Consider the following 72089-nt stretch of genomic DNA (forward strand, 5'->3'; position numbering starts at 1 on the left):
CGCCCGAGAAGTTAGCCCAGTTGTTCGTGCAACGCATTGTAAGTCTTCATGGAGTACCGTTAGCCATCGTCTCCGATCGAGATCCGCGCTTTACTTCACGACTATGGCGGAAGTTGGCTGATGCACTAGGAGCAAGACTTAACTACAGCACCGCCTTTCACCCACAATCTGATGGACAAGCAGAGCGCACAATCCAGACATTAGAAGACATGCTAAGGTCTTGCATTATGCAATTTAGCGGTAGCTGGGATGAACAACTGCCACTGATAGAGTTTGTCTACAACAACAGTTATCAAGCGAGTACTGGAATGTCCCCGTATGAAGCTTTATATGGGAGGCAGTGTCGGACACCTTTGTGTTGGAGTGAGGTAGGAGAAGAGAGGCTCCTTGCAACAACTAATGCGGTCGGATCTTAGTATTTAAGGATGACCTTGGACAAGGTGAAGATCATTAGGGATCGATTGAAGGTTGCCCAAGATAGACAGAAGAGTTACGCCGATGTGCGTAGAAAGGATTTGGAATTCGAGGTAGGAGATTGGGTATTCCTAAAACTATCTCCATGGAAAGGAGTAGTACGTTTTGGACGACGAGGTAAGTTGGGTCCTCGTTATATTGGGCCTTACGAGGTTACGGAGAGGATTGGCCCGGTGGCGTATAGGTTGGCGTTACCGGAAGAGCTAGCTCGAGTACACAACGTGTTTCATGTGTCGATGCTACGGAAGTATATTGCAGACCCTTCGCACGTACTCGAGAGTCCGGATATAGAGATAAGGGAAGATCTTTCGTATGTGGAGCAGCCAGTACAGATTTTGGATCGCGAGGAACGCACGCTACGCAACAAGACTATTCCTCTAGTTAAGGTCTTATGGCGGAACCACTTGGTCGAGGAAGCAACGTGGGAACCCGAAGCACAGATGCGTGAGCAGTACCCGTATCTGTTCCAGTGACGTGCGGAAATTTCGAGGACGAAATTTTTGTAAGGGGGGAAGGCTGTAACACCCCGTCCCGAATCGCACCGGAATCCGTGCACGTTGACCGAGGTTGACCGTTGACCGTTGACCGAAGGGGTCAAAGTTGACTTTTTGACTCGGTGGGAATTTCGAGTTGACCAGGGTACCGTGGCGAAGTGCATGACGCCCTGAGTTCGTAGACTAGTAGCACGTCGAAAACGGAGCTACGGTTTGAAAGTTATGGGCAAAACAAGTTGAAGTGTAAACTGTCTAAAAGGTGCCGGGAGTTGACTTTTTCTTGTGATGTAATTGTGAGTTGACTCTTGTATGGTTGTAAAGTACTCGTCGATACGAGTTCATAGACTAGCGGCACGCTTAAATCGGACATCCGGTTAAAAAGTTATGGACGTTTGAAGTTTACCGGATACCGTATTATTTTAATGTTTTTGGGTCGTGAACAGTGAAATGCCACGTGTCAGCTTCTGAGTGGTCCACGTGGCATGAACAGTGTCACACAGGGTTTTAATTTTGAAAAACTCTCGGGGAAGAGAGAGAAAGAGAGAAGAGAGAGAAAGAGAGAGAGGAGAGAGAAAGGGAGAAAGAGGACCCGCCGGCCGCCGGCCATTTTCACGTTTTTCCGGCCGAGTTACTGTACACGCGCCGGACAGAAAGCTTGCCCACCTCATTTCCGGCAAAACCTCCAAATTTCACGGCGAACGGCCGCCGGACGCGCCCGGATCGGACGTCCGAAGTTTGGCGGCGATTTTTCCCCTCCACCGCCGGCCACCGCGAATCGGCACTATTCCGGCTGATAAACAGTACACGCGCCTGACAGCCTTGATCCTCTCCTCAAGTCCGGCCTACCCACCAAAAATCACGACCATCGGACCACCGACGCGCCGGGATCGGAGCGTTTTCCGGCGAGGGGTCGAAAATCTTCAAACGGTGATTTCTCCGCCGTCCGACCTCCGTTTTGCTCACCGTCGGTCCCGTTGGATTGCTCTCCTCACGATCTACAAATCTGCAAAATTTCACAGCAAACGGCCACCGTCGGAAATTACTGTTCCGGCGACGGTTGCCGGTGACGTGGCGGCCGCCGGAAAGTACTGTTCCGGCGAGTACCCTGAAAATTCCGGCCAGCTCCAGTCCGCAGTGTTCGACCTCCTGAACCCAAATCCGACTTCCGTTTCCACCAATTCGCGACGGTTTGGGAGAATTGCGGAGCCGAAACCCGAAAAGCTTCCCGATAAAATTCCGACCCCGTCGGGTACGATCATCGGAAATTAAGACCGGATCTGTGATTAGCATCACTCGAGCTTCGATTCGGTATATCATTCGTAAATTTTAGTTATCATTTGGTGTTCGCTCCCCGGGTACCCATTTGGGGATTACCCGAATAAAATATTAATATTTGTGGTTTTGGTACTGTGGATGTTTTAGGTGCACGTGCAAGTAGCGGAGTCGATCCTGCGGAGGATCTTGATTGAAATACGTGCACAAGGTGAGTGACCCACCTTCAAATTAATTTTGGGGAATTTAATTGATGAATATATTGTGTGAATTAAATATTTGGAATTTAATTTCTATGTGCCAAATATTTATTGGATTTATTGTAGAATTATTTATGAATTTATTGGATTTAAGAAAATGCGAATTCTACAAATTTATGCCGTGTGGAATTATTTTATGGTTTTGAGGATTTTGAAATTGGTGTGGTTTTAATGGTAAATTGGGCACGATTTGATTTTCAAATATTTCAAGGAAAATATTTGGTTATGTTGGTGATTTCAATTTTTATGAAATATGCCCATAAAATATTATGGGATTTGATTATGATATTTCGAGAAATTATTTATGCTTGGAAAAAATGTGGATATTTGAATTGATGGATTTGGAAGTTGGTGGATTTGAAAATCATGGAATTTATGGTATGGATTATAAGGAAATTGTGGAGAATTTCCCGGTTCAAGCGGATGGATTATGCCCGCTATGTTTATGAAAAATGTGAAATTTGTTTTATAATTTAAATTGTGGATTTTATGAATTTTAGATGCACCGTGCACGTACTGGTGTTCTGATTATGTGATATGGTATATGTGATATGGTTAGTGTGCACACGGTTGTGATTAGCGCGCAGGTGGGTGTGAGTAGCGCGCGGTTGATATTATGAGGGTGTCCTGTGGATGCCATCGGAGAGGGCGGCCACCCCCCTTTGGCCGGGACACCAGGTTAGCAGCGGCGCTGTGGGACGCCACGCGACCGTATGCCGGTTTCTTTCTATAACCTCCTGTCTGGCGGTACCTTGGGACGCTGGGTACTGTTGGCGCCACTGGTATATAGTGGGTGCATCAAATGATTTTCAGAACTGTGTTTTAAAAATAAAATGTTTGGAAACTGAATTGGAATTAAAAATATAATTGTTACCGCTTCTGGTATTTAATTGATGTCTTGGTTTTCGGGGAATATGGATAAAGGGTTTTGTGAAATTGTTTTAAAAGGGGAACCTTTCCAACTGAGAGAATTGTAAGGGTTTTGAGAGAAAATATTATTTCCAAATAATTATTATTTATATACCTATTACCGTGGTATGATAGTGTAGAGTAGTAGGGTCGCTCACTGAGATGATTAGCATCTCACACTCTTAAATTCCGTTCCTCTAGGTACCAGGTTGTCGGTGTTCACTCGGAGCGGACTTGATCTTCCTCGCTGTATTTGTTCGCGCAGTACCTTGTTCTTCTTTTACTGCAGTTGTAATATTTCGTTCACTTTTGCTGTATTCTGTATTTTGTAGTACTTCATAAAGCTCTGTATACTGTATGGAACACTTATGTATTTGTATTGCACTGGATTACTGTATTTTTATTTTGGAGTGCTGAAATTTGTGGAACCAGTTCGTCGTACTGTGGGAGGAATAAGGGAACAATTATAGAAGTGTGTTTTCAGTGCAGGAAATTTTGTGGTAAGTCCATCCCTTAGGGGAGGTTCTGCCGGATCTTCCACAGAAGGGTCCGGTAGGGTTTCCCTGGGATCAGGGCTTGTCTAGGGTTCCGGTGGGGAACTTTGGACGGGTCCTGACATTGAATGTCAGTAAATATATAAAATTGTTCATTATAAAAGAGGTATATCAAATGAAAAGGTGTGAGTGAAACAATAAGAGATAAATATGAACTTTTGGAAACATGAAGGGAGGATGATATTTTTAAAAACCGAAATTTTGAAATTGTATTTTAGTCAAATTTTAGTTAAATTTGAGAGGAGATTGAAGATTAACTAGTGTTTCTTCAAATGACAAAAGATTTTATAAAAGTACTGTTTATGTAAAATTTAATGGGCTGATATGAGTATTCTTGACCTGGCCCATATATATCTTCTTAACAATTTTTAATATGCCCATCCGTGTTGCCCAGATATCTTTTACTACATCAACTTTAAATTTTTTTGTGGATGTTAATATGTCCAAAGTGTTGCACTCTCATATTTGAAGTGTTCATCTTTTTCTCTGTATTATTCTTATAATCAAATTATGATTTCATCTATTTGAATCTCTCGTCAATGTCTCTTTCCCTCTTAATTAATTTCTGCTTTAGAATCTCATTTTCATTCATTAGTTTGATTACTCTATTGAAGATGTAAAAGTATGTGAATATCAACTTTTCCAACTTATTTTAATAATAATAACAACAACAGAAAGTAGAAAAATAAATTCAAAGTTGAAAAGGATATTTGATAAATTAAGGTTATTGATATACTTATTAAACAATACAATAAAATAACATATCCTGTCAACAACCACTATAAATTTTATCACCGTATATTATATTTTTGCCACTAAAAATTCTATCCTAAAATTTCATGCTTGACTGGGTTGCAATCTTCTTCTTTTTCCAAAAAAAATAATAATAATAATAAATAAATAAAATAAAGACTGTGTTGCAATCCTTATCAGAAAAGCTTTTAGCCACAAACGATGTTCTGCTATTTACTTAACTATAAAAAAATCATTAGTTAATTGATTTTTGTAGTTTTTCTTTGGGTCCAAAAAAGGAAGAGTTTCCAGTTTATGAGAAAACAAGCCATTAGGCAGCGGTGCGTGCATGTACAACAATTATAGGTAGACATAATAATAGGAAGTGGGACCTCACCGCCAGTGCGTTTCCGATCCTCTTCTACATTTTCAGTGTTCCGTGATCAACTTCAAATGTCAACTAACAGTGCATTGTCTCCATTTGTCGCCACTACGGTGGCCGTTTACGACTTGATGGGTTTTGCCGACTGCCCCTGGAAATTTGTTATCAAAAGACTAGTATTAATTGTAATGATAATTTAAGTTTGACTTAAAAACCATCTATAATAATATCCAGTTTCAAATAAGATTCAGTTTATTTAATTAAATTAAGATCCACTTTAACTATTGAATTACATCATAAATTATAACTTAAAATTTAAAAGATGATTAAATATGAGTTTAATGATATATTAAAACCTATGCAAGAAAAATGAATCCTATTAAGATTCAGTAATTAATAGATGTAATTTTAAATTTTAACTGTTGATATAATTTAAGGGTTGAAAAACAAAGATCCCATTTTAATTTTTATATTAATGACTTTATTTATACCTGACTATATATATATATATAGTTTTGTTATGATAAAATATCCATAAAAGACTTATAGAGAGGGAAAAACTACAGCATCAAATATTAACACAATCATTTAAAAAAAATGCTTACTTAGCTTATATATACTAGACTAATCATTTATAAAAAATTGATTACTTAATTTTGCCCTAAATTTCAAAAAAAAAAAAAAAAAAAAAAGAAGGAAAAAAAAGCCATGCTCCTTTATTGATACATGATTCAAATTGTTGCTTTTGCTCAATTGATTATCTATCACCTTTATCTCTCTTCTGCACCAGAGTTGAACCTGTTCGATAAGAACTAGCAGCATCAATCGCTGCCAAGAACTAGCTTCATTGTTATATATATATTTATATATATATATATATATTTAAAACATGGTAACCGTGTGTAAAGCTATTGTGGTGTGTAAAATCAACTCTCCTTTACTTTGGCTACTATTAATGGCCATTAATTGTTTGCTCTTAAAGAGCATTTCCAATGTTAAAAAAATTTGCATTTCCATTCACTCTTTAAATTGTTAAAAAAATTTTATAGCTCATGAGAAAAAAATAAATAGTTATTTGAAAAAAAAGAAAAAGAAAAATTTAATTGGTTTGTAGTTAGAAGCTTTGTCAAGATGTGGTTCAAAAAAAAAAAATATATATATATATATATATATATTAATAATAAATAGAAGTTTTGAAAAAGACTGTCTCCTTTTGTTGCTAAATGTTATTAGACATATGATGCACCAAATATATATAAAACAACCCTTATCAAGAAAAACAATTATTCAAAATAATGTTTATCAAGAAAAAAAATATATTTTTAAAAAGAAAAATAATTTTTGGCACATCATTATTTAATTGAGATTTAAACATAACCATTGAAGATTCATTTTTAAGTTGAATGTCTATTAAATAAACATACATGCCATGTATACAAAAAGCGTTTTCAATTATTATACCATGTAGATAGCAATTTATAGAGCCATTGAAGATATTTTAAGAAGAGTTCTCATGGGTAGGTTTGTTTGTTTTCAGGTAAATTTAATATCCAAGCCAACCAACTCGGGGTGGTATTGGTTAGAATCAATCTTATCTCAATCGATTTTAGACAGGTTAATCAGGTTGGAAAAGTGATGAAGGGAGAAAAAGAGAGATACAGCTAGGGGGATTGATGGTCATTTTGCACTGCCAAAAGAGACGTGAAGCAAAGAGAATTAGTAATGGTCATTTTGTTGATGGCTAGTAGATATTAGTTATGCACAAAAAGAATGGTGGATCTTGATGGCTAGGAGATATGCAACTGAAGGTTTTGTTGATGGTTGGGAGACAAAAATGGAGGATGAGATGGGAAAAAGGACAAATGGATGGTGGTTGAGAGAGAAAAGAAAAGTTAGGGTTTCACATGGGAATAGAAAAATTAGAGTTTTATGTTGAATAAAATTTAATATATATATATATATATATAGACATATTTATGTACAAATTTATATATCGAACAAGTCGGTTAGGAATAGGGTAGAAAAATCCATCAACCTATAACTAACTAACCAAGTCGATAACCCACCCAAATTTGGTCCAGTTGGGTTGAATTGGATGGGTTGTCAAGCATTTTGCACTCCCCCTGGTTCTCATGACATATTTTGCTATGAATCGTTCTTCACACTGCAAAATTTAACGATTATATTACATTTTTAATTAAAAATAAAAAAAAATGGAACAGAAACTCTGAAATCATTTTATATAAAAAAAATCGGATGATTTGAACTTGTTTGGATTCTATAAATCGGAAAAACAATTGGATTTCAATATACATAATTCAAATGATATCTGTCCAGAATATATATATTAAAAAAAAACAATAAGATATAGATTACATGAACCAAAAAGAATAAGTGAATTCATTTAATATATATAACTTAAATGATTTAAACATGTCCAGGTTTGTATACCATAATAGATAATTAAATCTGAATTATATAAATTGAACTAAATCTTAATAAATATGTAAAGTCGTTCGTTCATATATATTCAAAAAAACACTTGTTGTTCCATTGATACTCGAAATGCTATTAAGAAAAGTTGAGATGATGGTAATACAATATATAAGGTTCCTGATGTGATTCAAGTTTTCAAATTAATAGGATTAAATTGTCTATTTATAAGGTTGTAGATGAACAAGGTAAGACCAATTTGTAAATTAAGACAGTCGAATGGAATTAAGAGGTAATTTTGATGCCGTGTACATATTTAATTATATTTGAAAACGAATAAATTATAATTTATTGGTGTAGATGGTAAAAACTAACTTAAAAATGAGTGTGTGGAGAATGTAACATAGTTATAAAATTTAGCAGTGTCAATAAAATTACCCTTTTACTATTGGCATTGCTTTTATATAAAATTTCCAAAATAATCCTATCTATTAAGAAAAAGATATATTTACTGTTAGACTAGTGCCTAATATTGGTTGAATCTACGATAACAATAGTGAAATGTTTAGCACATATCAATTGATAATTGAGACATATTGGACTAGCCAAGGTGAACAAACCTTAAACATTAAAATTGATTTTTCTTTTGCATGGCTAAAAATAGAGGGCTTTAATCAATTCAAATATTTATTATTTATACTTATAGGGTGCTTTAATTGAAAGACAGTTTATTGGGGAAAAAGAAGAAGAAATGAACTGGAAAAAGAGTTCAACCAAAAGCCTATTGAAGGACTATTGGAAGCACACCATCATTTGTAATCCGGTATCTTCCACTGGTCTATCAACAAAACACTCATTGGAATGGATGAAGACGATAATAATGTTTGTGCAAGTATATATTGTAAAATACAGCAATATATCAAAAATGATATTTTAGGAATGTTTTGTGACAACTTTTGTGAGAAGAAGAGTGAGTCGTGCGAATACAAGCTCTCTTGCAATGCACTAAACATTCGGCTTTTGTTTTTAGTTGAAGCCTTAGGTCCAGTGGGCTTAGCGTGGGATTTTTTTTTTTTTTTTTTTTTTTTTGCCTTTTAATCACAGAAATTGCAAAAATGGGCCTCGTAATTCTTGATATCTGATTTCATGTCTCCATTCATTCACAGTAAACCACCTGAAACCAGAAAGGAAATAATAAACCAATAAACAACAACGATAATAATAAATAATAAATAAGAAAAGGATAATATGTTTGCTTCTTCAAGCTTCAACCTCCAGAGCCTGGGTCCCACATCCGCATCTTTGGTCCCGGAGCCTAATCCCCAAACTCCACGCTCCTCCATCTCTCTCCATTTCGACGTCGAACCCCAACCCAAATCCGAGTCCGACACGCAGTCTCAGTCTCGGAAGCTCAAAGGCAGCCCTCAGCTCAACCGCTGGTCAAGGGCTCGCGCCGTACGCCTCGGTCGGAAATTGGACCGCCTCAGTCATGGCCCACAGGCTGTGGAACTGCCCCTTCCAGCCCAGCCCAGAGAGGGTGGCGCCGATCAAGAGCCCACCGCTCTATCGCCAAACGACGCCGTCGGAGCCCACACGGTGGGGAAGTCCATATACATGGTTTCCGATGGAACTGGTTGGACCACCGAGCACGCCGTCAACGCGGCGTTGGGTCAGTTCGAGCACTGCTTGGTGGATCGTGGTTGTCCCGTAAATACCCATCTGTTTTCCGGGGTAAGTTTGTGATTTCTTAATTAATTAATTAATTTTCCATTTTCAAAAAAGTTGAGGCAAATCTTTAAAAAAAAAAAAAAAAAAATCTATCAGATTGATGATGTTGAGCAATTAATGGAGATCATAAAGCAAGCAGCTAAAGAAGGAGCTATGATTGTGTACACTTTAGCTGACCCGTCAATGGCGGAGTCTGCTAAGCAAGCCTGCAAGCTATGGGGTATACCTTCGACTGACATACTGGGTCCAATCACAGAGGCTGTTGCTTCTCATCTGGGTGTCTCTCCGTCTTGGCTTCCTCGCGGAGCTCCGGGCCGGAATTTTCCACTATCCGATGAATACTTTCGTCGGATCGAAGCAATTGAATTTACCATCAAGCAAGACGATGGAGCATTGCCTCAGAACTTGCACAAAGCTGATATCATTCTCGCCGGCGTTTCTCGTACTGGGAAAACGCCGTTGTCTATTTATCTGGCGCAGAAAGGATACAAAGTCGCAAATGTGCCCATTGTAAAGGGTGTTGATTTGCCCAAGACCCTGTTTCGGGTAGACCCAGAAAAGGTTTTTGGTTTGACTATAAATCCCGTAGTGTTGCAAACGATTAGGAAAGCAAGAGCTAAGAGTCTGGGATTTAGTAACCAAATGAGGAGTAATTACTCAGAGATGGATTATGTTAGAGAGGAACTGGGATTCGCTCGCATAGTTTTTTCACAGAATCCTGGCTGGCCTGTAATTGGTAAGGTTATTAGAACTCTTGCTTTTCATTTTTTAAGATTTGTTTCATTATGTTTATGAATTTTCAGTTTGGAAATGCAAAATGATTAATGTGTAAGTTTCGAATAACCAAAAAAAAAAAAAAAAAAAAAAGGGATTAATATTGTAGCTGATTAATTGGTTGCAGAGGTAACAGGAAAAGCTATAGAAGAAACAGCAGCTGTAGTACTGAGGCTATATCATGACCGCAAGCATAAGAGCTCAATGCCTAGGATTTCAAAGCGATATTGAGAATGGCAAGTCATTGTTTTCACGTATGCGGGATGGTAAATATCTATCTCGTTCTTAAATATACATATAACTTTCAGACAATATTTATCTGCCCCATCTCTTACGCTTTTAGAGGTAAAAATTTTTATAGTTCATATGCCTTTTATAAGCTGTCATATTATATATTATCTGTAATCCATTTCCTTGTTAATTATACAGCTTGTGCATTGACTTTTTCTTGAATATATTTCCCTCCTTGAATTCGTTCAGCTTAATTGCCGCCTAGTAGGCCTTTTGTTCTTGCACACCGTCGATATCCCAGTTATATGAATCGAACCCAATTTGTAGAACTTTGGATCGTACTGCATGAAATGAAATTTGTCTTATTATCTGCTGAGAACATAACTGATACAAATTGTTTCAGATAAGATAAGTGTTTGAGGCTAAGGTTATTTGAAAGAGAGGGAGAAAGAGAAAATAGTATCCTGTTTCATAGATCAAAGCCTAAGGTTGAACTTTGTAAATTGACGTCCTGAATGGTTTGATATCTTTTGTTGTTTGGATTGCACAGTTAAGCATGATAGGTGTAATTTCTAAAAAATGTATTCTCTATCATTTTACTGGAATTTTGGCCTTGTTTTGGGTGATCAAACATAAATATAATATTGGATATTCGAATGTATTCTCCATAAATGTTACCCTCATTGTTTTTGTCATCTTAAGAGATTCTCATGTTACTTGTGTTGTAAACATCGAAATATGCATGCTTTCACTGAGTAATAATGCTGGTGCCCCCAAATTTTGTTTTTCAAATGATACAGTACAGTATTAATGGATTCACTATTCATGAATTTAGAAGGGAATAATTCTTGGGCAACCACTATTGTAATGCTACATTATTTGGCAAACAAAATTTGGTGGCTTCACTATTACTGTTACATTGAGACTACAAGTTTAGAACTAGATTTAGATATTTTCCCCAAGTTTAATTCTTGATAACCTTGTTATATCCCGCATCTCTTTTTCCTTTGTCTCAATTTAGTAATCTCATTTAGAGAGAATAAAATACAAAAATGCTAAAGTTATGGGTTAAATGCAATTTGGTACCCGATGTTGCAATTTAGACCCACCATTTTACAATAAAAAACGACTTTGGGCCTTCCGTTCTTTATTAGTTTGCACATTGATCCAATTAAGAAAATTAACTTTCCATCTTTCTATCCATACATGCTCCTCACGTGCCTTATTTTCCACTATTTGTTTTTTTCTGTTATATGAAATTCAACGGACCTTAGAACACCAAATGAATTATACTTTTGCTTGAACAACTTACCTGATAACATAAAACCTGAAGCCTAAAATTTGACAAAATACTCTGGATGTCAAGCGGTAAATTGGGTCGAAACAGCATCTAAATATCATCATCAGTTAAGTTTTCCTACACTCATTTTTCTGATAAGCGAACATACACATGCCCACATCTGAATCCGAGTATGCATCAATCTTAGACAAAATTAGGAAGTTATGCAGAAGAACTTAAAAATTGACAATTCCAGACAACCAAAAATCAGATTCCATGCTGTTTCCTTATGGTCATCTTGACAATCTACCTCTGCCCATATGGGTTCTCCAATACTTACTACATAGCATGCTGTTGTTATTTCCATTGTTAATCTCCATAGAAACTTCTTTAGTTTTCACTTTCTAATGGCAATGGTTCATTTCCTCTTAACCCTTCCAAAGCCATCGTAACTGTCTTTTCTTGGTACAAGATCGTTAATTTTATTTATTTATTTATTGTTTTCTGCTTCTATACGTCGATTCCGTATTCTTTCCGATCTATAATCCAAAATACTCTAATTAAACTACAAAAATCCGTGGATTTTCATAAAATAATAATAAATAAATAAAAGAGTTTAGAGCTGGAAAAATAAGGCACGTGAGGATATGAGTTTCATATATGGATGAAATGTTACTCCATTAGAATCTACTCCAACGGGATCAATGTGCTACATAATAAAGATACAAGCTCATTGCGGTGGATTTCAATACAGAAAGTTTAAATTGCAACATTTTCAAATGGATTTCAATACAGAAAGTTTAAATTGCAAAATTTTCATAGTAGAGGGTGCCAATATCCATTTATCCCTAAAATTTTCAAAATATTCATCAATTTTTTTCAAAAACATAATGTGATAATATTTAATAGGCTGTTTTTTTTTCATATATCCATTTAAAAGTTCAATTATTCATATTTAAATTATGTAAATAATAAATTAATAATATTTACCCACTCTCAATTTATCTTATCTAGAGAGAGTAGGACAAATAATTTCCAAGACACTCTTTAATAATTAGTTTTTTTTTTTTAAAATTCACCCCCCTCTATTTCAATATTTACCTATTACTTTGAAAAATTAGAGAAAATAAACGAAGTCATACTTATATTATATATTATATATATATATATAAAATAAAGTACAGAATAGAAAGTCTTATTAACATGTCAAATAAATTTGATTCTTTACTTTTAAAGATAAGTATGACGAATTATAATTGGAAATTATAAATTGTGGCGACCTGAGACGCAGGAACGTCCAAATGATGATCGCCTTTCTAAATTATGTTGTCACTTTTCCCCGTCAAAACTAAAGGCAAAAAGCCAGTGAGTGGGCTCTATGACCATCAAAGACATCTAATCGTTTTGTTGGGAACACTGTTTACTGCTTGAAACAAATTAGTGAAAATTCAAATTTTTTTTTTTTTTCCAGTTGCTATTCCATTTTCTCATTCCAAAGAATATGGATAAATATGGAAAAAAAATAATAATAAAAAAAATGGAAAACCAGTCTTGAGTTTTCCAAAATCAGATTTTTTTTTTCTTGGAATATAATTTGTATGAGAGAATTAAATGAGATTCATTTTTTTGTTTTTTGTTTTGTTTTTTTTTGTTTTTTTTGTTTTTTTTCCCTCCATTGACTTCCCATTATTAAGATAAGATGATCTTTGATTTAAATATTCATAGATTTTAATTGCGTAGTCAAAGTGGAAAATTTGTGGTGATCAACACTGGAAGTTTATGAGCCGTATATTGCCTCAAGAGTCAAGACCAAACCCTATTTAAAGAGTGGCAAGAGATTCCTCCTTGAGCATAGTGGTGGATTAGAGTAGGTGCATAAATTCAACTTTCGGTGATCAGAACAAAGACTACAATAAAATTCTAATTTATTGCATCCAATAAAGATTTAACCATTGCTAAGGGGATGAATTTTGCAAATTTCTCTTTGTAATTAAGCATCACGTCAACGTTTCCAAAGGGTTCTAGTCCAACTAACACTTCATTATTATTAGTATTTTTTTCTTTTTCCTTTAACCATAATTTTCAATAGTTTGTATTGAACTTTTTGTGTTTGAAGTAAGTAATCTAAAGTCTATGAATGAGCAAGAAATATTTTCTCCTACCAATCAATTCAAAAGCTATAAAATATACATTTCTTTTCAGTAAGAGATACAATTGCGCGTGCATAGAATGAATACTTTATTTGCCCTGCAATAGTATCATGGTTGTGTCTCATCTTGCTCACATGGAAGCCACATACAACAAAAAAGGGGCCAGCAGCCGAAGTTGGATTGCTAAAACAGCAAGCAAAAATTGTTATAAAAGTATGGAGAAGGAAAAAGGAGCCGAAAAAAGAGAGCAAAAAGTAAAACCTTCTGATCTTCCACTAAGCTTTGTGTAGAATCACCCAAATATTACAAAAGATAAACACATCATGTGTGTATTGATATCATCCATCTACAAATTAAAAAGAAAGAAGATTCCTTCTCTTTGTCACATTGCAGTATGTCTTTGTCTCTAGGTTTCTAATTTCCTATAATATTTTCTAAAAGGGCTTAAAAAGGGTTTTGGGATTGCTGTACCAATTGTGTCAATATTTGTGATGAAAGATAAGATGGGTTAGCTTTTTTCAATTCACTCAAAACTTATCCTCTGAATCCAACTTTTCCCTCTTGCGTTTTTCTGTCTCAGAAGAAAGCCAGTTAGTTTAAAACAAAGTCGTTTAGTCATATTTTCATTGCTGCCAATCAAGTCCATTTTCATCTGCACTGTACTTGCTCATTGAAAGAGTGAAGTAGATAAGTAAGATTGATCCCATGCTCGACCTGCCAATCAAAAAGAAGAATTTAGGAAAAAAAAAAAAAATCAAAACAAAAAACTAAGAATATTCATCAAAGAGAGCATGGTAAAACTTACAAGGTGGCGAAAAATAAAAGAACCTTCTTAGGTTCAAGACCCCATGAAGAAGAACGCCGGAAACTATTTCTCCGAACCACGCATCTGCCATCAGTGCTGGTGCTAATGTTGCCGGCTGTGATGGTGATCTGATGATGGGTTTGTGGGCTGCTGCTGCTCAAATTATCCACAGTCCCTACCGCCACCGCAGCAGCCTTTTCTGGCGTGCTAGAACCTACAAGTGCACCTGCACGACTCAATAATTTTAATACAATATTTATGTATGTACGCATACACTTAATAGCTTTACTAAAATTTCACAATCAGATTTCCGATAATGATACTTCTCCAATATGACCCACAAGTATGGAATACCAACAAAACTTGAAAAAAAAATATTCTGTAACTTGAAGCTGTACCAAAGTAATGAAAAAACCCACCCTCAACTCTTTTAGGTCCCAAATCTATCTCTTGCAATATTCTATAGTTGACAACTTAGTCTGGTTGCAGTTCACTGTCACAACTGCAATTTTACTTGCTAGATTGGTCCCATTAGAATAGTATTATAGGGTTTCTGCTTTTAATACCATGAATGTGAAAACATTATTAATTCTAACTAATCTTAATCTTCACATATGGAAAAAAAAAAAAAAAAAAAATAGTGATGCTAATCTTAATAGGAATGATGTTAATAAGAAATTAGTATGACGATATAAACTAGAAATTAAGTGCTCCTGAGTCACCCACCTCAATGTGAGGCTGGTACAGGTTGGTAAAGAAATATTGTATATTACCACAAATATGGCAAACACCAAGGTAAGGTCAAGCTTTTAGTTGTATTTTATTGTGTGCTCCTGTCTCGATTCTCGACCAATGGTCCAGAATTGTGATTGAAACATAAAAATAAGATACAAAACTCATTAATTGTTTGTAGCTAAGGAAATCAATTGGAAGGTCCTTAACTTACTTTTCCCATTAAAACAATATATATATAATATATACAATTTGAATAAAATAATAATTCATAAAGAAATAAATAAAGAAAGAAAGGATACCTCTTGATGTTGGTATAGCAATGGTAGAATCTTTATCATTAGCATTTGAATGAGAATTAAGCTTCTTCTCCGAAACACGCTGAGACCCTTTCCTGGAAAAACTTCTCTGCAACTTTTGGGATATATATGTAAGAAAACATTGTCAAAATCAAACCCAGAGCCTGTAAATTTCTTCGACATAAACGAGTAAATTGCAGATTTGCTTTTAATATTTCATTAAACAAAATATATATATATATATATATATATAGGTAAAAGTAATCATTCTTGAGAATGACATTCAATTGTAGTGGACGCAAAGTTCAATCGAGGAATACTTGCGTGTTGAAACAGTCAATAGTTGTTTTCTTTAATGAATGTAATTGTTGATGTAAAGAGATTACCAACAATTGAATAAAGAGCGACTTTAATGAATTAAACATTTAAATTCAAAAAAAAACAAATTAAAAAAAATTAAAACATTAATTGATAAAAGAAAAAGAGAAAACTTACTGTGATTCTTGAATTTGCAGTGGCATCTTTATTGGCGCCATTGGAGAAGCTTCCCATGTCAATAACAAAGCTATCAGATTTATCCGTGTTGTAGTCAAAACCGTTTATGTGATCGGAAACAGAGATTTTCTCGGTACCCAGTTTTTCATCCAATCCGTGAACCTTGAGAGAAGATGATTAATTTTTAAAAGAAAAGAAAAGGGAGAAAAAAAACAACAACATAAAAGACCCAATAAAGGGATTGGTTTTTTTTTTTTTTTTTTTTTTTTTTTTTTTTTTTTGTGGATGAAACAGATTTTGCAGAGGCAGAAACGAATATAGACCAATAAATGAAAGCATAAAAAAAAATAATAATAAAATAAAATAAAAATAAAACCTCAAACCCCAATAAAACAGTTACAAAAATTGGAAACTGCAAACCCAAAATCAAAAATTCTCACCAACTTTGGATTTTCCGCCATTTCCGTCATTTTTCCAGGAAAATAAGAAACAAGAAAAACCAAGCCAGCGAAAAAACAGAGTGAAACAGAGGAAAGGGGGGGGGGGGGGGGGGGGGGGGTGTATCTACAACGTGACAAATTGCGTATCGAATGGGGCAATAGAATCAATCACCTGATTGCCACAAAGAAAAGAAAGAAAAAATAAGGATCCCTAATGAGTCAAAACTGGAGGATTTAACATGAATAAACAAATTAAGAAAACAAAAAAATGAAAACATAGAAAGTAGTTGAGACTTTCTTGCTTAAATTCAACTACCCCAATTCGTTGAAAAATTCACATACCATCGTATACGTAAAACTCAGATACATCGCAATTATTCTTCTTCTTCGTCAAAAACTTGACGTTCTAATCAAGTTCTTGAACCCCTGTAGCAGAAAGAAAAATTTCCGATTAGATATTTAAGTAGTAGAAAAAACAATATAGGAATAACAAATTGGTAAAAACATTGAGGAGGAACTGACCGGTTACTGCTCTGTTTTTGTTTTTTTCTTTTTTTCCCCCTTCTTTTTTTTTATTGTCTTTGATTGAAGAAATGATTTTGCAGAAGCAGAGGAACACAAAGGAAAACACAACAAAATAAACAATGAAAATCAGGAAGTTTTAGGATATATATATATATATATATATAGAGAGAGAGAGAGAGAGAGAGAGAGAGAGAGAGAGAGAGAGAGAGAATTAGAAAGGGAGTGAGAATGTGATCATGTGTGGGTGTCTTTAAAGAAAGAAACAGTGGGAATTGGAGTTTCATGGGCTTTCTCTGGCATTTTATAAGATTGAGTTGTTGTTAGAGTTCATGTATATCTTTATGTATTTTATGTATGTAGATCTAATATTATCATTGTAACGTTTCCAAAATTATAATGTTTAATATAATTTACAAAATTAATTAAATAATTTTTCAAGGTTGAGATCACATGCAGGTTGGTCTTGATATGCTCTCTTCACCTTTAAATACCACCCTACAACCTTTTTTCTTTTTTGGCTAAGAAAATCCGTACACCTCTTAATAGAATTAGCAACTCAATTATAATACATATCTACCAAAAACAATTCAATTATACTACATATTTACCAAAAAGTCATATTTATAATATATCCTGTTACACAATTAGTCTCTTACGTGATAATATAAACTATGAAGTTTTATTTTTTAAAATTAAATATATAATGATTGATTTTATAGGTTGTTAGTATATTAACATTAATATTATTATTTTTTTGGTAAATAGTATAATATTATTATCTCATAAGAGAGTGCTTCAAATTATTTTTGTTTCAACAAACATCCTATTGTATAATGCTAATTAATATTGTTTTAAAATGAAGAAAGCATTTGTAATTTTTATCTTTTGAATTAGGATTATCAAATTTAAAAGATATAATATGACCATTTAAAGTAGGAGATTATGTTATATTCAATTCAAAGCTAAATCATTTTTAGAGCAATCTTTAACGGTTTTTGTAGATTGTTATATTTTTGTTGTTACATTAAAAATAAAAAATAAATATATATATATATATATATATTTTAAAAACCCTCTTGGTCAAATTTTTGTGGCCAAATATAAAATAAGCAATGTCAAAAAAGAAATCTATTGATAGTATAATCCATCAAAACATTCCTTATAAAGATATTTTTCAAAAAGAAAATAATATATAAATTAATTATTAATAATTATTATAACTTTCTAAGGAAAACAATATTTATACACATAGTTAATTAATTAAAATTTAAATCATTGGAAAATAATTTTTAATTCATTAAAATTTAAATAGAATTATTGGAGAGTGATTTTTGGATTCTATGTTTATAATAATATTAACATTCATAACTGTTTTGTAAATTGAAAAAAAAACAAAACAAAACTCACGGGGGAAATATATATATATATATATATATAGATATATAACTTATAAGTTCATCCATTTTGAAATTGACATATTATATATATATATATATATATACATCTAATTTGTTAAATATAATTAACAGATAAGTATCACGAAATAAAAAATATATATATTCCCAAATTTTCAAGTGCGTCGGAGGAATTGCGGCCAACAAAGTGGAGTCCAAATCCTAAACGTCCTCCAGTAACTATCCTCCCCATGACGCTAACAATATTTGCGTTTTTTGGGATATTAGTTTTATATTTTATTTTTTTGGGTGTAAAGAATATTAAAAATTATTTAATAAAACTAGACAAGTGAAATAAAACTTTTTAAAAAAGAAAAAAAAATTAAAGTTGATCTAGAAAAAAATTAAAAAAGAAAAAAGAAAAAAGAAAAAGAGAAAGTTGAAGTGACCTAGACCTAATTTAAATTTTCATGCAGCATCAGCAGCCCTACAGAGTGCTAGTATTTTCCTTTATTTAACCAAAACTTATTCTGTTAGTGAAGACTTATTTATTTATTTATTTTTGATAAAATAGTTAGAGAAGATTATGATAATCAAGAAAGAAAATAATGATCAAACGCTACCAATCTCTGTTACAACTAGTTGAAAGTCATCGGAAAAAGAAAAAATAGTTGAAATTAAATTATACAAATAAGCAATAAAACTAGATAGCCAGACGATTACAGTTTTCGGAAAAATTACAGAAGCACCATTCTGTTTTGTTTGCCTGTACTTTTGCAGAAATATCTTTTTATTTTTTGAAATTACAAAACAGCGCTCACATTCCATTTATTGCAAATGTGGTTAATGTCTTCATAGTTTTATAAAATTTGTGTATGCGAAATTTGGGAAATGTAAATGTTACTTTGATTGATTATTTTTACATGGATTTTTGATGATTTATATGCGAAAATGGAACTGTAAATAGACTTAAACAATTCATGATCAATTTGTGTTCGATTCGATTTAATTTGTTTGAACTCTAACTTGAAAAAAAAAAAAAAAAAAGAGTTTGAACAAGAAATGAAGCCCACCTTTCGAACTTGAACAGTAAATTAAGCTCTTGAATAGTTTATAAATAGTTGAAATTTATTATTTATATATATTTATATAAAAATTATATTATAAAGTTAAGCAAAATGAGTATTTAAAATGCATAAATAATATTTGTTATATTTGAAATGTATAAACTCTTTAAAATTGAATTAAACATTAAAATTAGTAGAATAATTAAAATTTATTAATTATTAATATTAAATCTTTATTTTAAAAATATAAATATATAATTTTTAAAATGTAACGAGTGGAGTTAAGTTCAAACTGAGTTTAAATCGTGCAAACTGAGTTTAAGATTGCCAATACTCAACTCCACCATACCCCTAGCAAAAAATTCAAACTTTTTTTTTTAAAAAAAAAAAGGGTGATATGACAACGAAACTGAAATCATGAAGTATTTCTATAATTTTCCTTTTTAAAAATATAGTAATATTTATTGAAAACTGGGGAGTGTTTAGTGTAATTTTCCTACAATTTTATTAACTTTAATACAATTGGCCATAAAAAACCATGAAAATGAATTTTCTAAAAGTTTTAATTGGTAAATGTATAACTACTATTCGTTAAATAAAAAATGTGTAATTATTAATTATTATTATTTTTTGGCTATGGACATTAGCATATAAAAATAATCATATGATGGATGAGATTGTTTGATAGAGCATGCTTTATTATTATTATTATTAATTATTATTTTTGTTTGATAGGATTAGGTGTACTTCGTGGTGGGTCTACAATTTTCTTAATGATAAGACAGATTTTCATATAAAATATTGAGATTTGAGAGTGGCGTATTGTTTTTTCCGTTTTTGAAACAGAGAGTGGCGTGTTAATCAAACCTATATATGGATGTATTATTATTATTATTATTATTTTTAAATATATATATATATATATATGTATGTATGTCTATGTATGTGTGTGTGTATTCTTTCTAGTAGGATAATGTATAGCCGCCAGACTGTACCAAAAAAAAAGAAAAAAAAAAAAAAGGCAGCAACATTGGCTGCGACAACGACTCAAAATTAGTTATTTACATCTTTCTCCTCTAACTAGCATTCATTTTTTCTTTTGGTCAAGCGGAACCGAGGATCAAATAAACGGGAAAATCACAAAAATGCCCTTTCATTCCTCTTTTTTTTTTTTTTTTTTTTTAATTTTTAATTTTAAATTTTTTAATAAATTACTTAATTTACAATCCATCCATAATCCCTGCATTCCATGTGATATGAACTAATGTTCTTGTAGACACAAATTTAAGTGTTCAACCATTGAAATTAACCCATTTGGTTTTTTTTCATTCTTTCAAGCACTCTTGTTTTGACTTGCCCAATAAAATTTAGTTTGAGCCAATTTTCCTCCTAAACTAGAATGTATGCACAATTGATCCCTCACCTAAAAGACCAGATAGCATTCAAATACACAAAGATCAAATAGCATTCAAATATATAAAAGAGTGTATTTAATTTGGATTTTAATAGGCTTTTTATTTTTATTTTTTTAAGTGATTGATTTTTATAGGTTTTTTTAAGTGATTGACTTTTGTAGAATTTTATAAATTTTTATGGAGTTTTACAAAGTTTATGGGTTTTAAAATACTTTTATAGATTTCATGTTTATAGACTTTATTGAATTTTTATAGAATTTACTAAATTAGAAAAGATTTTTATGAACTTTGAAAGACTTTTATTTTTAAAAGATTTAGAGAGTTTTTTTTTCTCATATAAATAAATATTTTCTAAAAAATAAATAAATCATATCAAGAAGGAAAACATATTTACAAAAATTAGCAGTGGAAGTTTATAATGATTTTATAAAATCTCTATGATGTATTTGAATTACTTTTATTTTAATATATATTTTTTATTACTAGTTTATTAAAATTTAATAGGTACTACGATTGAAATAGTATCATAACCTTAGCATACCACGACATAAAAAAAAAAGGGAAAAAAAAAAAGAAAAGAAAAGGTATAAGGAAAATTTTCCACTTTATGTAATTTTCTTTAATGTGAGATAGAGAATACACAAGGAACAAAAAATAAAAATTAAAAAAAAAAATGGTTGATTAAGATCATCAAAGCCCTATGCAGTATTTAAGGATAATGGGAGGGAGAGAGTTTGAAAAATAATATGTAATTAATTTCAATTGGAGTCATTTAAAAAAACAAACAAAAATTCTGAAAAGCTTCCAAAATTTCTAGGGGTGAAGAGTGGAGAAATTTTAACGTAAATATATATATTTTTAACTTAAAAGTTTATAAAAGTCAGAGTTTAGAAAAGTATATAAAAATTATTTTCATTTTAAATACATTTGATTTTCATAGATTTTTAAAAAAGTCTTAAATGAATAATTGAATAACTCAAAAATTTTATAGACATTTTAAAAATATTTAAAAGTTTACATTTAATGTCTCAAAACTTATATAGAGTCTTTACAAGTTTCTACTAATTTAACTAAACATTTCAAATCCATAAAATTTTTTAAAAGCCTTTTAAAATCTTCATTGAATATATCATCCTTTATGTTTATATACAATTATTCTCCTATTAAGATATATTATGATTTTTCATTAGAATATTTAGTTATTTGATTGCTTTAAAGTTAAGATTTAAAATTTAATTTTTCATTAGAATTTTTAACGAATTAAGTGCTTTAAAGTTAAAATTTAAAAATCGTATTTGTGGATTATAATAAGTTTAATAAAATATTAAAATCCTAATTTGATAAAATGAACTCTCTTTGACTCTTATAAACTTTTAGTTTTTGAGGTAATCCAAAAGATGATAATGAAGGTCCTAATACCATTATAATTTAAGGGTGGATGGATGTTGGTTTGCTTGGTTTTTTACATTTTTTTTTTTTTGGTCCAATTTGAATCAAATCAAACTCTTGGGAAAAACCAAACCAAATCAACCATCATCAGTGCAATTTGGTCAATTGGCTTTGGCCTAATAATACTTTTTTTTTTTAATTTCTTAAAAGGATGTTATTATATGTTGATAATTTGAATTTAATATTGTTAATATCTTAAACTAAATAATTCAAAAATATATTGAAAATATAATTAATTATAATAAAAAATTACATATATATATATATATATATATATGTTAATAGTCAGTTCATTTGATTTAATTTCACTTAAATTGTCCAAATTCAATTGAACTAAGCATGAGGCAAAAATCGAACCAAATTTGTTCGGTTAGGTCAATTTGGTCTGTCTAAATTGAGAATTTCTAAACTTATGCATAAAACATGTTTAAGCAATGACAATATAATTTGTTTGTTTGTTCGTTTTGGTATGTTTTTTTTTTTTTGTTTTTTTAATCTAAATTAACCTATGTATTAATATGGATATTCCTGTTTGTTAGCTCTCAGCAGTGAAATTTGATAGCTGACATAAGGATTATCAATTGACTTTATTTATTTATTTTTTTTTAACTTTTTAAACTAAAAACTTGTATGGAAAAGTGAAGATGCATAGCATTCTACCATTTAAATAGCTATATCAACACTTCTAAGGGAACAATTTAGTGGTCGTTGGCACCTCTCTAATAATGAGAGATATTGGGTTCAATAAAATACAATGAATATAAAAACAAAAGGGGATTTTTTCAGCAGTTAGACCCATGGATTATGTTACAGGGCTAAAATTTAATGTTAATTTTTGTACCATTGTGCGGCCTAAGGATCTCTTCCTCAGTTAGCCTATTCGAATCACACACTCCAAATTAAGGTTCTCACACACACACCCATGTGTCTTAAAGTAATCACAAAGCAATACAATGCACACACAATATTTACGAGATCACCCCCAACCTTTTCTTTACTCAATAAGAACAAAGAAACCGGCCAAGAACCATGCAAGGATCACCACACATTCCTTTTTGGTGTCTCAAGCATGGCTCCAGCAATACAAACACCAAAACTTGCAGTTAACAACCCTAATTGCCTTGGGTATACTAGACCAACCAAATTAAGCCACTTGGCCTTGCAGTTGCCTCCTTCAACTGCCTATGACATACTGTCACATGCCACCATGCGCCACATCTAAGGACAAGATCTCCAACACCCTTGGACGTACACCACCAAGTCACCCAGCAAGTCTAACCACCCATAACTGCTGGAAACCGCTCATCAAAGTCAGTTAAGACAAGTGCAGTGTGCCCTCATATGACATGCACACAAAGCCACTCCGTGGTCTACCTGCGTGCACGCCATGCAGCCAACAACCTATGCACAAACAGGGTCGCGTGCCAACACTTCGTGCCCCTGCTCAAGCGTGCGAACACCAACCCACGCATGTATCAGGCGCTGCCCGTGCGCTTGACACCCATCTCCGTTCGCGCCTGACATGCTATGCACGCCTGCCCGCAGCCACACACCTGCACGATCACTTGCACACGCACACATGCATGTTTGCTTTTGCCGTGTGCACAAATCACGCTGTACCCTGGCACCACTCCGTGCCAACACTTAGCCAACCCACACATCGGCCATGCACCACCAACATGTCATCCACTAAGGCACGCTAGGCACTATCCCATGCCATGCCTTTCCGTGCACCAACACAACACATCACCGTGTCTTGCTTGCCAAGGTTGCACCCATTATAGACACACCCATTCTCGCCTTGGCATGGTGCAAGAGCAATCATGCCTTGGCCAAGCCGAGGGACTAGGGGCTTGACAAACCTGTCCCACCTGAAACAGACGACGTCCTCGTTGGGTTAAGCTTTAGGTACTCCCCAATCTGTTTCTCAAACTGCCACAATGTTGCATCTCTCTCCCAACTAGCATCAGCCTCTGCCTCTCCCTTCCAATGTACAAGAAAATCTGTCCTCCGCGTTTTCTTGCTATACCCCATGGTTCTATGATCAAGGATCTTCTCCACATCCTTGACAAACTGTTTCCTCACCACATGAGAGGCTCTCTTCGCTTGCACTATATCTAGGTGATCAACATCCTCATGAAATGGCTTCAGAAAACTCACATGAAAAGTTGGATGAATCTTAATCCTATCCGGCAACAACAACTGATAAGCCACATTCCCAACCTTCTTCATTATCTCAAATGGCCCTTCATATTTATGCACCAATGCCCGATGCACCCCAGTACGAATAAGTTGCTTTTGAATTTGTGGGGTCAATTTCAACAACACTTTCTCCCCCACCTGGAAGTCAACATGTCTTCTTTTGGAGTTTGCATACTTTTTCGTCCTCCTAGAAACCTTTACCAAACTGTCTCGAGCTTGTTCCAACAAATCCTGCTTCTCATATATAAATCGATAGGCTGCTGGATAAGCATCATTACGCTTCTATCTCACCACTTCTTAAGGCGTCATTGGCTGTCTTCCAAATATCAACTCTGCAGGATTTAAACCTGTAGAAGATGATCTATGTACATTATAGCTGAATTGGACAACATCAAGTAAACCCACCCAATTATTCTGGCTTGTAGTCACAAAGTGCCTCAAGTAGTCCTCTAGCAAAGCATTCACATGCTCCGTCTGTCCATCGATTTGGGGATGATTTGCAGTAGAGAATTTCAATTTCGACCCTAACAACTTGAATAACACAATCCAAAACCTTCCAGTAAAACAGGCATCTCAGTCATTGATTGTATCCTCCGGTACACCAAAGTATTTCACAAAATGCTTGTGAAACAATTTAGCAGCAACATCGGTAGGACATGCATGTGGTGCAGCAATGAACAGGGTATATTTAGAGAAACTGTTCACCACCACCAGTATTGACCTCATGTTATCAACCTTTGGTAATCCCACAATGAAGTCCATAGAGATAGATTGAAAAGGTTTCTCAGGAATGGGCAATGGTTATAACAAACCAGCTGCCTTCTTCTTCTCCAACTTGTCTTGTTGACACACAAGATAAGTTCGTACATATGCTTCCACATCCTACTCCATCTTAGGCCAATAATAGGACCTAGCTAGCAACGCCACCATGCGTTCCACACCTGGATGGCCAGCCCAAAGAGATTCATGAGTCTCACCCAGCAACTCTCGCCTCATATACCACCAGCAGGGACAAACAATCTACCACCCTTGGCATAAATAAGATCCCTCTCAAGCCAATACCTTCGTACCAAGCCCTCTCGGATCTCCTTAGCAAGCTTGATATATGAATCATCCTTCAAGCTTTTCTCCTTAATCCGCTTTAGAAAATCTGATTCGACATGGGAAATTGGAGCAACATATGCATGCACCTCCTTCCTGCTTAATGCATCCGCAACTTGATTTTGCCTTCCGGGACGATGTACCCAATCAAAATCGAATTCACCAAGATATTCCTGCCATCGTGCCTATTTTGGGGTCAACTTCTTCTGTGTTTTGAAATATGTGTTGGCCACATTATCAGTCATCACAGTAAACTTGGTACCCAGCAGATAGTGCCTCCAAATATCAAGACAATGAACCACCGCTGTCATTTCTTTCTCATGTTCTGAATATTGTTGCTCCGCCTCCTTAAGCTTCCGACTCTCAAATGCAATTGGGTGATCACGCTACACCAACACACCACCAATCGTCCTATCCGAAGCATCTGTATGCACTTCAAATAGTATACTAAAATCAGGCAACTTCAAAACGGATTCTGTGGAGATAGCCTGTTTGATTTTCTCAAAGCACTTCTAGCACCTCTCATCCCACACCCATTTAGCATCCTTCTTCAGCAGATCTGTAAGGGGGCTCACCTTCTTCGAATAACCTTCAATAAACCGATGGTAATAGTTGGCTAGTCCCAAGAAAGATCGCAAATCAGCAACTTTTGTTGGAGGAACCCACTCCATGATTGCTTGCACCTTCCTACTATCCATTCGAATCTGTCCTTGGCTAATCCAATGACCAAGGAACATTACTTCTGAGTGACAGAACTCACACTTCTCCTTACTTCACATACAGTTGATGTTGCCTCAACCTAGCAAACACCATCTTCAATGCTTAATGTGAGCATCAAGGCTCTCATTGTATATGACAATATCATCCAGATAAACCACCACAACTCGATCCAGGAACTCACACAGTACGTCATTCATTAAGTTACAGAATGTGGCAGGGGCGTTGGTGAGACCAAAAGGCATCACAAGGAATTCATACGAGCCATACCTTGTCACGCACACTATCTTTTGTTCATCACTTTCCGCAATCCGCACCTGCCAATAACCCGACCACAAGTCTAACTTCTTAAAAACAGAAGCTTTGGCAACCAATCAAACAAGTCCTGGACATTAGGTACCGGATACTTGTTCTTCATAGTTATCTTGTTCAAAGCTCTGTAATCTACACACAACCTCAACGAACCATCCTGTTTCTTTAGGAATAAAACAGGAGCACAAGGAGCCTTGAACTGTTGAATACAACCGGCATCAATCAACTCATCCAATTGCTTTCGCAGCTCAACCAATTCTGATAGGGTCATTCGATAAGGAGCACGAGCATGGGGTCTTGTACCAGGTTCCAAATCGATCTTATGATTAAACGCTTGGCATGGGGGAAGTGTCTTAGGCAATTGAGGAGGCATCACGTCTGTAAACTCCTCTAATATGCCAGCAACTGCATTTGGCACTTCCATAGTCTGGTCAGGTTTGATCTCCAATAACGCTGCCACAAAGGTATCCACATCTTTCTTCAAACTATTCTTGAATTGCAAGGTAGAAATCGTCTTCTGTTGCTTTTTCCCATGCACTTTCCCAGCCAAAGTGCACTCCACAAAGCATGGACACATACCACCAGAAATAACAATTCTTTTCTTATAAGACATCAGGGTTACCTCTGCATTGATGAAGAAATCGATGCCCAATATCACATCAAAATCATCTAGGGGAACCACCATAAAACTGCACTCACTATCCCAACCACCAATCTTCAAATTTGCTACTGTCATGACACACACAGGTTGTGCAGCCGAGTTAAAGGCCTTGATCCGACTTGAGTGTTGGGTAATACTCAAACCTAGATCTTTGAATCTCCTCTGTGCCACGAAATTATGTGTAGCACCCGTATCCAACAACGCCATTACTTCCTTCCCATTAATCTTTGCTGCAACATAGAAAAGTCCATGCTGCAATTTAGATTCCCCGACGGTCACCACGTTCATTAATTGAAGAGGGACAACTCTTAAAGGAGCAGATTCACCAACATCGCCATTTCCATCCTTAGCGACCAAAGTATTAATCTTCTCCTTCTTCGGACAATCATGTGCTCTATGGGGTCCATTGCATATGAAACAGCCAACATTATTCTTAGTGTTGTGCTTCGATTTTCCACCAAACTGATCCGTTTTCTTGGACTTGGACGACTCATCTTCCTTCTGCTTCCTCCATCGATTCCCATTTTTGCCTTCCTTGGATTTCTTATCATCACCATTCTTCTTTTTGTTATTGTCATTAGAAGATGATGATGAATCCATGTATTTGAAATCTAACAAACCATTTGCGGCAGCAAAGGCAGCGGGTAAGGTTTTCACCCCTTGCCTTTTCAGCCCCGCTTGTGCCCTTCCTTGTAGGCTAGAAAAGAAATTAAAGAGTTTGTCTTCCTCCGACATGTTCTTAATGTCCAACATCAACAAACGGAATTCCTTCACATAGTCTTGAATATTGCCCGTATGTTTGAGTTTCTTCAAGGATTCTCTAGCAACCCAAGCCGTGTTATAAGGCAGGAACTGATCCTTCAATTCCTTCTTCAAGACCTCCCACGTCTGTATCTTTGGTCTGTTTGCATTGTCATCATCTTGCAAATGTGTCTGCCACCAAAGTTTATCATCTCCTGTCAAATACATGCTAGTCACCATCACTTTCTCATGGTATGGGCAATGGCCAGCATTGAAATATTGCTCCATGTCCCACAGAAAGTTCTCTAATTCCTTTGCATCTCTAGCCCCATTAAAAGGCTTTGGATAAGGAACTTTAATCTTCGAGGGAAGGGTATCAACCGACAAAGAAGAAGGTGTACTATGTGCAGATCTACGAAGCACAGCAAATTCTTCTTCCATAACTTGCAACTGAAACTTCATAGCATCCGTGAAAGTCTCTATATCCTCCATTAAGGCCGATTGCTTCTCATGCGTCTCCGTAATGAAAGAAGCAACATTATGAGAAAGGGAGTCTAAATTCGCAGCAAATCGTTCCATCTCCACCGAGATACTCACCGATGCATAAGATGGGGTGGCACCAAGATAATCCTCCAGGTGTGCCACCCTCTCACGCAGGGCCTCCACCACTGTGCCATTAGCCATAACTTGGCTCTGATACCAAATATCACAAGGCTAAAATTCAATGTTAATTTTTTTGCCACTGTGCGGCCTAAGGATCTCTTCCTTAGTCAGTCTACTCGAATCACACACTCTAAATTGAGGTTCTCACACACACCCCCCAAGTGTCTCAAAGTAATCACAAAGCAATACAATACACACACAGTATTTACGGGCTCACCCCCAACCTTTTTTTTTGCTCAATAAAACCAAGAAAACCGGCCAAGAACCACGCAACGATCACTACACATTCCTTTTTGGGGTCTCAAGCATGGCTCCAGCAATACAAACACCAAAACTTGCAGTTAACAACCCTAACTGCCTTGGGTATGCTGGACCAACCAAATTAAGCCACCTGGCCTTGAAGTTGTCTCCCTCAACTACCTATGACATGCTGTCACATGCCACCATGTGCCACATCTAAGGACAAGACCTCTAACACTCTTGGATGTACGCCACCAAGACACCCAGCAAGTCTAACCACCCATGACTGTAGGAAATCGCTCATCAAAGTCAGTTAAGACAAGTGCAGTGTGCCTTCATGTGGCACGCACACAAATCCGCTCTGTGGCCTACCTGCGCGCATGCCACGCAGCCAACAACTTGCGCACAAACAGGGTCATGCGCCAACACTTTGCGCCCCCGCGCAAGTGCGCGAACACTAGCCCACGCATGTATCAGGTCGTGCTCGTGGGCCTGACACCCATCTCCGTGCACGCTCGACATGCTCCGTACGCCTGCCCGCAGCCACACACCTACACGATCACTTGCACACGCACACATGCATGTTTGCTCTTGCTCGTGGGCGCAAATCACGCTGTACCTTGGCACCACTCCGTGCCAACACTTAGCCAACCCGCACATCGGCCATGCACCACCAACATGTCATCCACTAAGGCACGCTGGGCACCATCCCATGCCATGCCTTGCCGTGCACCAACACAACACATCACCATGTCTTGCTTGCCAAGGTTGCACCCATTACAGACACACCCACTCTCACCTTGGCATGGTACAAGAACAACGATGCCTTGGCCAAGCTGAAGGACTAGGGGCCTGATAGATTACCACCTCTACAATAGGCAAATAGCATTTTTTATTATTTATTTATCAAATTTATTTTTATACTAGTTGGTCACTTCCATCATACCTTAACAAAAATTAAAGAAGTGAAAAATTTGACATTAACATCATAATTGGGAGAAATTGCTTCAAAGAAAAGTTTGGAGATCTATAAATGAAAAGGATGAAAGCTCATAGGACTTTTATTTGTAAGTTAAAATAAAGAAGAAGAAAAAAAAGAAAAAAAAATGGAAAGGGGATTTCGCAGTAAGCCATCCCAATAAAAACATCATGCAAATTAAAGGTACCAAATTGTGGAGGGCATGAGCTCGTAAATCTAATGTTAATTAATCATACCATCAGTTGCAAAATTGGGCAGATACACCATCATCTCCCAATTCAACCTACACCAATTAATTCTTTACTTTTAAGCTTTGAAAAAGAATCTGATTAAATTACTTTAAGAAATCTTTATATATACATATATAATATGTTTTATGTTTCTTTGGCTGTATATGTATATATTGATTCATTTGGACTACTTTTTCAACATACTGATTAAGATTTGAATTTATATGCATCTTCAAACTCAATAATACAACCTACAGTAATACACATTTTGTTTCCAAGTGTCAACCCTTCAAAAAATCGTAATTTACTTAGGTCCCATCAAGGGTATGAAAATGGACACCTCATGATCGTGATGGTTTTGACGTGTATAATTGGCCAGCCTCAAAGTAATATTTCTAATAGGGTCCACCAAGACTGTAGGTTTATGACGGTTTCGTTACTCATGTACTGTTTACGAAGCTTCCTGATCATTATTTAATTGAACACCTAAATTACGTTCAAAAAGAAATTTCTAAAATTAAAATATTACACTATCGAATAATCTGGTGAAGGGTACATATATATGTTACATAGAGATGGAATACAATCATGAGCAAAAAAAAAGAAAAAAAAGAAAAAAAAAACACCTTGTGCTTTTTAGAATCTCAGATATTTTAGCCAGCTTGGAGTTAAGAAGCATATTGGAATAAAATATGAAAACGCGAATTAAAAAACCGAATGCATTCAGAATGCTTAATCTAATAAAAGAAGAATGAATGCCAGAAGAAAAAAAAAAAAAAATCATGGAGAGAATGATATATAGATAATTAAACTTTAATCATATACAGATGATGAACATGAAAGGCACATGATGAGGCAATAAAGGCACGGCGCATGTCATGGAGGCTGTACTACATTTTTTTTTTTTTTTTTTTCTGTTTTTGTTTTTTTAGATCTCTTCCAAAGTTTGTCCTGCCTCATAATCGTGTGCCCTTTATGTCTTTATTCATAGTATTTTTTATTTAAAAATAAATTGTTTAATTCATAATAATTCATCGTCAACATGTTGTAATTTATGATCGTGCATAACAGTGTAATGACAAATTCACAAATGTATGGGGAATAATTTAATATTCAAATTGCACAAGCCCATTCTCAGGTAGCCTGAAAATTGTTGTTTGATGTGCATTGCATGGCCTACTCTTAACATTGTAATAATGGACAAAACTTTCAGTTTTCTATAGCAGGAAATTCGTAAACCAGTTTACAGAGTTCCGGTTTCATGTGCAAAATAGGTTATTTAGTCACTTTTTACGCAGTAAGTCTTAGCTCATTTTGGAACCTTATATGCACCCCCTTTCAATATCTTTCTTAATTTGTCTATATGGCCTAAACTTCCCTGGACTTTATATGCTGTCTTCGAACATGGGTAATGGATATTCCAGACTCAGGTGAAATTGACTTTAGGTGAAACCAAAATTGCAGGCAGTATTTTAAATTTTCCAGTTGCAGGAAATGATATTAATTAACGTACACACACATATATATATATATATATATATCCATACACCAAAATATATATTATAAAACTTAAGGTGCAAAATTGAGATTTAGTCACTTTTAAGGGAACAAGGGGAATTTTTTTTGCAATTTGTTATCGCTCTGGCTGAAAGCTCTGCTTCGATTGACTCCATGCACACCCACTGCTTTCATGGATTTTTGTCAGTTTTTGTCACCCAGAAGAAACTGTATCTTATACATACATAAAGACAGTCCAGACAAGTTGTAAATGTGCGATATATAGGACCCAAAAAATAAAATAAAATTTGGATGGTTCCATTTTTCTGTTTTGGCAATTTGTGCAAACGAAATGGATTCTATATGTGGCGGTCATCATCTAAGTAACCAAAAACGTGACGAACCGGATTTCCACACACACATATATATATATATATATATAATCGATAATTCGTCCATACTAGTCTCTATATAAATTTGGTCCCGTTTTTCTAACATTGTGTATTATACAACAAATATAATTAAGAAAGAAGAAAAACTTATTTGTTTTAAGTTGTGGAAAGAGACGTAACTCCACGTCCAAGAAGAAAGAAAGATAATATTGATGTAAACGTTTATGGGCACAATTGTAGAATCTTGAGTTGAAAATGTTTAAATATTGAGTTATAGAGATAACTTTTTATTCGGGCATGTAAAAAAAAAAAAAAAAAAAAAACTACGGTACAGGGGTTTGTCATTATATATAATTACTGGTTATCCATAGATTCTGTGTACCTCGATCGCCATAAGTATGAAGCTCATGTCTTGATATATATATATATATATATATGTATGTATGTATATTTTTTAGTTAACTACTTTTCTTCCATGACTAGTACAAATTTGCGAACAAGTACCTTACATTCCACAGAATTATATCTTCCATAAAACCAATTAATTTCCATCGCTTATTTTATACACATCAAAATGACATTATTAATTATTTTTTCTTTCTAGTTTTATATAAAGGATCAAAGTGTTAACAAAAACAAAATTTAGCCACATGAGGCTCATGATAAGAATAAAGTCATGATGGAGAAAAATAATCTTTAGGTATAACCGTTGTTTCATATTGCAGTGCGGTGGTCAATATAACACTTAAATATGTTCAACAACTAATCTTTACACAAATAAAACTTAAAAATATGTTCACCCCTTCAAAAAGGCATAATAGATGTTTGATTTATTAATGGTTTGTTTCAACACATGATTAACCTTATAATTATTATAAATAAGACTTCATCCACTATACCATAATTTAAAATCTGCATTTTCAGTTGTCTAAATTTCCACTGTTAATTTCTGTGAGACATTATTTCAACTGTGGGCCGGACCTAGGCAAGATAATGATATGATGGACCCATAATAGAGATAAAGTCAGATCATCCGTGTATCACTTATTTTTAGATGGTTTTTTCACAAATTTTTAAACACATAGTAAAAATTATTAAAAAAAAAAAATTTAAAACATTAAATCATATCAATCAATTTTTACCATAATATAAAAAGTCTATTGTTTTATGTGTAAGTTTTTGCATCTTAAAAAAAAAAAAAGGAAAAAACAGCAAGCGATTGTCCTTGCGAAATTAAGAAGACAAGCGATGCAACTCATTGTTCTTGTCTGCATTTCCAAAGTGGAAATGAAATATGGTCATTGCATTTACCAAAAAACTAATATATTATATAATCATTGCCTTTCGGTTTTCCCTGCACCAACATATTATTCAAGTGCATATCCCAATATTACCTTTTCCCCCCAAAAAAAAAAAAAAAACAAAAAGAAATTATATTTTTTAACAAACAAAATGCAAATAAAATACCGAACCCCTGATAGTATATATGCTTATCTACCTGCTCGTATATACTGGTCGGTGCAAATCCCACCACAAGGCAAATTTGGGGTAATCTATATGGCGAATCAGAAATAGACAAGTAGGGGGAGGCTGGGGTGTATTTCCTTTTCTATTCTTATCACTGTTTGAGTTATGATTTTCTATGGTACGTGATTCACAAGGAAGAAAGAGAAAGTTTGGAGGTATCACTGTCACTTCCACTTAAATCATCCAGATAGATTAATAAATGGACGGTGAAGGAGAAAAATATAGATTATGGGTATCTATCCAAATGCGGTTGTTGTTTGAACAATGGGTTGCTATGGAAGTTGCACAATCAACATTTAATCATGTACTATTATATTTATGGTGGGGAAAAAGTATCTCCAAACGACGGTACAATGTCATCGTCTTTCACCAAAACTTGTTTGTTTCTTTCTCGTAATTCTTTTTTAATTATTTTAAATTTGGACAGCTCAATTTCATGCTTCGGTGCTGATTTTGTAAGCTTTTATTAATTATGAAGCTCCAAAGATAAGGGAACTCGTTGTTGCAAACATCATGGCCAGGTAGGCCTACCTAAGCAAACATAAATGTCCTTTCACAATTAGAAAAAACTTTTGGGCTCAAAAAACGATGATTAAGAATTAATTGAAAGGAAAAAAAAAGCAGGGGATATGAGTTTTCAGATCTGATCAGGGCTTAAAAGGATATATGTAAAAGACACAAAGTCTCTTTTGATTTCAATGGCTACCGTGCATATATTTTATATATATTTTTATTTATAATATGGGAAGGAGAATTTTCATCCAAATGGAATATGTATTCTCGATGATTTTATACCATGCATATTGTATGGTAGGAAATATTTACATTGCAATGTAATATCATGTGCATATTGAAATATCAAGGAACGAAGAACCACAAATTCCAAAAAATCTTTTAAGGTTTTACTCCACCCCAACCCCCTAAGAAATAGGCACGATATTCTTAAAGTGGCTGAGTAAAAAGGAATAAGTGAGACAAATAGAATCATGAGAGAATCCTGAGATGTCCATGTGTTTAGTCGGGAAAGTTTAAAGCAGAGAGACTGGTTTATCCTCACTCAGTAAAAACTGAAGTAGAGGAAGAAGTTTGATGCGGTCCCAAGGAGACAATGTATAGGACAAAGGAGTTTGCAAGTGTGACAAAATTCCAAAACACATCGAAAAAGAAAGGGTATAAAAAGGTCTACTCATGATTGGACTGCATTGCATACCACCATTTAGTCCATGATCTGTACTGATGGGTATGTATTGGTTCAGTAGGAGTCTTACCCTTTTGTCGTCATCTATGCATAATAGAACATGGCCAAAAAAAATAAAAAAAATAAAAAAAGGAAAAAAAAAATATTTTGCATAATAGGAATTCTCACACCAAAAAGCTAATCCGCGTTCGGCTTCCCTTCCTTTCAATATAGAAGTGTTGAATAATAATCTTTCTAATGGATTCTAATTAAAAGAAAAAAAAAAAAATTCTACTCGATTGTGTCTTTTTCTATCAAAATGAGGTTGGCCATTTTGCATCTCACATCCTTATCAAAGTCGTGGGTCTTCCACCTCAAAAATTATTGTAACATGATAGTTCAAAAAAAAAGAAAAAAAAAATTTCTTGGCCAAATTATTTTCTTAGTAGTTTGTTATTTGTTATGTGTAGAAATAATAATGGGTTTTGGTCTAAACTTGTGATTAACCATTTATTTATTTATCTATTGTTTATTAATAATCTGGACTTTTGTCAAATTAGGATTCTTTGTTAGTTTTTCTGTGCTTATCTATATTTGATTTTGAATTTCAATAGTTAATTGTCAATCCAATGAATAAGATCAAACCATTTTATAATCAACAAAAAAATTTAAAAGAATAAAATGAATTCAATTTAAACATGTTTAATGTTAAAAAAATAAAGATGGACGGACGAAAATGAACAAAGGATCCAGTTCTTTGAATGGGTAAGATGAAGTTTGTCATCCACATGAATAGTATGGGCTATTAATTGAAGGGCCAGTAGAGGTATTGTATAGTGTCCATATCTCCTGATCACAATTTGTTATGGGCCATCTATGCCATGAAGGATAATTGGGCAGAATACCATTAAAATTGAAGCCCAATTGGCTTTTGCTCCTACTCTTAAATAATGTAGTGTACGAAGAATCCATATTGCCTTATTTTGATTTAACCAAAGTACCACCCCCTCCCATCTTGTCTCTTCTTTTGCTAGAGTTGTTTAATATTTCTCAAGTATTTACCCAAAAAAAAAAAAAAAAAAAAAAATTTCTCAAGAGTTCTTACATTTTTAACACCGTTGTGAAATGTAGAGGGGTGTGAGGTCGAGCTCCACTCCTTTGCTAGCACAATCATGGAGAAAATGGTGAGAACTCCGGCAATTATCCAAGAGCTCTAAAAGAGAAAGAATGAGATGAGAGTGAGGGAAGTGGATAAGTTAAAATAGTGGTATAATAGACTCTTCAACAATGTAATATCTATATATATATATATATATATATATATATTTATATATATAAAGTTAGAAATCGATTGGGTCCATTTTAAATGGCGTTAGGCCAGATTATCCATGGTAAAATGCCTCGTTGCATCTGAATTATTCGAATTATTCAGAGTTAAACAACTTTATCAAATAATTAGTTATAGGAAAATTGACATTTTATATCTTAAATTTCTTTTTTTTGATAATTTGCACTCTGAACTTATAAAATCTTTGCACTGTTAATTATTCTGTCAAATATCAAAAGCAAACGAAGGTACAAAGTATAATTTTATTAGTATGAGTGTAAATTATAAAGTTTTTCAAATAAAAAAGTTATGAAAAATAAAAAAATTAAACAGGATTATTATCTTTTTAATAAGTTAGTAAAAAAAAAAATTCAAATATAATTTTTCAAAACTAAAAATAAAAATATTGCATATAATAAATATTTTAAAAAATAATAATAAAAACCCATAAAAGATTTGAATATGTAAAAAAAAAATTGCATCAATTATTATAAAAATGTATATATAATTTTTTAAAAATAAAAAAAATAATTTGTATATATTTTAGAGATTTAAAAAAAATAAAGATCCATAAAAAAAATTCTAAAATATAAAAGAAAATTTTGAAAAATAATTTTTATAAAATATGTTATATTATTTATTATATATATTTTTATATCTATATTTATTCTATGTAAAGATTTTTATTTTTATTTTTGAAAAAGAAAAAAACATTTGCAATTTCTTAAAAAATTTTTTTACTAACTTATAAAAAAATAATAATCCTCTATGTAACTATTTTATTATTATTATTATTACTTTTTATTTCAAAATTTTTGCAATTTGCAAGTAGACTTACAAAATCCTCATACCTCTGATTATTCTGATAAATGCCAAACGGAAACAAAGGTGCATAGTAAAATTTTATTTAGTTTAGTGTATAAATTGCAAAAATTTCTAAATTAAAAGATAATGAAAAATTAAAAAATAATTAAAAAGAATTATTATATTTTTAATAAGGTAGTAAAAAAAATTTAAAAATTGCAAATATAATTTTTCTAAAATAAAGATAAAAATATTTACATATATAAATATTTAAAAAAATAAAAAAATTTAAAAATGTAAAAGACAAAAAAAAATAAAAATTGCATAGTAAGTCTATGCTTTGTTAGGGTTTTTTCCTAGGGTTTAATACTAGATGTTCTCTTGTCTCTTATATGAGATTTGGTTGTTCTCTTATAAAAGATTGCTTTGTTTGGCTTTTGTCGATTGATTTGTTATGAGTGTCTTTCTTATTGATACAATATTTAGCTAATCTTTTTGTGTGTTGGGATGGAGGAGGTAGAATCTTTGTTTCAGCATCGTTTTAAGTTAACTTCGAATGAGGCTGGGACATTAGTTGTTACTAGTACAAGTTGCAAATTAATTGAAGAAGATCTAAAGAATTGTTTGCTAGTGCAATTGCTCTCAAAACAACACTTTAATAAAAGAGGCTTTTATTAAGGTAATGAACATGTTATGGAGGAGTTCAAATTTTATACAATTTCATGAACTTGGTGATTATATTTTTATCTGTCAATTTCCTACCATACGGGATAAACAATGCATTGTTCAGGGTGCACGTTGGTACTTTGATAAGGCATTAGTCTTGTTGAAGAAGTACATGATAATTCTATTGGGAAAAAATAATTTGAATATATATGTAAATACATGTGGAAAAATTAATGCAAAATAAATAAAATTACATAAAATAATCAAATAAATTTTAGAACCTGTAGATCCTTGTTAATGGTATGTTCTTCGTAAAATTGATCGAGACTTGTGTGGTACTACAGTGTCCTTAAAACGTTTTCGCCTACCTGTGCAGGAATTTTGTGATGAACGTTTCTCAGGATACAACGGCTGCAAAAGCTTTAAGATCTAGCTCCTCCGAAGCTTTTCTTCTCGAACTATCAGCTTATCTTTACTTTACCACCTTGATCAAAATACTGTAATTTTCATTCCGTGTTTTTTACGTATATTTCTCTGTGTTTTTTCTTGTCTCTGAAAAACCTTAAACTGAAAAATATGTTGAAAGAACATGTAAAACTCAATCTCTCAAACACAGAGTTTTTGTTTCCCCAAACACTCAACTCCCACATTAAAAAAAAAAAAAAAAAAATTGTTTTATTTTATTTTAATCAAAATGATTAAAATCCTCATTTTTCCAACCAACCCGTAAGAAAATTAAAAGCTCAAAATCATTCACATGTGGGCTTGGGCCCAAAACTATAACAATCCCTCATATGAATAATTTGACTTCTAAAACAAAACATGACGCTGGTAGTAAAACTTTGCAGTTGGAACCTGTATAAGATAGGTAGATGTTACTTTTTGAACCTTCCCTTGTGAGACTACATCTTCTTTACTGACTTATGGTAGATACGATATCTTTGAACCATTTCGTCCTTTATGTAAATGACAACATAGCCCACACATGATTTCTTCCTGGTACACTTTAGTTCTCACTGTTGTGTTCATTTTAGCCTTGAACAACTCCCTAGTTCTATGAGAGTTTTTAAAGAATTACGCCCAATTGAGCTCTTTTGTCCGTGTTAAAAGCAAAAGGTACACTAAAAAAAAGTCATTTCTGTTGGTGGGATTGGCCTCCTCCTTTCGTTGTACAAGCACGGGGCTTAGTGAAGTAGAACCGGGGGTCGCACAATTCACCTTTGAAGTGGCCACTCTTCTCTCTCACATAGGTGATTCTTATTCCCAATATAATCAGTATAACTATGCATAGATTACCACACACACTTATAGTAATCATTAAAAGCACATTTTATACTTAACATCTTTCTATCACTGTTTTATCATAGGAATGGGCAGATGATTAACCCCCACAGTAATCCTATCAGTCTTTACAATTGCGTTATCCCATTGAACCTAGATCTTGGGATCTCCAGTTAACTAGGTTGGATTTCCATCATATCGACTTTACTCATGGGCTTCAATCCCATTCCCTTTGATGACTTCATATGTCAGGACCCGTCCAAAATTCCTCACCGGAATCCTAGACAAGCCCTGATCCCAGGGAAACCCTACCGGACCCTCCAATGGAAAATCCGGCAGAACCTCCCCTAAGGGTTGGACTTACCACAAATTTCCTGCACTGAAAATACACTTCTATATTCATCTTCTTATTCCTCCCATAATACTACAAGTTGATTCCACAAATTTACAGCATTCCAAAAGAATAACAGTAACCCAGTGCATAAATAATACATAAATGTCCGAGACAGTATACAGAGCTTTATGAATTACTATTAAACATAGAATACAACAAGAGTGAAAGAAATATTACAATTGCAATAAATGAAGGCAAAGGTACTTCTCGAACTAAGACAGCGATGAAGATCAAGTCCGCTCCGGATGAATACCGACAAAACCTGGTACCTAGAGGAACAGAATTTAAAAATATGAGATGCTAATTATCTCAGTGAATGACCCTATCTACTATACAATTATAATACCACGATAATTAAGTAGATAAATAATAATTAATTGGAAATAATATTTTCTCTCAAAACCCTTACAACTCTCTCGGTTGGAAAAGTTCCCCTTTTAAAACATTTTCACAAAACCCTTTATTCGTATTCCCCGAAAACCAAGACATCAATTTATTCAACTAAATATCAAATAAAATATAATAAGTCAAGCATCCAAAATTTATAATTAAAAGAAATTAATTTATTGAATAATTATGTAAAGGGAAAATTAAATCAATTTAAAATCCCCATTCAAATAAATAATAAAAATAGTATTAATTATATTATTAATTCCAATACAATTTCAAAATATTTGTTTTAAAATTCCAGTTCTGAAAATCACTTGATGCACCCACTATATACCAGTGGCGCCAACAGTACCCAGCGTCCCAAGGTACCGCCAGACAGGAGGTTATAGAGAGAAACCGGCATTCGGTCGCATGGTGTCCCATCGCGCTGCTGCAAACAGGTGTCCCGACCATGGAGGGGCGGCCTACCCTCATCCGATGGCAAATACAGAACAACCCCATAAATCACCTGCGCGCTAATCACATCCATGTGCACACTAATCACATCCATATATCAGAACACCAGTACGTGTATGGTGCATCTAAAAATCATAAATTAATACATCTCAAAATCTCAAATTTTTTCATAAACATACCGGGTTTATTCCATCCAATTAAACTTGTAAAATTCCCACAATTTCTTTATAATCGTCGCCATAAATTCCATGATTTCCAAATCTACCAACTCCCAAATCCACCAATTTAAATATTCAAATTTTTCCAATGGCATAAATATTTTTAAAATATAATAAATTAAATCACATAATATTCCATGGGCATACTTATAAAAATTGAAGTCACCAACATAAACAAATATTTTCCTTGAAATATTTGAAAATCAAATCATGCCCAAAAATAATATAAAATCCAAATATAATTAATTAATTGAAACCACCTTGCTCATGCGTGATAAATACAATTAATTCACAATAAAATCAGAAATTCATTTCTAACCCAACTTTTCATCTAGCAGCAATAAACAGATGTATACATATAAAATAATATTTTTTCCACAATTAAATTCAATTTCCACCACATGAGCATAATTCTGAATATCAAATTAATACAAAATAAATATAATTAATCATCCCAAAATCATTTAAAGGTGGGTCACTCATTTTAAGCACGTATATCAATTAAGATCCTCTGCAGGATCGACTCCACTACCCGCACGTGCACCTAAAACATCCACAATACACCAAACCAAATATATTAATATTTTAATCGGGTAACTACCAAATGGGTACCCGGGGAGCGAACACAAACGATAATCAAAGTTGACGAGTAATATACCAAATCGAAGCTTGAGCGATGAGGATTACAAATCCGGTCTTACTTCTCGCAAGTCGGACCGGTGGTGGCCGAAATCTCACCGAAAAGCTTTCGGGATTCAACTCTTTGATTCTCTCAATCCATCGCGAATTGGCGGAAAAGGACCCTAGATTTGGATTCAGGGGGTCAAAAGCAGTGGAGAGGGACAGGCGGTGCAACTGGGTACTTGCCGGAACAGTGATTTCCGGCGAGCCGCCGCGGTCACCGGCAACCGTCGCCGGCGGCAGCGCTTGCGGTGGCCGATGGCTGAGATTTTTGGGGGTTTTGTAGATCAAGGGGAGAGGGTTCCAACGAGACCAGCGGTGAGGCAAATGGAGGCCGGACGGCGAAGAAATCGGGGTTTGAAGGTTTTCGGCGCCTCACTGGAAAATACTCCTATCCCGGCACGTCGGAGGTCCGGTGGCCGTGAAATTTGGTGGGCTGGCCGGAAATGAGAAGGTGGCGGGTGCGTGTGGCCTGAAAATGGTCGGAAATGGGTCAACCGGAGGTGGCCGGTGGTGGAGGGGAAAAATCATCGTCGAGCTTCGATGGCTCGATCTGGGTGCGTCCGGTGACCGGTGGTCGTGAAATTTTGGGGTTTGGCCGAAAATGGGGAGGCGCTCCCGTCTGGCCGGCGCGTGTAGCAAGGATCGGCCGAAAAATTTGACAATTCCGGCGGCCGGTTGTTTCTCTCTCTCCCTCTCTCTTTCTCTCTCCTCCCCGTCGTTTTTGCCAAATAAAAGCCACCGTGGGTGACACTGTTCACCCACATGGACCAATCATGTGTCGACACGTGGCGTTACTGTGAACTTAAGCCAGATATAATAAAATATTACAGTATCCGGCCAACTTCACACGTCTATAACTTTTTAACCAGATGTCCAATTTAAGCGTGCTGCTAGTCTATGAACTCGTATCGACGAGTACTTTACAACCATACAAAAGTCAAAACAAAATTTTACAATGATAAAAAGTCAACTCTCGGCACCTTTTGGACAGTTTGCACCTCGACTTGTTTTGTCCATAACTTTCAAACCATAGCTTCGTTTTTGACGTGTTACTAGTTTACGAACTCGGGGCATCATGCATTTCCCCATGGTACCATGGTCAACTAGAATTTCAAGTGGAACAAAAAGTCAACTTTTGACCCACTCGGTCAACGATCAACCTCGGTCAACATGCATGAATTCCAATGTGGTTTGGGACGGGGTGTTACATCACAACTAATTCTCTATTTAACTCTTTGGTTAGCGGATCCGCAATGTTATCTTTCGACTTTACATAGTCTATTAAGATAATTCCAGTTGAGATTAACTGTCTAATGGAATTGTGTCTATGACAAATATGTCTAGATTTTTCATTATACATAATATTATATACCCTGCCAATCGCAGATTGACTGTTACAATGTAAACTTATTGCTGGCACAAGTTTAGGCCACCTAGGAATGTCCTTTAAAAATTGGTGTAGCCATTCTGCCTCTTCACTACATTTATCCAATGCGATAAATTCAGATTCCATCATGGATCGAGCTATTACAGTTTGTTTTGAGGACTTCCATGTCACGACTGCACCCGCTAATGTGAACACATAGCCACTGGTGGATTTTGAATCTTTGATATCTTATATCCAATTTGCATAACTGTATCCTTCTAATACAGCAAGATATCTTGTATAGTGCAGTCCGTATTTACGAGTATATCATAAATATCTTAGTACTTTAACGATCACTTTCCAATGATCTTCATTTGGATTACTCGTGTATCTACTTAGTCTACTTATTGCAGAGGCTAAGTTTGGTCTGGTGCAATTCATTATGTACTTCAGACTTCCAATCACCCTAGCGTATTTCACTTGAGATACAACTTCTTCTTTATTTTTGGATAAGTGTAAACTCATTTCTATGGGTGTTCTGACTATATTAGTATCATCATTACTAAATTTAGCCAGTATTTTATATACATAATGAATTTGACTAAGAATGATTCCATTTGAAGTTCTTGTGATTTTCAAACCTAAAATCACATCTACAAGCCCCATATCTTTCATGTCAAATTTGGAATTTAACATGTCTTTTGTAGTTCGGACCATATTGTCGTCACTATCTACTATGAGTATGTCATTTACATACAAACATAGAATAACATATCCATTCTCTGTATCTTTTACATAGATACATTTGTCACACTCATTTATTTTCAACCCATATTTTAGCATGACATTATCACATTTTTTATGCCATTGCTTTGGAGTTTGTTTAAGTCCATATAAGGATTTTACCAATCTACAGACTTTCTTTTTTTGTTTTACAACGGTGAAAATCTCAGGTTGCTCCATGTAAATCTCTTCATCTAGATCTCCATTTAGAAAGACTGTTTTCACATCCATTTGATCTACTTCAAGATCCCGCAATGCAGCGATTACCAGTACCATCCTTATGGAATTTATTCTCGTTATTATATAATAGGTGTCAAAATAATTAAGGCTTTCTTTTTGCTTGTATCCCTTGATTACAAGCCTTGCCTTGTATTTATCTATTGTTCCATCTGTTTTCATCTTCCTTTTAAAGATCCATTTGTACCCCAAAGGTTTACAACCTGGAGGAAGATCTACTAATTCCCATACGTGATTCTGCAAGATGGAATCAATCTCACTTTTTACAGTTTCTTTTTGTAAATTCCTTTTAGGAGAATTTAAAGCCTTATGGAAGCTTTGAGGTTCATATAAGTAAGAAAATTTGAACTATAGGATTTTTCGGTCCTTACTATTTTGCTACGTCCAATCTCGACCTCATTCTCATCTTCATTCTCTTGTTCTCGATCATTATCGTTATCATCATCACTGATAGTATCGTAAGCTCATTTAGACTAACTCAGTCATTCTTCCGCTTTATACGGAAAAATATGTTCGAAAAATGATACATTTCTTGACTCCATTATTATGTTCTTATGAATATCAGAAATTTCTGGCCTATATACAAGAAATCGATATGCACTACTATTATGTACATATCCTATGAAAATGCAATCAATTGTTTTGGGACCTATCTTCACATTCTTAGGTGTATATACCACTACTTTAGCTAGACACACCCCCCACACTCGTAAATATTTGTAGGAGGATTGTCTTTCTTTCCACAACTCACAGGGTGTCTTTACTTGATCTTTTCGGGGCACCTTATTTAAAAACTTGTTTGCAGACAAAATGGCTTCCCCCCATAAGTTCTGATGTATTCTAGAACTTATCAGCATTGCATTCATCATCTCTTTCAAAGTTCTATTTTTCCATTCAGTCACATCATTTGATTGTGGCAAATATGGTGGAGTAACTCATGTATTATGCCATGTTGAGCATAGTACTCTCCAGATGGAGTCACATACTCCCCAACACGATCACTTCTGATCATTTTAACTTTCCTGTTGAGTTGATTCTTAACTTCTATTTTATAGAAAATAAATTTTTCTATAGCCTCATCCTTGCTCTTTAGCAGGTATACATAGCAATATTTCATGCTATCATCAATAACGGTTATAAAATACTTATTAACCTCTTTAGTCGGTACGAATTTTAAATCACATACAGCACTATGTATTAAATCCAAAGGTTCATTATTTTTATTAATTGTTTGATATGATGACCTCGTTGATCTTGCTTCCACACAAGTTTTACACTTATGATTGGAATCAATTTCAAATGTGGGAATATGATTTAAGTTAATTAACCTCCGCAGAGAATTATAATTGACATGTCCTAGTCTACCACGCCACAAATGGAAGACTCAAGCAAGTAAACAGAAGAACTATTAGCTTTATTCATTTTTTTAGGCTTTACAATCATTACATTGAGTTTAAATAAACCATTGACCACATAGCCATTTCTCACAAACATCCCAAATTTGGACAAAATAACCTTATCTGACTCAAACACTAAGTGAAAACCATGTTTGCTTAGCAGCTATCCAGATACCAGATTCTTGCGAATGTTTGGAATATACAGTACATTATTCAGAGTCAGCTCTTTCCCCGAGGTCATCTTCAGGATTACTTTGCCCTCACCTTGGATTTCTGGGGTAGCAGAGTTATCCATGAACAACTTCTCCCCATTCTTCTTTGGTTCGAAGGAAGTGAACATGCTCGTATCTGAACACACATGGCGGGTCACACCAGTATCTATCCACCATTCTCTAAGATTGGATCCCACCAAGTTCACCTCAGAGATCACGACACTAAGGTCAATGTCATCAACGTCTCGAGTGATGTCCTCCATCACCTATGCATGATTCCTCTTTCTCTTTGGCAGCCTGCATTCTGTAGCTCTGTGACCCATCTTGTCACAGTTAAAGCACCTGCCTTGAAACTTGGCCTTCTTGGAGATTCCTCCTTTAGGCCCCAACTTGGAAACTTTCCCAATCTTCTTCTTGTTCTTGGAGTTTTGACCATGCTCCACAATATTAGCCTTCAATACGGCATTCGAAGCTCTCTTATCGGACTTTCTGTTGTCATCTTCAATGTGAAGCTTGCTGATAAGAGCCTCTATATCCATCTCCTTTCTTTTATGCTTAAGATAATTCCTGAAGTCACTCCAACTTGGAGGTAGCTTTTCAATCATACAAGCCACTTGCAAAGCTTCATTTATAATCATCCCTTCATTAAGCATTTCTTGAATTAGCACTTGCAACTCATGTACCTGATTCATTAATGGCTTCGCATCCACCATCATGTAGTCCAAGAGTCGGCCTGTAACAAACTTACCGGACCCAGCCTTTTCAATCTTGTATTTTTGGTCCAGTGTTTCCCACAGCTCCTTAGCTGATTTCGTGCCATAGTATACTCTATACAGGGCATTAAAAAGGTCCTTCAGGACATAATTCCGACATAAGTAATCAGAATTCCAATCACTCTCTTCATTACTGGGTGGCGTATCTTCAGTTAAGTACTTCGTAAGTTCCAGGGTGGTCAAATAAAATAGCATCTTCTGCTGCCACCTTTTGAAGTTTGCTCCATTAAACTTCTCAGGTTTCTCTACGTGACTAGCAGAAGAAGGCATCTGAATCCCAGCAGTTTGAGTGGGCATATTCCTATTGTCTCCACTTTCCATTTCTGTACAATCACAAAGCAAAAATCAATTAGTTGTTATTTTCTATCTCAACAAATTAATTATAAGCAATTTCAAACAGGAAAACACAAAAAATGCGAATTTGAATTTTAGGGCTTCTGTATACACCACGAAAATTATTGTATACACAAAAAATCACTGTTCATTGCCACGTGTCACCGTGCTGATGTGGTAAATGCCACGTGGAACAAAAATTGACGTGGAACTCACGACGGTATCATCGTGCTGATATGGCATGATGTTACATCATCACAGCGTTGATGTGGCATGCAGCCACATCATCACATCACTGACGTGGTGCTGCCATGTGGACCCACGACTGATGTGGCTTTGCCATGTGGCATGCCATTTCCCACTGTTGTCTGACATGTGTCATCTCCAAAGATTGTCACGTGTCGCCTGCATCAGGTTAACATGTGGCATATCCAGAAGGCGACACATGGTGGACACTAAGGTGGTCATGTTTCACCTATGACAGGTTGACATGTGTTCCCACTCGTCGTGTGACACGTGGCTTCATGCCTGATCGACACATGGCCTCACCACGATGTGCCACATCGCCTTGCCACTCTGCGACACTTCTCAGCACTTCGTCTCGCCACATGGTGCTCTATCATCGTGACACGTGGTGAGTCCATTTTCATTCGGGCCGTTTTTCTTGGGCCTAGGTCTGAATCAGACCTGGATCCTAGATTAAACAATAGCCTGTTCTAACCACGAGCTGGGTATTGAAATTGGGCTAGGTCCAATAAAATTTTAAAATCAGTTCCATTTCTCCCAAAACCAGTCCATACCCTTTTTTCGACCCAATAACTCGTTATTAACCCGTCTTCAACCTTTAGCTGGATTTTCTCGATCCGTTTTATTGATAAACGGGTTTTTCCGACTCGGTTCAAATTTTTCATCTCTTTTCCACTGTTCCAGTGACCAAAAAATGCTGAAAATTCAGCAAAAGGTTTAGAAATTCATGGGCAATTCAATTTTGGAAAGAATTTTGAATTAAAAAAATTAAATTACCCAAAAATTTTTAAACCTCACAAGTTTGAAGAATTTTTTTTCCTTTTATTAATAAAAACAACAATTATATGTAAAGTACACATATAAAACAAACATCCAAGTAAAATCATCCAACCATGACATGAAGACATAATTAACAAAATACATAAAACCCGACCGGTTAAAACATGAACGACTTTAATTTTTTATTTTTTTAAAAACCAAAGCACACAGAAAAGCTCATATAAATATATATATATATATATATATATATATAAACATATATATGCATTATATATTCACCAATCAATTAACATAATAAATAAATCAAAGCTCCATATATATATATATATATATATACACATATATAAAAATCCGAAAACGTCTTAAGAGTGTTGGAAAAAAAAAATGAATATATATGTAAATACATGTGGAAAAATTAATGCAAAATAAATAAAATTACATAAATAATAAAATAAATCTTAGAACCTGTAGATCCTTGTTAATGGTCTGTTCTTCGTAAAATTGACTGAGGCCTATGTGGTACCATAGTGTCCTTAAAACATTTTCGCCCATCGGTGCAGGAGTTTGTGTTGAACGTCTCCCGGGATACAACAACTGCAAAAGCTTTCAGATCTAGCACCTTCGACGCTTTTCTCCTCAAACTATCAGCGTATCTTTACTTTACCACCCTGATCAAAATCCTATAATTTTCACTCTATGTTTTTTACATATATTTCTCTGTGTTTTTTCTCGTCTATGAAAAACCTTAAACTGAAAAATACATTGAAAGAACGTGTAAAACTCAATCTCTCAAACACAGAGTTTTTGTTTCCTCAAAACACTCAACTCCCACATTCAAAAAAAAAAAATTATTGTTTTATTTTATTTTAATTAAAATGATCAAAATCCTCATTTTTCCAACCAACCCGTAAGAAAATTAAAAGCTCAAAATCATTTACATGTGGGCTTGGGCCCAAAAATATAACAAATTCTATTCCCAATTCTATTTCAATTTCTTCTGCCTTATTTTGGGTACAAATTAATAATATTCCTATCACATGTATGACTAAACAAATTGGTGAGCGGATTGGGTCAACGATGGATGAAGTACTTGATGTTGATTCTGATGAGGATGGGACATCGACGATTGAAGCGAAAGTTGGAGGGTGAAGCTTATAATATTTGGTGGATTTTAAGCATGAAGATTGCCTAACTTTTGTTTTTGTTTTGAGTGTGGCTTATTAGGACATCTACAAAAGGATTGTACTGCAAAATCTTTTAGAGAAAAGAAACTGTAGGGAAGTTGGTTATATGCAGGATCATGTAGTCATTCTAATAAGGGTGTTGATAATCTTCCATATAATGGGAAGCATGTAAGGCTAGTAGTAATGATGTGGTTAATAAAAAACAAGGAAGAAAGTATGGTTAATTTGATAAGTTTATCTTAAGAACATGTAATGGAATGTTTGTGGGCTTGGGAACCCATGAACATTTCGTGCACTATCGAAAGTGCATCGTGAGGATAATTCCGCGGTGATGTTTTTAATGGAGACAAATTGGACGTGCATAATTTGGAAAATTTTCGAGTAAGGTTTAAAGGGGTGGATGTGTTGGTATGGATAGGCTTTTTCTTGGAGGAGGTTTGACTTTAATGTGAAAATGAATCTTAGGATACAGTCTTTTTCACTGGGTCTAATTGATGCTACTATTCAAGATTCTACTAAAGGTTAGTTTCGGCTTACAAGATTTTATGGTAATGCAAATAGTGCTTTAAGGAATGTATCAGGAATGTATCTGGGCAACTACTATACCAATGTCTATTAGGAACCAGTTGGGTTGGTTTGTTTTATTGGTTTTTAATGAGATTTTAAGTCAAAGGAAAAACTGGGAGGTTGTGTTTGGGTGTAGCTCAGATTAATCGGTTTCGAGACGCAAATGATTTTTGTCTGTTGTGTTGTTTGCCTTATAAAGGATATCCATATACTTGTAGCAACTGCAGAGAAGATGAAGCTAATGTTCTAGAATGGTTCGATAAGGGATTTACTATTATTGAGGGTAGTAATTTGTTTCCTTAAGCAGTGTTTAAAGCATTTGGTTTCTACTCTCTTTGATCATCAACCTATTCTTCTTATATTAGACAAATATGGATAAAGGGATTAAGTAGAGATCCTGACGTTGGTTTCATTTTGAAACAACTTTGTTAAATGAGTCACAATATGGATATATTGTTAGCAATGTATGGAATTTAAGGCTTTTTGGGGCTTTTACTGCAAGTGTTATTGAATTGATTGGGATTTACTATTGTAATATTAAGAATTTGAATAAACTTTCTTTTCATTTAATTAAAAGATAGTTGACTTCCAATAGAAATCTTTTATCTCAGTTATAATATAGAAGTGTCAGGCTCACTCAAAAATTTTTATTGGAATTCTAAACGAACCTCGATTGTGAAAACTTTACTAGATTTTTTTACAGAAAATCTGATAGCATTTCCCTTGATATGCTCCAAAATTTTCTACACAAGTAACGCACTCCAATAGTACACCATCTTATTCATTTTACCATACTACAAGGGATTTTCATAAATTTGCAAAACTTCAATAACTATAGTACAGGATATAGATGTACGAAATAATTTAATAAAATATAAATATCTTTACAATTCATGTCTACTTACACAACCCACTTATCACAATTATATGTTATTATAACTTCTTATGAATATATCAATCTATAAATACAAGTAGAAGATCATAGAAACAATAATAATAATGGTAATAACAGCAATTATAGTAACAATATAACCTTTTAAGAGTTTGAGTATCCTGTTAGAAAGTTACGATACTTGTCCGAAGGCTAAGATATTTGCCAATACATGTCGGAGTCAGGTGGCCGGAACACAGTCAATTTCGACCAAATTTGAGACAGAGGGGGGAGAAGAAAGGAAAAAGAAAAAGAAAAAGAAAAAGAAATCAACACATGACCTTATCAGATTGTGACATGTGGCACCTATCAATTTATGACATGTGGCACTTGTTAGAGATATTTTTCAAACATTCCTTTACATTTTTTTTTTAAATTACTCAGTAAACTTAGTTCTAGAAAAATAAGTAAAAATTTATTTATCTATAATTTTTCAACTGTAAATCTAAATTAAGTATGCGGCTAATCTACAAACTCATTTTGACGAGCACTATACGACAGCATAGAATAAAAAATCAACCGTGACCTTGCTTGATGAGTCTAGACCTTACCATGATCTATCCATAATTTTTTGATCTCAGCTCTAATTTTGACATGATACTAGCCTATGAAATCGTAATGATGCGTACTTCATAATGATGCCATGATCAAAATGAAACTTTAGCCATGCCAAAAATCAACTATGTAACCCAGTCAGTCTGGGGAAGTAAAGAAAGCTCTTTAAAATTTAAACTTGATGGTGGTTTTTCAATAAATTCATTGATTAAGTTCAAGAAATAGAAAATTTTTGTTGTTAATGGTTTTTTATCAAATGAATTTTTATCTGTTCAAATTTTTAGTAACTAAAAATAAGAAGGAAACCATAAATCTTATTTACCCAAAAATCCTCTATGTTAATGTTAACCTTCGATCAAATCTGCTCAAATTTTATCAAAAATTTAAATTTAGAGCGTTTTATCAAATTAGGGTATTACATTCTGTCCAATATTGGTTAAGGCCCTTTAGATATCTATACATTTATAGAAACTTACATATAGATTCAAATACATACATTATAGACAAATGCCTGAAATGATGAATACAAACTAACCGATAAGCAAAACCCTTGTATTTCCAATTCCATATATATCCTTGTCTGTATTTGCTTCTTTTAATTACTTTGGTTTTGCTTATCATTTATTTAAATTAATCCATTATTTTAGTCACTACTAGCATTCATTTTTTTGAACTAGCATGATTTTCCTATGGAATGAAATATTTCTTTCGATTAGAAAGCAATTTCCTTCGATCGCATTATCATCATATGACGCCTTTATTTATTTATTTATTTATTTCTGCTAAATGCACAATTTCTGATCGGTAAATCAATGAAAGATTGGAAAAAAAAAATGGAAATTAGTGAAAAACTGACGAAAACCGGCAAATTAATAGAAAATAGCGACAAATAAAATAAACAAGTGCACAATCAAACATATTGGAAAATCATGGCTGCAAAATACGTACATAACTAAGCTTTCCTTGGAATATTCATCTAACTAATTGTACAAGTTTCACTTTCCAGCCTATAGGAAAACCTTTTTACCCTATTCTTGTGAGTACCAAAGGCGAAAAAGTTCACAAGAATATTATTTATTTTATTATATACCTCCAAGGATCAAAAGCAAATAGTACTTAATTAAGGTACCAAGTACTAAAAAATATGTGCATATTATATGCAGTAATTAAATCAAATATGACATAAAATGAGAACCGGTTTGACGTGCACGTATGATGTAGAGCATCATATTGCGTACATGAACCAATTGATACAACATGCAAATATCCTTATTCTTTACTTTCCATGCAGAACACCTAAAATTCTTCTGCTTACCTTCTCTTCTCGGCTACCATCCTCACTACATAAACACCGCAACAGACTCCAATTTTCAAAATCACATCCAAAACCCTCTCGCATCCTTCTCTGTCAGAAAAAAAAAAAAAAAAAAAATGTTCAAGTCCTCCACCCGAATACCCATAAAAAGTCCCACGGATCCCGGACCCATTAAGCGCCACCACACGGCCGGCTACTATGCCCACCGGGTCAGGGACAGCCTCACCACCCAGGTCTCCAAGATCGTATGCACCATTTTCTTGGGACTTCTTTTTATTATTGGTTTGATTACTTTTATACTGTGGCTTAGCCTGCGTCCACACCGCCCAAGATTTCATATTCATGAATTTTCGGTTCCGGGTTTGAGCCAAGATACTGGGTTTGCGAACGCTCAGATTTCGTTTAATGCCTCGGCCCGGAACTCGAACCACGATATTGGGATATACTATGATGCCATGGACGGGGCGGTTTATTACCGGGACCAACAGATCGGGTCGCTTCCGGGGCTGCTGTACCCGTTTTATCAGGATCCGAAGAACACAACCTTGGTTGAAGGTGTGTTTAGTGGGGCCACTCTAACTGTGAGTAGCGAGCGTTGGATGGAGTTCCAGAATGATCGAGCACATGGAACGGTGGTATTTCGTCTTGAAATGACGTCCAGGATCAGATTTAAGATATCCACGTGGACGAGTAAGGGCCACCGGATGCATGCCAACTGTGAAGTGAGTGTGGGCTCGGACGGCTCGATCTTGCCCGCTTCTAAAGATAAGAGATGCCCTGTCTATTTCGCCTGACCTGGACCACCATATGTTTTTACTTCTTTTTCTTTTTCTTTTATTTTTATTATTTTTATTTTGTTATTGGGCCTAAACTTGCTGTGCAACTTCGACGGGGTGATTTGCTTCATTTGTTGTATTTTCGAATTTGGTGCTGACAACGATTCGATTTGTGGTATCAGTGCCGTCCCATTAAATTTTAACTTCTGTTGATAAAGTTTAGAAATATTTTACTTTTGTAGATTATGATTACTTTTTTTCTTTTGAATGTAAATACTTTTTATTGAAATTATAAAGGTTGAATGATAATAACCCCAAAAAAAAAAAGTTAAAAGAAATTATTGCACTTTATTACAGGTTGATCGATTTATATAATTCGTTGTAATTTCGTAAATTGATTTATTTTTTCTGGGACTAACAATACTTAACCATCTATCTTTTGTGACACATACGTGTTTGATATTAATATATAATTAAATAAATATATTTATTATATCCTTAGAAGGGATTAATTGATAATAGTTAGCATTTTTTTGGTTAATTATACTTTAATATTTTATATTTAGGCCAATTTGTACATTTAACTTTCAAATTTAAAACTGATTGGTTTTTTCAGTTTACAAAGAAAATGAGAAAAAAAATTGATTAACCGATTAATAAGAAAATTAATAATTTTTTTTTCAATTTTTACATTTTTTTTAATCAATTTGAAAATTGAAGTAATATTAAATAAATCAATTTTTTTTTTAATTTAAAAGTTTGATGTGGAATATTTTAAATTTAACGATGCAATTTTCAATCTAATCAAAATATAAAAGATACTAAAATTCAATTATTCTTTTTTTTTTTCTTGTTTATGAAATAATAGATAGCACTTTGGAGGGGCCACTTTAATTTATATATTTATGATTTATGGCTATGAATAGCACTTATGCTGCAAAGGCAGAAGTATAGGAAAAGATAAAAATCATAATAACTAAAAATCATGTGAGCAAAAAGTTTTCGGTTTCATATGATTAAAAAAAAAAAAAAATTTCGGTTACATAGTTTTTTTTTTTTTAAGTGTAATTATATTGTCTATCATAAATAAAAAAATTATTCATAAATATATGAGTAAGAGTTTTATAAGTTGTTTTTTTTTTTTTTTTATTCTTTAATTAATAAATTTTTAAATTTTTTTTTTCTCTGTGTGTGTGTGTGGAACGTTGTATAGTTATTTATTTATTTTTATTTTTCAAACGATAATGGTGTCCTTTGCTGGTACTTCAAAAGTTTGGCACTCGTAACAAATATTTAAAGCATATGCATCCTTAAAAGCTGAGAGACTCATTGAGACTTTCACAAGGAAAAACTGGAAGAATTAATGCCATTTAATCTTTTACTCCTTTTGTTTTATTTTTTTATATGTGTTTTCCATTTCATTTCTATTATGTGTTCCGTTTCCTTCTTCCTTTTAGCTAGGATTGAAAGGAACATCTTATATATTAAAGAACCAAAATGTGAATATATGTATAGTGGCACAAACAAGTATGTTAAGAAAGTGTTCTTTTTGTGTGTATGTGAAAAAATAATATTTAGAATAGATGAATTTCAAACGTCTGTGTGTGTGTGTGTATGTGTATGTGTGTGTGTGTGTGTGTATATATATATATATATAGCTTTGCTATAATTGGTATAGATATTTCATATGTAATAGGATATCGATAATCATCCAAATTAATATAAATGTCTATCATGTTATAATAATATATTAATATATGAAACTAAACCTAGAAAGAAATGTTGTATACAATAAAAATGCTTTTTCTTAAAAATTCAAGATTGTAAAAGGTGTACTGATTAAAATGGTAAAAAATAGTTTTTTTTTTTTTTTCCCCAAAAAGTTTAATATTTTGGAAGTGTTTAACGCATTAATAGAACTGCAGAATTGAATAGCAAACATGAAATAAATACTAACTATCCTAATATTGTTGCTAACTGAGAAAATACATATACATTAAAAAGCAACACAAAAGAACGCTTGAAACCTAATTGTTAAGCAATATACAAAATTTGTTAACTTTCCAGCAAAGACAACGTACAAAAAGAACGAGTATGACGAAATTTTAAGAATCGGGTCATCTTAATTTCTCTGGAAAGATGAATATATTAAATTAATTTACCAAGTTGTCATAGCTCATTTCGCAGTCTTAACTCGTAAGTATATAATCTAGTTTTGTGTTATTTACTTTTTATACGATGTAAAAAGTCTCTGCAGCACTAACCTTTTCGCTTCCTTTAGGAACACCCATAGAATGACTTGCTTTACAAACTCTTGAATCTATTACATAATCAACTTCCTTTTCAATTCATCTTTATATATGTATATATTCTACGCACGAAGCAAGGTCAACCAAGTCATCAGCAATAATCTTTCATCAAAAAGAAGTCCTCAGCAATAACATTTTCTCATAAATATGTCTGGGATGTGTAAAAACTCCGAATCTCTAACTCCTATCTATTTTTGGTTTCTGCAAGTTCTGATTTTGTGGGGAGCGTTGGCTGCAATAATACTGCTGAGTATAACTCCAAATAGTCCCATTTACACAATCACCGACGTTCGTGGGAATTTTTCATTACTAAACCAAACTAGCTTCATCAGAAACAACTCTTTGATCTTCAACATCGAAATCTCAAACCCGAATAACAGAATCGGTGTTTATTTTGATTATATTCACATGACCCTAAATCATAACGGTTCTACAGTTGGAAACGAGCAGCATGTACCGGGTTTCTACCAAGGCTTCAAGTGGACTACTCCATGCAAAGTTGCAGTGAAAGCTGACCAAAAGTTTCTCAAATGGGTTGCAGGAGGTGGGACTACTGAATTGAGGGTCGGATTGAAGACAGTAGTTCGGTATGAGATATTTGGATGGAAGACAAAGCATCATCCAATGAATGTTGCAGCACGTGTTCCTATTTTTTCCTATAGAAATATAATAGCGGGAAAGATGATGAACATAACGCTTCACCATCAACGCATTTGACATGGATAGAGAGGTGTCACTTTCATTAGAATCCAGCTTGAAAGGATATATATCTTCGTTTCTTATTGTCATCGATAAATAGTTTCTTCCAAATATATATATATATATATCTTGTTTCTCACCGTGCTTTCCTGTGCTAACTTTGAGTGAAAGCTTTTTTCTGGTTTTTGGGACAATAGAGAAAAAGCTTATTGTTCATCAAGCAAATTAAAGCGAAATAGAATGTAGAAGAAAAGAATATACCTTGTTTTAATATCCGATTACCATGATGCGCAAGCTCATGATTTCCGATAAAAAGTTATGAGCAAACCTCATCTTAATCCCTCCAAACTTTATCACACTTTCCATTTGGTCCTGGTTATATCAATTTTATATAATTACTGTGAACATATTTCGCAAGTAGTTCTCCTTATACCAATATACCATCTTCGTCATCCAAAATTCCATACAAAATGTTTTGAATAACAAGCTCACAGTATGATTTATAATTAATTGTGCAGTAAGGAAACTGATACTATTTGTTCCCATGCAGAAGAAATTGTTTCTTTAAAGCAAACATGCGGTGCTTTGGGGGGTCTGCCAAGTTTTGGTCTTAATTTGGTTGTCTTTGAACCTCAAATTCCTCCAACAACCAACATGAATTAGGAAAAGAGAATATTAGGACGCGTTGTAATAGTATTTTTATTACACTCAATGCAGAGAGACATGATTGTTTTCAGTTGTTGCTTCCCATTCTAGGATCACATTTTGGTCTCAATTCATCCAGAACGTTTTAGTAATCACCATTACACAACATAGATTGAGCAAACATTTGAAATTTAGTACATAAAAAAGAAAAAAACTGTATTTTCCAACCAGCAAATCACTTGAAGAAAATAATTCAGAATGATTTATAAGAGACAGACTTCATAAATTAAATTTGGTCTGCTTAAGTGTACATGATATCTCTCAGCTTGTTCTCTTTTTTGCTAATTGCACTCAATGTCTGAGAAGAACGTAACAATAGAGCAAGCCTTAATACCCACCAGAACTTGATTTGGTTACTAATTATTCTAAAGATTCCTACTCTTTGCAATTTGTCTTCGCCACTCATGAATTGGTACCTGAAAAACAAAGCTTAAATTATATGCAATCAAATTTCATACGAAGCCCAAATTCCCACCCTGCATCAAAGTTTGATTACGCTAGTATGAAGTGTATATTCTTTTCCTTTTTTTCTTAAATTAGAAAAGCATAATTAGTACTTACAGCTGGGAAACCACCATAATCCCCAGGTTCTTTGATATCCTTGGTGACACAGCTATTAGCCGCAAGACGGACCTAAAAGATCAAGGCAACCAGATATCTTACTGTCCCATTATGCTGCTTATAAATTCAAGGACAGAAGACTTAAAAGTCTCTTAAGAAATAGAAACTGATATCCTTGACTGTTCAAGAACATTGAACTTCCACAGTGAGATTGCATTTTACATAAGTGTCAGCAACAACTAGATAGAGTTCTTGTAATCCACCTTTGATACAATAGAAACATGATCACGAACCGCTACCCTTCCCCCCATAGTTACATAGTCTCCTATCCTACATGGGCAAAAACAGGACAAAAGTGTAACTCTTGACATCTTTCAAAGCAGGACCCAATTCATTTAGCAAAACATGGATGACAAGGCAGTACGTTTTTTTTTGTTGTTGGGGGGGGGGGGGGAGGAATGCGGAAAAAAAAAAAAAAAGGCTTAATAACATTAGAAGATCACTTACGTCACTGATCCTGCAATCCCAACTTGCCCACAAAGCATGCAACACTTCCCAATGACTACATTATGACCAATCTGCAAAGGCAAGCAGGTTAACAACCAACAAATATTAGAATAGGCAAACCCTATATTGCAGGAAAGAAAATGCCAACCTGAACTAAATTATCAATCTTTGAATGATCCCCTATAACTGTATCTCTCCAACTGCATTATGAATATGCATTCCAATTAATATTTCTCCAGTGGATATATTAATCCAGCATCATTGTTGCTAAAACAGCACATTTACCTGCCCCTGTCAATGCAAGTATTTGCACCAATCTCCACATGGTTCCCTATCTGAGCATTCAGCATCTTCCGGAAGTGGGGACAGCAGGTCATAGAGGAGAGAAAGAATTCTAATAAGACTTCACTTGCTAATAAAAAGCTCAACAACAAATCTAATATGCTTATTATGACTCTTGGTAGATGCTCATAAGAAAAAGCTAGAATGGAACATTAAAATCCATTACATATATACATTCATTACATACATTTATAGACATTCACTTGAGAGAGCTAGATAAATGTGCAATTGTAGATACAGGCATCATGAAAAAAAAAAAATTGATGTATTAGTGAAGAAAGTGACGGATGCCCTAAGATAAAGAAAAGAAAAGAAATAAGTAGACAACAAAACAAAGCTTATGTCAATTCAATATGAAAGTAATCACTAACCTGAGGTTTCTTTAACATAGTTCCATGCTCATCCACCATAAACCCAAACCCTACCAGCAAACAGTAGGACCGCTGGTGTCAGAACAGGAGAAAAACAGTAGCAGTAAAAGGAAGGTAAGTGTAAGTTAAAAAGTATAGTAACTAATGTTAAGTGTAAGTTAAAAAGTAAAGTAAATAATGTTTAACCACATAACGTAGACTTCTACAAGCAAAGAGTGCTGCCAGATATAGAGGAACTTAGTTTCAAAACAGGAAGTTTTTTAGGCTCTAGCAAGAAAACATTAAACCTTTTGAAAGAAAAAGGAAAACATTTTAGGGTTTGGCTCCATAAACTACGTATTAATTGTCTTCTGATCGACAATGCTATGCATTAAATCATAAATTAGTTCATTTAAGTCGATTCTGGCAAGATGCACAAGGACAATTAAGTTAGTAAACCATATATCAAGATTAGATCTAAACAGAAGACAATTTTATCAATTTGCATCAGATGAACCAAGCTTGTAAGTTTCTGTCTTACCATCTTGACCAATGCAAACTCCATTGTGTATCACACACAAATCACCTACAGTACAACTGCAGAGTGTAACATTATACCTAGAAAAATACAAAAGTTCCATCATAAACAGATGACTACAATGGAAAATGAAATTTCAAGCATAAGCTAAGCGGTTTATATGCCTGAATATGCTTTGTACAGACAGCAGACTTGTAAGAATGCATGCAACCCTATATAGCAGAAACAGCATGGCTGATTAGCAAGTTGCTAACAAAATTTCAAAATACAAGCTACCAGTTCATCAATGCAGTCATTGAACAGTCCCATTGCACAATAACAAATTAACTAAATTGATGATATTCTTTAAGCAGAATAAACAGACACCAATTTAATATCTAGACACCTATGCATGTCAAAACATGGGATATCAAACAAGGGTTAACCAGACTACTGTATTCAAAGACCATTTTGCATCATCAGTCAAATTTGCTACATACATACATACATACATACATACATACATAAATATATATATATATATATATCCTTTTTTGGATATTTTGTAAAGAAAATGAGTTTCATAAAAGAAAATAAAGTGATAATGTAAAGAAGATAAATGCAACTAAAAGTAATTCATAGCAATCATGCCATACCCAGGTCAATGGCCATAGTCTATATTTGTAGAATACTATGAAGAAAATTATAGGTAAATCAGTCAACTGCATGAAGACATAAGTGAAAAGGAGTGCAAAATTAGCATCGGTGGCTACTATAAAAATTAATGATCAGATGGTATTGTACCCTATCTTTGTCGCTTGACCAATGCTAACAGAAGGTCCAATAACAGCTCCTGATCCAATATGAGCATAGGCACCCACGAAAGACTTTGGATGAACTATAGCACCAATCTCTACAACAGCAGTTGGATCAATGCAGGCTGACTTGTGGAAAGTCCCTCCTCCATTATCCCATCTCTGAAACTCGTTGTGATTTGTTCCAGCACCATCTTCTAATCTTGAAATTCATTGCATGTGCAAGTACTAGTTAATTTCTGCTTGCACTCAAATCCAAAAATGAACAATAACTTGAACAATTCATGCTAAAAAGAGACACCAAAAATTAAATTTGCCCATGACAAATCCAACAGAGACCAGTAAGGCCAAAACCCAGAACGGAATAAACAAAAATGCCATCTGGGTTTGCCCAAGATACGAGGGGGCACCAGCAAGGCGAATGGATTTCCTAAGAGACATTTTCACAAACACTTGGGCAGTACAAAATTTTAAGTGTTCACATTAACGTACTGAAGCAAGCAACTTTATAGGGACTTACCGGGTGCTTCAGGACTGATGGAGAAAGTATGAGTAGCAACAGAACGCAACAGAGACAATGCTGGAAGGCCTTGCAGACATGCTTTGTTGAAGATGAAGTTGGCGATTCCAGTGGCCGAGCCAAATGCAGTTACTAACCTTCCAACACTCGGTGCCATAACACGGAAAAAAAGATAGTTCTGAGAAATTTAGAGCGAAAGTGCCGAGAGTTGTCCATTTGCGCAAGAAGCTGGATTTGGGCCCAACACACAGCGCTAGCCTTTGGGTGACACAGCTGGACCAAAATTTAATTTCCGCGCTTGAGTCCAGCCCAATTAGTCCACAGCAACTCCAACTTAAAACTAGATATTTGGTTTTTCACTTTTCCAATAATTTTAAATGTTTACACAAAGTTTGGGTTAATAATTTATTACGTCTTTTTTTTTTTTTTCGTTATTTTGTCTTCCTCAACCATGCACGCATGGTTTTAATTTTGGCCTCTAAACTACAATTTTTTTTTTTTTTTTGGGTTAAATACAAAATATCTTATATTGTCCCCCCAAGATAATTGATTACTCTACTGAAACTATAAGGGTATTAAATAGAATGAATTTATCAATTTAGTCAAAATATACATTTTTCTACAATGTAATTGTATTTATTAAATTGTTTTTATTTTATTTCATGTTTTTCTACTTTTTATGGTTAATTTTGTCAAATTTATTAGTTAAAAATTGCAAGATTTGACTAATCTGATAAGAAAATAGTAGTTTTATAAGATAATGTGAGTTTTTTTTTTAAAAAATTTTTATTTTAAGTTTGAGGGATAAAACATAAACTGTGTGATATGTTGGGCTAAAAGTGTTATTAACCTTAAAAATTATTTGTATAAGAAAAGCGATCAATATGGTGAAAATTAATATTTTAAAATGTAAACAAGTTTAACTCTCAAAAATAGGTTACACCAAATTATTTTTGAAGACTGAGATTATAATTAGGGATGGCAATTTGCCCCGCACGGTCCGATACCTGCGGTGCACTGCCCCCAACGGGGTGATTTTTCCCCTAAAATTCGGGGATGCGGGATGGGTTCGGGGCAAATGCTTAAAAATCTAGTTGGAGACGGGCCAGAGACGGGGAATAATAAACCCGCCCCGAATCCGCCCCGATATATATATATATATATATATATATATTTTTTACAAAATTTCATTTATGTAAAATCATTTTTTTATTTTTATTTTTTTTATTTTTTTAAATATGTATTTTATTATAATTGTAAATTTGTTCCTTAATGTATTTTATTATATTTTTATTGCATTGTAGTCATTTTCTTTATATTTTAATCATAAAATAGTTTTTTTATATAAATTTCTAAAAAAAATATCAATTAAAAAATAAAATGGGAAAAACCGTCCCGCCCCGTCTCCGCCCAGCAAAATCCCCGATCCCGCCCCACACCTAAAGAAACGGAGAAAATCGCGGGGATGGGATGTAAAATTCCCCGTAGGGATGGGGACGGAATTTTAAAAACCGGCCCCGCCCTGCCCCGTTGACATCCCTAATTATGATTAATATTAAGAATGTAGTAAATTATTATTTCATATCAACTTCACTTTTTATTATACATTTTTAGTATATAATAAAACCAATAATTGATTATTAGAAAATTAACTTTTGACAAATAACTATATCGAAGTTTACAAGAAATAACTAAATCCAAGGTATTTGACCCAAAAAAATAAAAAAATAAAAAATAAAAATTGGACAAGGTAAGGGCCAACCACCATATGATCTATAAGGAATAAATACATATTTCTTTAGATGAGTTAAATCAACCTTAGCTAAGCAACTTCATTAAAAATATTCAACACCATCGAGTTACTATCATCATTTTTTAGGACTTTCTATACGTTATATTCGTGTATTAATTAGTTTTAATTTATTCTTTATTTCTGAAACATGTGACTGATATATATGGATCTAAATACATATTTTTTTAGGCAATCAAATCAATCTTGGATAAGGAACTTCATTAAAAATATTCAACACCTTTGAGTTACCTATCATCATATATATTTTAGGACTTTCTAGGCATTAATTTCGTGTATTAATAAGTTTTAATTTATTCCTTGTTTCTGTGAAACATGTGGCCCCTTGATTGCTAAGCCTCAACTAGTCAACGTTTTTTTAAAAAGTCAAGCACAGGATTTTACAGAATCTACTAATTAATGAAAAATCAGTTTCCAGGAAATTACTGGGAATTAATGCTGGCTTCATGAAGTCGTATGTTGTGTCAATATCCTAGTTTCAAGATTCAATTAATTTGAAGAATAAGTTGAAACATTCAACTTGCTTGAAGCTACAAGGTAAAGACTAGGAAGCTTTAAAATGAAATATATTGCACTTGGTTGCCTAGGACCACCTAGCCGATAGAACCAAATATCATTATTCTCATGGTATATATATATAGATGACAAATTTGAACAATAATATTGTGAATTTATCTACAATGTGGTCCCCTGGTAATAAATAACTTTTGAATAATATTGTGAATTTATCTGCAATGTGGTCCTTTTGGTAATAAATTACTTAGAGGATCTATAAACATTTTATCCATTTGGGTCTGTATATGATATGGGGCTGGAAAATATTGATACTATATGGTATTAATGTTTATTTAATAGAAGTGTCTTAAAATTTTTTGTCTAATGGTTTTGTTAAAAATAAAATTTCATTGATGATTCATAATATTTTAAGTAGTTATTTTATTTCATTATTTTTGTTGATTGTTTTTTTGGAAATTTTAGAGGAGGAGATAGAAAGTGGACAGAAATCTGCCTAGCCCATCCCTCCAGATCCCAAAAAATTAAAAAAAAAAAAAATTCCATTGAAAACTAGTTGTAAAAACTATGGTGATGAAAGTGACTTGATGCCTCTTCCCCAACCAAATCTCCATGGCGCCCAGTTTTATTTTATTTATTTATTTATTTATTTTTGTCTTTGATGGATATGGTTCATTTGTAATGCATTTGAAGGTGACGATGATGTTCATCTCTGATGGATATACCCGCTAAAACAATGGATGTTGTTTAAGTGAGGAAAAAAGATAAAAATAAAGAAGAAATTTGAGTAGTGGAAGAAGAAATTTAAAAGCAATGAAGATGAAGAAAAAATTAAAAGCTCAAAAATTAAAAAAGAAAAAGAAAATTTGATTAAAATAAAAAAAATTGCTAAGTCAGTATATTTAAGAGGCCCTTTATATGTAGAAAATCATCTTGGCATCTTTTATTATTATTATTTTTTTTTATGACCATATCAGCTTGAAAAAAGTCTTTCACAGGACCATGTAAGAGTTTTCTTCTTTTTTTTTTTTTTAAATTAATTTTTGTCATTTATCTGATTTGGTAATTTTTTTTTTTTTTTTTTAGTAATAGACAAAGTAATGGACAATGATTTTCTTGATTTTGATTGATTACTAATAATAATAATAATAATAATAATATAGCACCAAAAAATTCAACAAATAATTTACTGTTATTATCTTATTAGTTTAGTATACATTTATTCTTTAAAAAGTTTACCTATTTATATTTATGTTATATATATATATATATATATCAACCAATTACATAACTATCATTATGTTTAGTACATTTTAAATTTTAAATTTTTTTATTCCAGTAAGAATATTTTTATAAAAATCAAATGTATCAATAAGAATATTTATCCCTTTTTTCATTTTTTAAAATCCTATGAATAAATATTTTTATTTCATTTTGAATAAATATTTTATATATGAAACATGGCTTTATTGAAATTTTACAACGTTACTATAACAACAAACGTTGGAACCTGACTTTCGCGTGCTTACCAATCAAAATAATAACAATAATAACAATAATAATAATAATAATAATAATAAACTCTCCTGATTCCTTACTTAATTAGCCATTATCATATAATGAATCTTTGACATGTTAGCCAGGTCAAAACAGAGACCGTAGAGAAAGGGTTCTGCTATGGAAAAAAAAGATGTATATCTAATAGCTAGCTGCTAGCTCTACCATATGTGAAACAAAGATGGCCAATTTTCAAGGTCTTGTAAAACCCATTCCCTTGCTTTCTCTTTATCTTCTACTAGCCCTCCTTTCCTACCTTGCCTATGCTGATCCTCCTTATCAGCTATGCCCAAACAATACCAGTATCTATGCAAATAACACTCCCTTTCAGAAAAACCTCAACAATCTACTCCAATCTTTGGTCTCAAATGCTTCTGCTTCTAAATTCTTCAATACCACTTCCGGAAATTACCCAGACGAAGTTTTCGGTTCGTACATGTGCCTCAACTATGTTACGAACCAAAGTTGCCAGGATTGCATGGTAACTGCCTCTCAGGCAATTGTTAGTCTCTGTCCCCAAATGAAAGAGGCTGTTGTGTATGAGGAAGTATGTCAGTTGCGCTACTCAAATCGGAATTTCTTCGGCCAATTGAATGTCTCCGGCAACATTGGCAAAGGCAATCATTTCCATATTTCGGAGCCGGAAAAGTTTAAGTCGGTTGTGAATAAGACGTTGCAGAATCTTACTAAGGAAGCAGCTTTTAATCTCTCAGCCAAAATGTATGCTGTTGGACATGTTCCCTATACTGATAGAACCTTATTGAGAACCTTATATGCTCTAGTGCAGTGCGCTAGAGACTTGTCGGCCAATGACTGTGATATATGCCTCCAAAAGGCCATTGAAGACATTTTATATGAGTATTACTTTTCCATTGGTGCAAGACTCCTCAGCCGCAGCTGCTACTTGCGGTATGAGCTTTACGGGTTTTATAATGGTGAAACTGAAGCTGATACTAATTTTACTTCAGCCCCTAATGCTAGGAAAAAGGAAGGTATTCATGTCAATGAATTCTTTCTAGTTCTAGTTTTAGTTTTATTTATTTATTTATAATTGTTTTCTCAAAATGCAGAGGGTGGTGGGAAAACGCAGAAAATCACAATAATAGCTTCTGTAGCAGCATTCGTGGCAATAGTATTTCTGGGTTCCTGTTTCTACTTTTATGGAGTTAGCAAGAGAAACAGAAAAAGTAACAATTAGTACTTTTTACAGACTTGTTAAATTGAAACTGCAGAAAGTCTCTCAATCCCTTTAATTAATTTCTCAGTTATCCATTTCATTTCATCTAGGATTACCCATGTGCCACAATCAAAATTTCCAAAGCAGAAATGTTGACCCCAAAGTCTATATGGACTTGGCATCTCTACACGCAGCTACCAACTCCTTTTCTGATTCAAATTTGCTTGGACAAGGTGGTTTTGGCCCAGTTTACAAGGTGATTTAATCAACAACAACTTTGTTCATTGAGAAATGAAACTAAAGATATCAAATCAATTGTAAAAGATTTGTATTAATTTAACTGTACGTATATATTTGGTTTTTCTATTACTAATAATAATAATAATAATTATTATTATTATTATTTTGAAAATCTGTCTTCAATTGATATTCAGGGTATACTGAGTGATGGAAGAGAAGTAGCAGTCAAGAGGCTTTCAAGCTGTTCTGAACAAGGTTCAGAAGAGTTCACAAATGAAGTTCTACTTATAATGAAACTCCAACATAAAAATCTTGTCAGGCTTTTGGGTTTTTGTGTAGATGGAGATGAAAAACTGCTTGTATACGAATACATGCCCAACAGCAGTCTAGATGTCATTCTATTTGGTTCATTTTCTATCTTTTTTCCTCTAAATTTATTTAGTTTCAGGACCTCCCAATCAATACAAATTACATGGCTAAAAATTATCTTCTTCTTCTTCTTTTTCTTTTTTTTTTTTTTTTTTTTTTTTTCCCCATATCTTAGATGGCAAGAAACGTGCGCAACTTGGTTGGAGCGTACGTCTAAACATCATCAATGGAATCGCAAAGGGAATTCTTTACCTTCACGAGGATTCTAGACTTAGAATCATTCATAGAGACTTAAAAGCTAGCAATATATTATTAGACAGTGACATGAATCCCAAGATCTCAGACTTCGGAATGGCAAGGATTTTTGCAGGAAATGAAGGAGAAGCTAATACTGCTACAATAGTTGGGACCTAGTAAGTGCTAGTTTTCTCAATAAATTTTTTTCTTCTATTTCGAGCTTTCCTTGAAATTGATTTGTTCAATAACTATAACTTAGCTTTATGTTTGTTAATTTTATTGGAAAAACAGTGGATATATGGCTCCAGAATATGCTATGGAGGGGCTATACTCAGTAAAGTCAGATGTATATAGCTATGGAGTACTGTTGCTTGAGATCATAACTGGGAAAAGAAATGCTGGCTTTCATCAAACCAAACGTGCTCCTGGTCTCCTAGCATATGTTAGTTTTCTTTTTGCTTTTTATTTTATTTTATTTTACAATTGTAAAATAATTTTTGTTTCGTAATAATTCAAATGAAAAATAAAAAAAAATTCTTATTAGAATATACATTAAGAATGACTTGGGATAATTAATATTGCAGGCGTGGCAGCTATGGAATGAAGGAAGAGGTGTGGACCTGATTGACCCATTATTAGTGGATGATTCATGTGAAGTAGATGAATTTGAAAGATATTTGCAGATTGGATTATTGTGCGTTCAAGAAGATGCATATGACAGGCCAACCATGTCTTATGTTGTTTTAATGTTGAAAAGTGAAAGTACAACTCTTTCCCACCCCAAACGACCTGCCTTCTTCATGGGGAGGTTCACCGATGATCGACATCATGATGAAGATGAAGCGGGTGTTAACAGTTTCTCCGTCAATGGTCTCACAGTTTCTAATATCCACCCACGATGATACTCATTCCACAACTCAATATATTTTTCTTTGCAAAATATATTTGTGATTGATTAACGAATTGCGGTAATTTACAAACTCTAACTATAAGTGCCACATGTCCTTACTAGGATAGTTTTTTTTTTTTTTTTTTTTTTTTTTTTTTTTTTTTTTTTTAAATAGTTGTATAGGTCCCCATACATATTTACTCCGATAATGATACCGAGTTTGCATATTTCCTCATTCCATTATACATAAATACATGTACAATATATAACTTAATTGTGTTTTAATATCCCTGATTTTCAAAGTTTTGGTTTTTCAATTTAACTGGTTTTTAAATTTTCAATTTATTATAATTTTGGACCTTATGACTTGACTATAGGGCTTAACAATTATATTATTAGTTTTAAGTTATATTAATTTTTCAAACTGAAAGATATGAAAATGTAAAATATTATCAATTTATTTTAAATATATTTCAGTTTGTATTTTAATATTGTTTAATATTAGTCAAAAGATCTGTGCCAATTTTTTTTTTACAAAAAATAAAAAATACTAAAATACATAAAAAATCAAAAATATTTTTTAATATTTTTCACTTTAGTACGTTTTCGTTTAGAAATTAATATAATTTAATTTTAGTTACATGAGTTGGCTATTAAACCCTTTAGATAAAAGTGAATAAGATCCAAATTTGTAACAAATTAAAAATCAAAGGTTTAAATCGATGAGTTGAAAAGTTGAAGATATAAATTGTAAAACTCTGAAAGTTGAGACTATTGAAGTGTAATTAATCCTATATTATATATATATACAATAATGATCTAACGAACTATGTCACTTATTTTTATTACTAACTATCTAATAATATAATCTACAAATGACAGTATTAATTTAATTTTTTTATTTTTTTAATATTCAAAATCGAATCAGGAAAAGTGGATAGGATGGTGAAATAAAAAAATTAAATAAAAAAAAGAAAAAAAGAAAAAGAAGAAAAGATGGTTATAGCACAAATAGTGCCAATGTTGCACCAACATCTCTATATTGCATAGAATCCTCGAACTTTTGAATGCGTGCAAAAAGACAATAAATCATCACATCCCGGAGGGTGTTCGGATATCATCCCTCAGACGATTAAGTTAGAGAACTAGTGAATAACTTGGAAATTAATATCTAAATGTGAAAATAAATAGCACACCATCATCATGTACAACATTACCCTTTTTATACCAAGGCTCGGTGCCATGACTCTGATGCATCTTATATTTGTTTTATTATGGCTATATTACCAGATGGGAGCATGGCAAAGCTTTTAAGGTCTCAAGGGAAGATTGTAATGATCTATATGAGGATATTTGCTAAGATTTCGTCCATGTAGGGAGGGGATACTCTGCGCTGGGCAAACTTCCCATTGCCATTCGTTTTGTCTGTCATGTGATATTCCTAAGGCAGGATATGAAGAATAAATGTTTGCTTATTTGGGATGGGTTGTTATTCCAGATATTAGAATGGGCCGTAATATTTTGGAGGCTGAATAAATTTTTGTTTCTAATTGGCGCTAAAGGTATACCAAAGTTACACTTACACAGGTTGTCAAATAAGGTTGTTGAGTTGATATATTATTCGCATTCACACTTGACCAGTCAAGACATCAAGATAATGAGGAACGGAAATTGTCGTAAATGATCAAGACAAGGGGTGGGGCAGAAAGTCAATTATTTTATTAGTCAAATGAATATAACCCATGTTATACTGCAAAGTAAACGGCGAATAAGGCTAGAACACAGTTTTATACAAAATTTGACTTTGTTACTAATAATAATGAATATATTTAAATTGTATAAGTAGGTTATGGGTAGTATACGAACGTAATTGCTGACTAGATTGCCACAAACTATGGTGACCTAGGACTAGAACACAGTTTTTCATACAATTTCACTTTGTACGTAATTAATAATTAATATTCAAATTGTATATGTAAGTTATGGGTAGTATAGGTATTGCTGACTAATATATCTGACCATGAAAACATGAATTTATAAATTAGTTTGAAAACTATGGTCGTATTTCTAAGATGCAAAAACAAGTTTTGTAATTTTCATTAAATCCATTTCGATAAAAAAAAAAATGTATATGTAATATTTATTACGATCTATTTTAAAATTTGAGATATGTATCGGTATAAAGTTTAGAAATTTTTTTTCAACGTAATAATGTAAGTTTGTTTGATATATAACATAAAAAAATAATAAAGAAATGTTATTTTTTTTTTAAATGATTCTTGGAAATAAAGAAGTAATTGGTCTTGTATAGTTTTGAAACAATTCAAGGATTGCACTCAAAAGAATGGACTTAGTCACAAATTAATTTTTTTTTTTTAAGTTTATGAAATTCTTTTATATTCTTTAAAAATTAAAAAAAAAAAAGAAGGTTTCTTATGAACTTGGCGGTTATGAATTTAGCGTTCATTTTACGTTTATGTTTTGACTTTTGGTTTTCCATAAATTTAAAGTTTTAGATGTATACAATTGGTTAGTGTTAAAGAATATTTAAGTTTTCCGGCTAACTACAAACTTAAAAAACTTACTGCAGTATTAAAGAAAAAAAAAAAAAAACCAAAATAAAAATGTATAAACATTTCTTTTTTAGTTCTTTTAATCACTATCAGATAGTCATTTATCATTTATATATATGTTTGGCCAAAAAAAACCCATTCTCAGTTGACAAATTCCAACTAGAATGAGTATACTGGGGAACTTGAGTTTTGCAGGTAGTTAAATTAACAATCTTGAGTTGGATGTATCAAGGTCAATAGATAATATTCAATTGAGGGTTCAAAATAAAAGTCATCAGCTCATCAATTTACGTAATAGTGATTAAAGAAAGAACAAAAAATCAAAAACATAAACTTTAACCAGGGGTTAAATTAAACCTAACCAATTTTTTTATTTTTTATTTTATTTTTTTGGCTGTACAACATACCCCTTCTAAGTTGACAAATTCTCACTGGAATGAAATATATCTAGGAAACTTAAGTTTTACAAGTATTTTGACAAACTTGAGTTGGATGTATTAAGCTCAAGTGACAATATTCAATTGGGGGATCCAAAAAAAAAAAGTTATCAGTTTTTTCGTTTACATAATAGTGATTAAAGAAATTAATTAGTTTATAATTCTCTCAACAATACACAATAATTTGACTCTAGAAATATGTAGAAAAGTCTACAGACAGCCCAAAGTATTGCACAGGGGCCAAGCTTAATTCAAGAAATAATTAATGTTTGTATAATGATAGAAAATAATAATAATAATATGTTTGTATTAATTAATTCTCGATTCAAGTACTACCCGCAGGCTGATAAATTATTGGTGTCCAATTCAAGTACCTATAATTCCGCATTGCTATTTCATTTCTCTCTGGTTAGGTCAATTAGTCCGAAAAGAGAGTTATATATATTAAAATCCCATACATTCTTTATTCAGAATTGCTATGATGGAGAAAGCGCCTACTAAGTGAACACTCAAACGCATCTCGCAAGATTTGCATTGAGCACCCACAAAGTGATGATGGCCTTTTTCTACAATAGATGAGCCGATTTTATAACAACAGTGGATACATCTCTCTATTTGAGCAAACAAGCTTATTGCACAAATTTTATTCAGAAAGATGTAGTAAATAAAAATAACGACATTTTTGCTCTGCATTTAATTTGAGATAAACCTGGTAAATTGTTAGATTTGCTGAGAGACAAAATTCCACGCCAAATATTTATTAAGCACTCCCTTTTTGATAAAGAGTAAGGAACTAGCAGATTGACGTATAATTCAAACAAAGAACATATATATATATATATATATACACACACACACTATATTATAATATTATTATTGTGTATTTGGTAAGAAGCAAACCATCTCTATATAATATGCAAGTCCAACAATTGTGTATGGTCAATGATCGCCGCAACATACGGCTGTGAAGTTTCCAAACTTCTTCCATTGAATTTCCAGCTTCATCATGAAATTTATGTGAAATGCTCTGAAATGTAAAAAAAAAAAATTATAGGTACACGTAGTGGCTAGGCACCATCTTCTACTGATAGTTCAAATTTCAGCAGCACTTTTTTTTTTTTTTTTTTGTTTTTTTTCCCCTCTGTAATGCATCAACCATCAGCGATGGTTTTCACTACAATCTTAACGCTTTCAATGCTCTCAACCCTTTCGGGTGCAGATCCTCTGTACACATTCTGTCCAACCAATTACGGAAATTATACTCCTAATAGCCAATTTGAAAATAACCTCAAAAGCGTTCTTAATGCATTATCTTCAAGTCCTATCCTAACCGATTCTCTTCCAGGATTCTCCAACACCTCCATTATAGATAGCTCTGACAGTAGTGTTTATGGACAAGCACTTTGTAGAGGGGATATTGACTTCAAGGCTTGTAAAGTTTGCATCCAAAGTGCAAGTCAAGAGATCTTAAACACTTGCAAGACCAAAGATGGAATCATTTGGTATGAACATTGTCAGGTGCGATACTCCTTCCGGATTTTCTCTTCTTTGATAGATAATAGCGGCAAGTTTCCGGATCATAATAAGCTGGAGAAGAGTGTATCAAATCCAGTTCGATTTGAGAAGGAGTTGATGGACTTAATGAACGGCCTCTCGAACCAAACCGTGTCTGATCCTTCTAAGCGAATGTTTGCCACAGGAGAAACCAAGTTTTCGGACAAGGAAACAATTTATGGTCTGTCACAGTGCACCAGGGACCTCTCTCCAGATTCCTGCGATAACTGCCTGCAAGAAACCTTGGGAGATCTTCAGTATTGCTGCTCTTCTCATGAAGGTGGGATTGTTCTCAGCAAGGGCTGTAACGTGAGGTTTCAGCTGTACAGATTTTACAACTTTGCTTCAAAGAAAGGTAGGGAATTCAATCTCTCTTGGCATTATTTTTTGCTTTAATTGTTCTTCAAGGAAAAGAAAAGGCATGCATACTTTTTGGAATTAATATTTTCAACGAAGAGCTCAAAATGATAGTGTCTAAAATATAACTTCCATGACAAGACATTCATCAAGCAGGGTTTAAATGGAAGATTTGGACGGTGCTGGTGGTTATAGGCGCATCAACTTTGGTAGCAGCAGTTGTATTTGTGTGCTATGCTGCATATCTCCGGTCGAATCGATTACAACAAGGTGAATATATATAAATCAATTACTACTACCAATTACATCAGTATTAAATGTTACTTAAGATTTAATCTTTCTGTAGAGGATAAAAGCCAGCAAGCTTTGATGCATGATTTAGCAAGCTCCACGGTTGTCACAATTACACAAGATGGAAATTTTGTCCGTTCTGAGGAACTGCAGTTCGTGGATCTGAGTACTATACAAGTGGCTACGGACAACTTTGCAGATTCAAATAAGCTCGGACAAGGTGGTTTTGGCACTGTTTACAAGGTGATAACATCATTTTTCTAGATCATTTAGTTCAATTTGTAATTGCTTCATTAGTCATGACATGTATTATTTAAGAAATTATCAGGGTGTGCTAGCTGATGGGAAGGAAG

The 72089-nt window shown here is 33.7% G+C and overlaps 7 protein-coding genes across 10 annotated transcripts in view; 4 read left to right on the forward strand and 3 right to left on the reverse strand.

Moving 5' to 3' along the window:
- Positions 1-8647: 8647 nt before the first annotated feature.
- On the forward strand, positions 8648-10902 carry LOC107421062 (probable pyruvate, phosphate dikinase regulatory protein, chloroplastic). Its single transcript, XM_016030223.4, has 4 exons — positions 8648-9241; positions 9335-9974; positions 10140-10278; positions 10493-10902. Exons 1-3 carry the CDS (start codon positions 8759-8761, stop codon positions 10241-10243), a joined length of 1227 nt encoding a protein of 408 aa, XP_015885709.3. The 5' UTR covers positions 8648-8758; the 3' UTR covers positions 10244-10278; positions 10493-10902.
- A 3013-nt stretch (positions 10903-13915) lies between these two features.
- On the reverse strand, positions 13916-17341 carry LOC107419494 (uncharacterized). Of its 3 annotated transcripts, none has more exons than XM_025066663.3 (7): positions 16966-17341; positions 16786-16869; positions 16444-16615; positions 16004-16165; positions 15512-15617; positions 14478-14703; positions 13916-14386 (listed from the first exon to the last, which is right to left on the reverse strand). In XM_025066663.3, exons 3-7 carry the CDS (start codon positions 16471-16473, stop codon positions 14296-14298), a joined length of 615 nt encoding a protein of 204 aa, XP_024922431.1. In that variant the 5' UTR covers positions 16474-16615; positions 16786-16869; positions 16966-17341; the 3' UTR covers positions 13916-14295. The 3 variants fall into 3 exon arrangements, with proteins under 3 accessions (XP_024922431.1, XP_015883724.1, XP_048322021.1); XM_016028238.4 differs by having other exon boundaries at positions 15512-15623; positions 16966-17310; XM_048466064.2 differs by lacking the exon at positions 16444-16615 and having other exon boundaries at positions 15512-15623; positions 16966-17331.
- A 9070-nt stretch (positions 17342-26411) lies between these two features.
- LOC132799468 (uncharacterized) lies at positions 26412-46041 on the reverse strand. Its single transcript, XM_060811328.1, has 4 exons — positions 45970-46041; positions 45307-45798; positions 26714-28720; positions 26412-26630 (listed from the first exon to the last, which is right to left on the reverse strand). Exons 1-4 carry the CDS (start codon positions 46039-46041, stop codon positions 26412-26414), a joined length of 2790 nt encoding a protein of 929 aa, XP_060667311.1.
- A 5381-nt stretch (positions 46042-51422) lies between these two features.
- Positions 51423-52741, forward strand: LOC107419999 (NDR1/HIN1-like protein 26). Its single transcript, XM_016028857.4, has one exon. It carries the CDS (start codon positions 51574-51576, stop codon positions 52423-52425), a length of 852 nt encoding a protein of 283 aa, XP_015884343.3. The 5' UTR covers positions 51423-51573; the 3' UTR covers positions 52426-52741.
- A 2122-nt stretch (positions 52742-54863) lies between these two features.
- On the forward strand, positions 54864-55433 carry LOC107419403 (NDR1/HIN1-like protein 3). The gene has a single exon (XM_016028163.4). It carries the CDS (start codon positions 54864-54866, stop codon positions 55431-55433), a length of 570 nt encoding a protein of 189 aa, XP_015883649.3.
- An 842-nt stretch (positions 55434-56275) lies between these two features.
- LOC107419413 (probable UDP-3-O-acylglucosamine N-acyltransferase 2, mitochondrial) lies at positions 56276-59909 on the reverse strand. 2 transcript variants are annotated; one of them, XM_016028172.4, is made up of 10 exons: positions 59733-59909; positions 59202-59409; positions 58422-58498; positions 57902-57951; positions 57474-57538; positions 57337-57388; positions 57189-57259; positions 56945-57011; positions 56682-56753; positions 56276-56536 (listed from the first exon to the last, which is right to left on the reverse strand). In XM_016028172.4, the coding sequence occupies exons 1-10, from the start codon at positions 59887-59889 to the stop codon at positions 56486-56488; spliced, it is 870 nt and encodes a 289-aa protein (XP_015883658.1). In that variant the 5' UTR covers positions 59890-59909; the 3' UTR covers positions 56276-56485. The 2 variants fall into 2 exon arrangements, with proteins under 2 accessions (XP_015883658.1, XP_024928692.1); XM_025072924.3 differs by lacking the exon at positions 56945-57011.
- Positions 59910-63759: 3850 nt separating this feature from the next.
- LOC112491549 (uncharacterized) overlaps positions 63760-72089 on the forward strand; it is a 9658-nt gene continuing 1328 nt past the window's right edge. The window contains exons 1-11 of the mRNA XM_060811392.1: positions 63760-64604; positions 64683-64799; positions 64900-65045; positions 65224-65434; positions 65574-65811; positions 65927-66077; positions 66220-66536; positions 70638-71443; positions 71587-71715; positions 71792-71979; positions 72065-72089. The exon at positions 72065-72089 is cut by the window's right edge and continues 186 nt beyond it. Of these exons, the coding sequence (XP_060667375.1) occupies positions 63794-64604; positions 64683-64799; positions 64900-65045; positions 65224-65434; positions 65574-65811; positions 65927-66077; positions 66220-66536; positions 70638-71443; positions 71587-71715; positions 71792-71979; positions 72065-72089 (3139 nt within the window). The 5' untranslated portion in view covers positions 63760-63793. The remainder of the gene's footprint in view (positions 64605-64682; positions 64800-64899; positions 65046-65223; positions 65435-65573; positions 65812-65926; positions 66078-66219; positions 66537-70637; positions 71444-71586; positions 71716-71791; positions 71980-72064) is intronic.

This window comes from Ziziphus jujuba, chromosome 1 (genome assembly GCF_031755915.1).
Source record: "Ziziphus jujuba cultivar Dongzao chromosome 1, ASM3175591v1".
Lineage (NCBI taxonomy): Eukaryota > Viridiplantae > Streptophyta > Magnoliopsida > Rosales > Rhamnaceae > Ziziphus > Ziziphus jujuba.

Excerpts from the sequence above, each read along its gene's own strand:
- LOC107419494 (XM_016028238.4), bottom strand. The coding sequence starts at position 16,473 with ATGACGGAAATGGCGGAAAATCCAAAGTTG. Across the intron at positions 16,166-16,443 it reads TGGCGGAAAATCCAAAGTTG|GTTCACGGATTGGATGAAAA; the intron begins GTGAGAATTTTT and ends TCTTCTCTCAAG. Across the intron at positions 15,624-16,003 it reads CTGCAAATTCAAGAATCACA|TTGCAGAGAAGTTTTTCCAG; the intron begins GTAAGTTTTCTC and ends ATATCCCAAAAG.
- LOC107419403 (XM_016028163.4), top strand. The coding sequence starts at position 54,864 with ATGTCTGGGATGTGTAAAAACTCCGAATCTCTAACTCCTATCTATTTT.
- LOC107421062 (XM_016030223.4), top strand. The coding sequence starts at position 8,759 with ATGTTTGCTTCTTCAAGCTTCAACCTCCAGAGCCTGGGTCCCACATCC. Across the intron at positions 9,242-9,334 it reads ATACCCATCTGTTTTCCGGG|ATTGATGATGTTGAGCAATT; the intron begins GTAAGTTTGTGA and ends AAAATCTATCAG. Across the intron at positions 9,975-10,139 it reads TCCTGGCTGGCCTGTAATTG|AGGTAACAGGAAAAGCTATA; the intron begins GTAAGGTTATTA and ends AATTGGTTGCAG.
- LOC132799468 (XM_060811328.1), bottom strand. The coding sequence starts at position 46,041 with ATGGAAAGTGGAGACAATAGGAATATGCCCACTCAAACTGCTGGGATT. Across the intron at positions 45,799-45,969 it reads TGCCTTCTTCTGCTAGTCAC|GACCTTTTTAATGCCCTGTA; the intron begins GTAGAGAAACCT and ends TATGTCCTGAAG. Across the intron at positions 28,721-45,306 it reads AAGGAGGAATCTCCAAGAAG|AGCCAAGTTATGGCTAATGG; the intron begins GCCAAGTTTCAA and ends ATTTGGTATCAG.
- LOC107419413 (XM_025072924.3), bottom strand. The coding sequence starts at position 59,889 with ATGGCACCGAGTGTTGGAAGGTTAGTAACTGCATTTGGCTCGGCCACT. Across the intron at positions 57,952-58,421 it reads AGTTTGCATTGGTCAAGATG|GGTTTGGGTTTATGGTGGAT; the intron begins GTAAGACAGAAA and ends GTTTGCTGGTAG. Across the intron at positions 56,754-57,188 it reads GGGATTGCAGGATCAGTGAC|GTCCGTCTTGCGGCTAATAG; the intron begins GTAAGTGATCTT and ends TTGATCTTTTAG.
- LOC107419999 (XM_016028857.4), top strand. The coding sequence starts at position 51,574 with ATGCAAATATCCTTATTCTTTACTTTCCATGCAGAACACCTAAAATTC.